The sequence below is a fragment of the Euphorbia lathyris genome, chromosome 9, assembly GCF_963576675.1.
Source record: "Euphorbia lathyris chromosome 9, ddEupLath1.1, whole genome shotgun sequence".
In the NCBI taxonomy this organism is placed as follows: Eukaryota; Viridiplantae; Streptophyta; class Magnoliopsida; order Malpighiales; family Euphorbiaceae; genus Euphorbia; species Euphorbia lathyris.
In genome coordinates this window covers 1,448,863-1,520,951 of record NC_088918.1, presented here as the reverse complement: position 1 = coordinate 1,520,951, position 72,089 = coordinate 1,448,863, and the positions used below count along the sequence as shown (strand labels likewise).

The window sequence follows — 72,089 nt, the reverse complement described above, 5'->3', positions numbered from 1 at the left end:
CCCTGGAGGCTGACTATCATATACCTCTTCGTTTATAAAGCCATTAAGAAATGCACTTTTAACATCCATTTGATATAGTTTAAAATTCATATAGCTAGCATATGCACACAATATACGTATAGCCTCTAATCTAGCAACAGGAGCAAATGTCTCACCATAGTCAATACCCTCTTGCTGACTATAGCCTTGGGCTACAAGTCGGGCTTTATTTCTGACTATGTTGCCTTGCTCATCTAGTTTATTTCTAAAGACCCACTTAGTTTCTATGGTCTTTTGATTCCTAGGTTTTGGTACTAAATCTCATACCTCATTTCTCGTGAATTGACCAAGCTCTCTTGCATAGCATTGATCCAATATTCATCGTGCTCAGCATCGGCGAAATTCTTTGGCTCATTTACTGAGACGAATGCAACATTCCCGTGATGGGGTTTAGTGTCCTATAGACAATTGTTCTAAGATACAAACTTAATGTAAATGAATTGTTCTTTATATCATTTGTTTAATGAGATGTATGTTTTATAACTATATAAAGGCAATCCTTTTTAAGCACTAAATAAAGTCTAATAAAAGGAAATCCGTAAGTTTATTTAAAGTGATTATAAAGTGTTCATACAAGCATGAAGTGAGACAAAACTTTATAGTAAACTGATAAACTTAAAACCACCCCAAGTCAAGTGATATGTTTGGGATTGACCTATCACTGTTGAGACTTGTATGTAACAATGTCTTCTGTCCGATAGAAAGCTGATCTCACAAGCTTCATATATACAGATATCTGGACAGTTACATAGATCCGATGAAAAGTTATTCATTAGGATTGGGGATCCGATTTGAGATAACAGGATGGGTAGATTCATCCTTGTCACCTGTTCATCTCATTGGTATTAATAGGTATAACTAATCCTCAGACTCAAAGGAATATTAATTGGTATTCTGGATTACGGAATGTGATGCTTTGACTCTGGTGTAACACGATCCTCAACAGAGATGACTCTGGGGTGTGAACAGTAGACGTTGGGTATCACAGGAAGTGATTGCGGGATCGTTATATATTGGATTGAGCATTTATCACTCCCGATAAATGGGAGATACATCCAAGGATCGCTTGTGGAAGACTCGACTCTAAATCCTTGCAAGGTGATAGCTTGAGACTTGAAATACATATTTCACTTAACCTATCTATTTGAGTTGACTCGGCCTGTACAAGTAAAACGAACGTCTCGCTATATGTGACTTGACATCATCCATAGTCATAAGATTCAGTTCAAGGATGTAGTTGATAAAGGATCGAATTATACTGTAACTAATACGGAAAGGTTAACGACAGAATCAACCTGTCTTCTTAACGGACTCTGGGGGAATGATTACAGACTTGCTAATAACATACTCAGTACATCATTCCGTTATGCAAAGATTAAATATAATTCTTGGAGAATTAATTTAATAGTTGCATACGGCCAGAAGTAGTAAGAACCTAATGGATCACACATAAGACTTGGAACCAAAAGAGAGATGGATGTTATTAATTGATGGAAGCCCAATTGAGCCCAGTAAGGCCCATTTAATTAGAGGGGGCTGAAATTTATATATAATAAATAAGGAATTATTTTAATTCCATTAATCCTAATTTGATTAGGTTTGTGAATTAAATTAATTAAAGGATAAATAAGTTAGGAGTTATAATTAGATTATAAATACTCCTATTATTATCCAATTAGGTCATTTATTATTATCCTAGATATATTAGATATATAGTGAGATAATAATTAGGAATTCTATTCCGAATTGAATTCCTATTAAGTAACCTAATTCTATCTAACTAGGGTTTAGATACAAGTGATTATATATGCCCCCTTTATACATGAATTTCGACTAAGCTCCCTAATCCCACCTAGTGATTTTCGAAATCCCTAGCTTAGAGAGAGAAAGAGAATTCGACTCCCCTAGTTCGTGGACAAGAATTCATACGGCTTCCGTCGATCGATTAATTTCATCCATCTTCTTTTTCTTTGATCTTGTGTTGATTAATTAGAGGCAATCTTCATTAACAACGGTAGATTGTTCATCGAAAGGTATTTCTTCTTATCCCTCTTTATATGAAATAACGATTAACGGATCCTATGGTTAAAAGGCAGTAGGCTAAAATTTTTATATTTCCGCTGCTATACCTTAGTCTAATTTCCAACATCCCGAGATACTTTCTAAGCTGATCTCTTGTCATCAGCTTGTTGTCAGCGGCATCAAGAATGGACTTCTCCGAATGTCCTCTTGGGATTTTTATTTCTTTGGGTAATGTTGAGTTGTCTGGAATAGGTGTTTCTACAATATCTGCAGGAATAGATTGGTCAGCAAAGGTAATTTTGGGTTCGTGTTTACCTTTGGTCAACCTTTGTACTGATGACTCAGTAGCTCCTGTTTGGTCAGCGGAAGCTGAGCTTGGTTCATCTTCAGCAGACTGAGTTATCTTCCCTGCAGGGTCAGTTTTATCGAACTCTATATGGACAGACTCTTCAACAACTTGAGTTCGTTTATTATATACTTGTTAGGCATGAAATTGACTAAGTTTAACAAATAATTTATAAGGGAATTCAGGTATTTTTATATCATTTTGTAAGGAATAAGAGCTAATTAATGTCCTTGTGCAGATAAGCAAAGAAAAATGCTAAACTCGCTGGAAACAGCTTGTTTCGCTAATGCCAATAAGGAGTGGAGCCTTACTTGTATCCAGCGGTCAAACGCCGGATTATCCAATGACGGACAGCGACAGATCGTTGGTGGCAGTGGCAGAACGGCAGGAGAAAGTGTGTGGCGATGGGATTGCCTAAAGAAGCAAGATGATTTGAAGTCTCACCCCCTTGAGTGTTCAAGGGTTAATCTAAAGTTAATCTTTTTAGTTTATTTTAAGTGTAGTAGGTAGTTGACTTAGTTGGTAGAAAAGGGTACGAAAGTGGTACCGATTTTGTGTGGTCTCTGTCTTTTCCCTTTAAATAGGAAAAGCAGAGAAGGATTAGGGATCGGATATTTTTTAGTTTTGTTTGTTTTAGAAGTAGAAAAGAAGGAAGAAGAGAGCTCCCATGGAGTCTCAAGCTGTATCAGGAATCCTCTTCTGATCACTGCTCGATATGAGTAAGTAGACATTTTGAACGGGCACGGCATGGCCAGCCCGGTGATGTAAGCTTTACAACGTTTTTTTTATGAATATTTAGTGTTTTGCCAATGTTGTGGTCAATGAGGATTTAATTTTCTTGCTCAAGCATGTATGTATGTGTTAGATGAATGATAGGACACTGCTTTCATCTTCACCGATATCTCTATTAATCTCTCAACTTCGAAGCTGACAAGTTAGAAGGTTGTGTCAAGGGTTTTCTCATCTAGAAATGCAGTTTTGCTCTTAATGCTAGAAAGAACGCATCTTTAGGACGCTCAATATGTTAGTAAATCTTAGGAGTTTGAGAACACACGACAGTTGACTCATACTCACTTCAAAACTGATACTTTGGCTTCATTGGCATTATCTTTTATTCATGGAATGTTGTGAGGCGTAGCACACCATGTTCGGTTATGTCGAGCCTATTCTATTCCCTAAAATCTTTACGAAGTAACCTCATTTCATTGTTTTATCATTCTGCCTGAGTCATTAAACAATCAATATTAAACAATCAACCATAAAGGAAGACACTGTTGTAACACACACTGTTTAGCAACGATTTTCGATAGTGATTTGAATCACAATACTTGTGGAGACGATACTCACTTATCACTTTATTACTTGTATCTAGTGCACTTGCTAGAGTCTCATCTGAGGACAGCAATACTCTATATGCTTTGCTGTTAGTTGAGTACCCTAAAAAGATCGCTTCGTCAGCTTTAGCATCAAATTTTGCAAGGTTATCTTTTGTATTGAGTATAAAACATTTACACCCAAAGGCACGAAAGTAGCCAATGTTGGGCATTCGTCCTTTCCAAAGTTCGTATGGGGTTTTCTTGAGTATAGGTCTAACTAAAGCCCTATTGAGTATGTAGCATGTTGTGTGGACAACTTCACCCTAAAAATACTTTGGAAGCCTATTTTCGCTCAGCATTGTCCTAGCAATTTCGACGATTGTTCTATTCTTCCTTTCAACCACCCCATTTTGTTGAGGCATTCTAGGAGCAGAGAAGTTGTGGTCAATACCACTGGTTTCACAGAACTCGTCAAACTGTTGGTTTTTGAATTCTCCACCATTGTCGCTTCTAATATGAGCTACTTTTAGGTCTTTGTCATTTTCAAGCTTTTTAATCAATGTGGTGAACATCTCAAATGTTTCATCCTTGCTACTCAGCAAGATGACCCAAGTGTACCGAGAGAAATCATCTACAATGACTAAGGAGAATTTCTTACCGCCCAAGCTGAGTGGCTGGACAGGTCCGAAAAGGTCCAAATGTAGTAATTCCAATGGTCTCTTGGTTGAGACAATGTTTTTACTTTGAAAAGACTTTTTCATTTGTTTACCTTGCTGACAAACATTACATAATTGATCTTTTTCAAATTTCAATTTGGGCAATCCCTCAACTAATTGCTTTCTAGCTAATTTGGCAAGAGGTCCATGCTTACATGACCAAGTCTCCTATGCCATAGCCAGGAGTTATCCTCTTTAGACACCAAGCATATATTTTTGGAAAACTGTTTTTCTAAACTCAACATATATACATTGTCAACACGAGGGGCAGTTAAAATCAAGTTATTTGTTTTTCCCTCGAGTATCCGACACTGGGTAGCATCAAATATAACCTGTCTGCCGCTGTCACAAAGCTGAGCTACGCTCAATAGGTTATATTTGAGACCCTTAACTAAGGAGACTGGCTCAATGGTGGGGTTACCTCCGATAGTACCTGATCCTACCATCTTACCCTTCTTATTGTCTCCAAAGCTTACGTTTCCACCTCGTTTAAGCTCAAGTGTGATGAACTGAGTTTCATCACCAGTTATATGCCTCGAGCATGCGTTGTCAAAATACCACAGTTTTGACTTCTCCACGCACCTCAGGCTCACCTGCATTTTGAATCACTCATCTTTAGGTACCCAATTCTTTTTGGGTCCTCGTTTGTTAGCATAGACAGGTGCAAAGTCATGTTTTAATTTGTGATGGCATACTTTTATAGTGTGGCCTTGTTTACCACAGAAGTCACAGAATGTTACCCTCTTGGGGTGACTTTGTTTTTGGTCAGCACCATTGTGCTGAGCATGCCAACATACCTTAGTGGTATGCCCTTTCTTTTCGCAGAAGTCACATTGGACAATCCGCTTGTTATACCAACACACATCTCTTGTGTGTCCCCTTTTTCCACAACAGTCACATTGAGTGAACTGTCTATGCTGACTAGTACCTGAGTACTCAGCATGGGATTTATTTTTGTTTGAGCCTTTAGTTTAGCTCTGAAGATTTGTGACATCCTTTCTCAGTTTCTTTGAATCTGATTGGACCTCCGAGACAAACTTATGCATAATTTCCACGTTGCTATGCAAAGTTGAGTTGTCTTGGAGAAGATATCGGAGGTCACTAAGTTTGACCTCTTCAATCTCGTCACACCGCCTGCTGAGTGCCTTTATTTTCTTGTTACACTTTTTAGTTAGTGTATATAAATCACTCAGGGCGTTAATCATTTCTTTTCTAAGCAAATGTAAGGATGTTACCTCATTTGAGTATTCCTCCTGTTCAGATTCTTCAGAGAGGTCATCACGCTCAGATTGAGTGTGGTCAGCAGAGTCATCGGCCATGAAGCATATGTTTGCCGACTCAGTGGCTTCAGCTTCTGACGATGTTGAGTCGTCGCTGTCACTCCATGTGGCCACCATTGCCTTTTTGCTTCCCTTCTTGTCTTTCTTTAGATTAAGGCAGCTTGACTTAATGTGCCCTGTGGCTTCTTCTGAATGGCCTCTTGCTGTTCTTTTCATTCTTTCTCAACAGCTTCTTCATCTTCCTTGTGAACATGGCCATTTCCTCATCATCAGACGAGTCAGCTTCGGTTGAGTCAGCTTTCATGACAAGTGATTTTTGTTTCTTGTCTTCTGACTTTTCTTTTGCTTCAAAATTTTTCATAGAGATCTCATGAGTCAGCAGAGATCCAATCAGCTCGTCATATTTATATGTGGTCAAGTCTTGAGCCTCCTCCACGGCAGTTTTCTTAGCTTGCCAACTCTTTGGTAAGCTTCTCAGGATTTTCTTCACCTGTTCTTTTTCAGTGAAGTTCTTGCCGAGCCTCTTTAGCTCATTTATGATGTTGGTGAATCTAGCATTCATTCCAGAGATGTCCTCATTGTCGTTCATCTCGAACAGCTCATATAATCTCATATGTTGGTTCACCTTTGACTCATTGACCTTGCTTGTACCTTCATAGGTTACTTCGAGCTTCTTCCAAATTTCCTGTGCTGACTCGCAACCTGAAATCTTATTGTATTCTGCAGCATCTAATGCATAGTGAAGCATATTGATAGCCGAAGCATTGTTTTGTAATTTTTTAAGGTCATCTTCTGACCACTCAGTTTCACTCTTAACAATTTTCTCATTGTCAACAGTTTTATATGGCACATATGGGCCTTGAACTATTGCAAGCCATGCACTCATATTTGTGGCTTGAATAAAGTTCTTCATCCTATTCTTCCAGAATGTATAATTGGATCCAAAGAATAGGGGAGGCTGACTAATTGATAATCCCTCTGGGAGTATCTGTGTTGTTTGGTTCCCGGGAAAGAAACGAGTGCTGTTCTCAGCCATTTATTGGGATCAGCTCAAGATTGTTAAATCTTTGAATAATGAGCTATTTAGCTCTGATACCACTTATTGGTCCCGTGTGATTAGTTCCAAGGGGGGGGGGGTTAGGAACTAATATAACTTTTTCTATTTTAATTAAGCTGATTTAATATATTTTCTTAAGTTTGTCAACTCAGCTTTGGTCAACACGGCCGATTGTAACGTAAGATAGCTTTAGTCAGATATTGACTAGAATTATTTTACATATGAGTTGGGAATTGGCACTTTTGTGGTCAGCTTCCAACTCAGCACTCTTATTTATTCAATATCAATTTAGACAATTTATATGCTGAGTAAATATAACAAGCAACACATACAGATATATATATATATATATATATATATATATATATATAGAGAGAGAGAGAGAGTTAGAGATTACTCAGCACGACTTATCCTGGTTCGGCTTCTGATAGGGGTATTTTACCCCTATCTTTTAGCGTGATTTACGGTTTAGTTTTAGATGAAATAAATAAGCTTGATTACAAAAATAGAGTGTTTTTAATAAAATAACAAAATAAAAATAAATTCCGCGCTTTCAGTTAATTTTCCTTGTTTTTGAGTGATTTAGGAAATAAAAACTTCAAACTAACTCGGCCCCCGAGATTTGTATTTCAGGTACGAGCAAGGAGTAAAAATCCACTCAATACGCGAGGCGTATTTCCCTTCACGCGAGGCATGAAACATGGAGTCAGAAATAATTGTCCTATCCACGAGCACCATATGGAATCTAGTCGGCATACGTGAAGCGTATGCCAACCTACGTGAGGCGTATGACACATGTAAGAAATGATAAGCCCAATCCTGAAAGTCAGATTGCATGGTCTCTCGGAGTTAACTATCAATATGCGGGACGTACCACCTTACACGCGGGGCGTGTAAGGAAGTTCCTCAGCGCAAAAAGATCAGAGACTCAAACACGCGGGGCGTGCTTCAGCTACGCACGGCGTAAAAGGCTCAATTCAAGCAATAAAATCTCAGAGACTCAAACACGCGAGGCGTATCCCAATCAACGCGGGGCGTGTTTGAGACAACAAGATCCGAATTGGTCCACATGCAGGAGATTTCTGACGAAATGGGCATATGCGCAGGGCGTACACCACCATACGCGGGGCGTATTATGGGATTTCTGCACAAGATGGTGTTCCTCCATGCTTGCACCTTGTGGAATTACAATATTTCCCCTAGCTTGATCTATAAATAAGAGTGACTAGCACTCAACGGAACACCTTCCACCTTCTAATATATACCTTGTATCATATATTTCTTCTTATATACTTTTGTAGATAGAGATTTTGATATATAGTTTTAGATTCGGTTTTTATGTAATAAAACTCTCCCACCTTGAGAGCTTGTTCGTTCATTCCGGCATTTTCTCGAAGTTTTGTTCCACCTTCGTTCACCAAGCTCGAGAGTCCCACCTCCAAGACCTAAAAGACGGCCTTGAGTCCGTTTAGCTAGTTCTGAGGGCCGATTCTTCCCCCTTTACTTGCTAATTAGCTTGATCCCATCCTATGTACTAGGCTTGGTCGTATTCTATATTGTTATTCTCCATATTTATAATTTATGATTTGCAATTTCCATTTCTATATACGTGTTGATGTTTATTACTTGTTTTGATACTCGTAATTGATTATTGTGTAGGGGAACGCGATTTCCGACGCCATTCGGGCTATCTTTAGGGATTCATATAGGTGTTGCCTTACCGGAAGTGACAAACCGGAAACCGTAGGAATTGACACACCACGGAACTTACGGGCCCTAGTTTCTGATCCCCAGCATTAGACACGCCTTGACTAGGAACCACGTAGTCTAAGTACTTCACGGGTCGGTCGAACTACACGTAGTCATCTTTGCAAGAGTAAATCGTCAACCGAATATATTCGGAGTCATTGCTTATTATGTTTATAACTTATCGTCGCCCATAACATTCTGTGGAGTTTTCCATTACATAAATCTGTCTCACCTATAGTTAGGAGTAGTTTGTAGTTGGTTCCCACATCAACCCCAAAGTATTCACCGATTAGATAACGTATAAAACCGAGTCGTCTAATACTTGTAGTTATAAATCCCGTGGATTCAATACCCGGTCTTAACCGGATTATTACTTGATACGACGGGGTACACTTGCCCCTAAGTAGTGGCTTCTAGTAAAGTTAAAGCATTTATAAAGATCACATCCATAGTCATAACGCACTCATCATAATATACACATTTCGTCGTTGAAAAGAACACTACTAGAACAGCCCATCAGCCTCTCTGCCTACGTCCAGTCCCTAGAGTCCCTCTGGGCTTTTGAAATCCAATATTGAGCTCTTTAAAAGTAGAGCACAAACCGTTTACAAGGCAGTTGAATATGCAAGAGTACCTTCTTCTATTCGTCTACTCAACTCCTACTAAGTGCTATAACCGAACACTTAGGTTTCTCTACCACTGAGTATTTACAACCAAACACTCAGCATAACACTCTCAATAATACAATTGATACAGACGTGTTCTTTTTCAGACAAAGAACACTTTAGATGATTACAAAAATCACTCTAGCTTTTACACAAGAATAGAAAGTTGGTGTAAGATCTCTTTTTGTTTTGATATGCTTTTTACTTGTATTTTTATCTCTTCTATTTTCTGTCTTTTTTGGCCATGATCCAAGAGGTATACTTGTCCCTTTATTGTTGCAATCTGAAGATCAAATCATTTGAGTTTGATTTGCCCGTTGAATCCAAAACGGCTCTTTTGGGGACAATGTTCTGGCCAGCTTCAGATATGCAGGCCAATCCTGTCGTCTGAATTTCCAGTCGTCAGATTTGTCTTCTTCTCGTAGATTTCGTCTTCTTGTGCCAGTTTGTCTTTTAGCAAAAGAACAGTTGACCCATGCATCTCAAAATTGGCTTTTGCGTAATTCCAAGGTTTCTATTATTGGTGCAGACAGTTGTCGGAGCTTGTCTTTTAGCAAACGGATCATTCATGCTGTCCTGAAGATCACTCAGCTTGTCTTTAATGACCGTTGTCTTTGATTGTTGCCAATTCAGATACTGAGTTCTCTTTTACTCAGCTTCCATGGTCAGCTTCGTTCTGCAAGACATAGTTCTCAAGAAGACTTTTCTACTTTTGATACTGAGTTCCGTTCCACTCAGCTTCTTGATCTTTAAGCTTCTGTTCTAAAGATGACTTATCTTCTCTTACGCTGAGTTCCACTCTACTCAGCTTGTGCTGTGATCTCATGCTGATTTCGTCCTGTCTTACTTTTTATTTCTATTTGTATTTATATTTATACTCAACATTGTACAAACATATTAGTACAATTAAATCAAAGCACTTAAATTTAATTGTCCCTTAATCATGGATTAACTTAAATAATTTTATCAAAACAAAATCATGTGGAAAGGTGTTTCAACAGTTGTTACTTCCAGATTTATATGTGTATGAATTCCAGATTTAAATGTTTTTTTAGAGGTAGCAATTTCGTTTTTCGTCTCATAATCGTGTTATTTCATATATATATATATATATATTCCATATGATTATTAAGACATAATTCTTAGAAAAATAATTTTCATGGTAATCGTATCGTGTCAAAATTATCACCCTTAAATATGAGCAACGGTAAGATTTAAGGTCTCACTTTTGTAAAAAAAAAATATTCATAATTTTTTTTTCAATTGTATGTTGCACTGACAACTAAACAATACCGAGAAATGCCATTGGTAAGGGAATTCTACTCCAACCTCTGGGTTGACGAAGAAGATGCTAACCATCTGGTAACACATGTCAAAGGACAAAAGATAACGATTACCCTATCTTATCTAGCAACTCTGCTAAACCTGCCAGCCAAAGGGAAAGAATTCAGAACCACAAAAGAGAAACTTGACCATGTCGTGAGGTTCTGTAAGCCAGCAGACCACAAAGGGGAAATAGCGAGTACATGCATGGGTCAGAATCAAAAGATGGCTCACTACCTCTTGACCAACTTCATCTTCCCAAAAATCAACTCAGCATCATCAGCCTCAAACTTCGAGTAGTGCTTCATCTGGCACATGCTGACCTATCAACCGCTCAACATGCCCGTATTTCTTATTGGAGCACTTCAACGAAGCACTGGGAAACTCAGGTTGGGATCCCTCATTTCCAGAATCCTTGAAGATCATCAAATAGACTTGATTAATGAGACTGAGTCTTGGGGAACTGAAATCACAGCGGCTCTGCTGTTTGGGTTAGTATACGACCAACCCCTCAAGTTTAAAAAGGGAAAAGAGGACATCGAGGAAAATCAGGAAGAAGTTGATGAGGTACAGGATATGCAACCCAAAAAAGGGAAAAACACCATGGGTGAACCTGCTGACCAAGCTAAGCGAGAGAAGAAGAGGAAAGCAATACAAACCTGTTCCAAAGATGTTGATGCTGTTCCAAAGAAAATTCGGGTTGTATCAAAGGGGAAGAAAATTGATGCTGGACAAACTCAGGACACACCTAAGTCAGCAGAGAAAAGAAATAGGCAAGTTGAGCCTGAAGAAGAGAGTGAGGAAACTCCAGAGCAACCACTGCAGAAAAAGCAGCAGAAGAAGAAGAAATCTTCTGGTATAAGTCCAATTGATGCTGTCCCTATTGGTTTTGCTGTTTCTGATGATTCCCACTTCATGAAAAGCCAAGAGATTGACCTTGAGAAAATCCCTGCTGACCAAGAAGCAGAAGAACTAAGAAACGATGAAAGTCAGCATGATGATGTTGAGCCAGGTCAGGAAGATAATGCTGAGCAAGAACAAACAACGGATATTGAGCAGGTTGAGAATCCAACTGTGCCAAGTAAGACAGTTGATGCTGAGTTTCAAGAGCAAAACATAGCCGGGGATGCACTCAATACTGACCTAAGGGTAAATCAAATTTCTGAATCTCTTGATTCTGTTCGAGCTGACCCCTCTCCTCCAAAGGCTAAGAAGTCGAGAAGACTTAAGAAAAAGGCTCAGAAGTCACCAATTATTGATCTTTTGGGTGACTCTCCTCTGCGGGATCCCATTACTGATCTATCAGATATGAAATTTAAATTCTTCTCCAATCCCACTGAGCCTTCTCCACAGGAACTTCAGCAAAAGCAAGCCTCTGTTACTCATCCTGAGGAACAAGCCAAGACTCTAGAAAATCCAATTCCTGCCGAGCAAGAGCTCGAAGTCCAAGCTGCTCAACATGAAAAGCATGCTAAGGAAAATTCTGCTCAAACTGAGTTGACTCCTCCTGCACCAACTCAAACCAACATTGAGCAGGTGATGCGCGTTTTACGTATACGTGCATGTGAAGGCAAGTGTACCTTAGTCGTGTATCAAGTAATAAAGTGTAAGTAGAGTATCGTTCCCACGAGGATGGTGATTATAAGTATTAATCTTTTTGCTCCCTATCTATTATTTAAACAACCGAAATGTAGAGTTTGTTGGACAACCAAGCTAAGACTTTAAGCAAGAAATGAAATGAAAATTACACAAATTACGTGAGAGATTACTTATAATAAAAGAAACTAAGGCTTTTAGCTTCACTTAACCTCTCTGCTTGGTAATAACACTTAACCCCTTTTTAGTTGTTTTATCCTTCTTAAGATGGCGATTTTTCTTATTAACTATTAGTTCTCGAGATTGGTTCTAAACTCTTGACTAATTACTTTCCCTTGGTCCGGCTCAAGTAATTAATCAAGAGAAGCATTAAGTCTTCTTAGTTCCAAACCTTCGATTTATTACTTTCCCTTGGTCCGGCTCAAGTAATAAATCTAAGATTTGTAATAAGATTTAATCTAAACCTTTTTAACCTACTTTACCTTGGTCCGGCTAAAGTGATTACATAAGATTCAAGAAAAACCGCTCAAGTAATTAGTTCTAAACTTTCGATTAATTACTTTCCCTTGGTCCGGCTCAAGTAATTAATCCAAAGAAGCATTAAGTTTTCTTATTTCCAAACCTTTGATTTATTACTTTCCCTTGGTCCGGCTCAAGTAATAAATTAAAGATTTGTAATAAGATTCATGAAAAACCTTGGAAAACCAATAAGCCACACTAAATGGTCATTAGGTCCAACTTATGAATTTCGATTAATCAATTTAATCACGGTCAATATAAACGATTAATTATATCCAAGTAGAGAGTTGGCCCATCTCCTACAAGCATTAAGAATCATAAGTTAGTTCTCAAAAAAGGATAAAGATAACTTAAATAGGTTAAACGTAATTACCATATAATTAAGGTTAAGATCCACTTTTAGCCTTAGTTAAGAGGGGTTTAGCCCATCATTAGATTAAAACACACTTTAGAAAGATAGATAATAGAGTTCATATTAATAAAAGAGATTAAAGTTTAGAAGAAACCATAATGACGATTACCGAACGAACTTCTTCGGTAACTTGAAACTTACTTTTATTAGATGAACTTTTGCACAAACAACACTCTAACAACAATAACAACAACACAAATAACTGATTCTTAAGGAGAAGAATCAACAAAATAACATTATAGAGGGAGGAATTAAGCCTAAGCTTGGTGTGTCTTCAAATGGCACCCAATGCCTCCTTTTATAGTAAAATGGCACACAAAATTCCAAAGACCAAGTCATCCTTATGGCCTCCCACTCCTTATCATCTGAATTTAGCATTTAAGAGAGCATGGGGGAAGATTTTAATAATTAGGAGTTGAAATGTCAAAGGAATCTTAGGCTTCAACATATTCATCAACTTTGGATAATTTTCTGGGCCTGATTCACTTCGAATTTGGAGATGATTATTATTAGACATTTGTTCATCTTTCTCTTAGCTTTCCAACGCATTTTGAATCGCCTCAATCGGAGTCCGTATGAGGGAGATAAGTTGAAAATACGAAAATGTGTCAAATCTGTCCTAGTGTGAACAATTGGACTTTATTTTACAGCACCTATCCGCGACGAAGTGCACGCTGGGTGTCACTAAAACTCCTTTTTCTTGTCCCTTTTACTCCCGAGTTGCCGCCTTAAGCCCCGACTTGGTTATTTGTGCCGAAAACCTTGTGAAAGTGCCTAGAAAACACACAAATTGGCTTAGATACAAAAAATAAAGAAAATATACAAAAACCATTATTAAAATTTATTAAAATGGTACAAAATAACTAGTAATTAAATACTAAAAATGCTATAAATTACGACGATAACAACACCCCCAAACTTAAGCTTTGCTTGTCCTCAAGCAAAGAAAAGCTGAAAACAAAATTTATCGTCGAATAAGTTAACGTAAAGACAGGAATTATTTTAATCGAAAATGAGCAAAAATTTTATATTCAAATCTCGGACTATTTCTTTGGATAAAATGATTTGTTTTTACACTCTTATTTTCCAAACCGACATTTTTCTTTATGTTGAATAAAATTGAACCAATTTAAACACCTCGCATGGAAGTCACTCTTACGCTCAAGTGTTTAGGGTATTAAATTTTCGCTCAAATCCGATAAAAACACTAACTATTAAAAATTTGCATGGTCATCCAAATCTTTACCAAACTCGACTGACTATAGACACAATCAAAAGGTCTTTAACGGGTTGTAACGTTGGTTGAGGGTAAAGGTATGGAGAAAAGGAAATTTGTGGGTAAATAAATTCACGGGTAATTATTTGATAGATTCTCAAGAGAGATTTTCTCTTTCAGAAATTCAAAATTTTGTAACGGAAATCTCTCTTTTATTTTTATTTATATTTATGATACTATATATTTTTATTTTTCTATATATATTTTTTTCTCTTTTTTTTTGACTTTATATATATAAATATCAATATGAATTTTATTTATATGTATATATATATATAGAAAGTATGAAATATACGAAAATAGAGAGGTATAACCGTTATATATCGGTAGAAGTGTTTGTCTGAATTTCGTATTTATTGTGAATCATCATCTCAAGCATATTGGTTACTAATTACCCATAAATTTAGGGGGAACAAAAATGGTATTTATGAAGGGAATGCGGCTTGTAATGTGGTGAAATGAATGGAATGTCTAGGCTCGAAGGGGTGAACGACGGAAAATATGTTTAAGGTGGGCTATCATTTTGAGTATGAAATGTGGGGGTAAAACAAGGAAGGCCTTAATCATGTCGTGTTTTGAGCTAGACGCGTGAGGTTTTGACCGGTATTTGATGCAAATTCTCAAGTTTCGTGTAATTATGGAACACTCGTGAGAAAAAAATGAAGCATTAGTGAATGCTTTTTAAATTAGGCTCAAAAGCTCACTTTGGAAAGGTAATGTGTGCCAATTAATTCAATTTTATTCCTCAAAATGTAAATGTCGATTTGTTAAATACTGAGTGAAATCAAAAAAATTTACGTATTCAAAATAGTCCAAAATTCGTTTACAAAATTTAAGATTTTCAAATAAAGTTTCATCCTATCAAAATTTAACATTTATTCTAGACAAAATTTTGTTTGATTTTCTTGTTCGATTAAAGCAAAACTTTAGAGTGGGGTTTTTATTCAAAATTATTTAACAAAAATATTTATTTAAAAGCTAAATAAAGATAGTAAAAATAAAGAGAAAAATAAAGGTGGTGAAAATAAGGTGCAAAATAACACCAAAGTAAAAATAAAGTGTAAAACAACATTAAAATTAGAGGTACGTCACACGACTGAAACAAAAGTACGAAAATAACAATAAAAGAGAAAATAAAAATAACGTTCTATCTTTTACTCCCATCCCCCATTAGTGTAGCATTTAGTCCCGAAATGCGAAATAAAAACTAACACTAAAGTAGAAAGTAAAGGATAGAAGGACTCCCTGTCGAAGGCAACTGTGAGGATTATAGTGTGTGGGGTTGATCGGAGGTAGAAATTAAATGCTTAATGGAGGTTATCGCTGGAAAAGTCGCCGAAGATGGATGGAGGGATGGACGGATGCGCTGCAAAAGAAGAGAGAAGAAGTTAGAAATAAGGAAGAGAACAAAAGTGGGGCATTAAGCCCTCCTAATCACCCACCTCGTCGAGGTTGAGCCCAACCTCGTCGAGGTTGGGATGCACCTCGTCAAGGTCGGGATGCACCTCGTCGAGGTGATGAGTTCCAGAGACTTACAAAGTCTCTGGAACTTTACACTTCGACGAGGTGATGTTCACCTCGTCGAGGTGAGGAGTTCCAGAGACTTGCAAAGTCTCTGGAACTTTACACTTCGACGAGGTGTGTACACCTCGACGAGGTGTACCTGTAGCCTCTTTTTTTTTTAAGACGAAAAATAAAACGAAAATAAAATTGAAATAAATATATATTATAAAAGTAAGAGTGAAAGTTGAGATAAAGAGGTTAGAAATATCGGGTTGCCTCCCGATAAGCGTTAAGTTTAACGTCGATCAGCTCGACGTTATTGAGTGGCTAGTTGCTCGTGGTCGGGGCATTGAGGTATACGACGGAATCGTTCATGCTTGTGTCTCCGGCCTTGTATAGTTTCACTCGTTGTCCGTTTACTTTGAATGGTGCCACACCTTCTCGTTGAATCGCGACCACTCCCGAAGGGAATGTTTCGGTTACTTCATACGGCCCGTGCCATCTCGACTTCAACTTACCGGGAAAAAGTCGTAACCGAGAGTTGTATAGAAGAACTTTATCCCCCGGTTTGAATGTTTATGGAATGATATGCTTGTCATGCCAACGTTTAGTCCGTTCTTTATATAATTTCGCGTTTTCATATGACGAAAGGCGAAATTCATCGAGTTCGTTGAGCTGCATCAAACGTTTTTCTCCTGCAGAACACATATCAAAATTTAAAAACTTTAGAGCCCAAAACGACTTGTGTTCTAACTCTACGGGTAGATGGCATGCTTTTCCGAAAACTAGACGATATGGTGAGGCACCTATAGGGGTTTTAAAAGCCGTCCTATAGGCCCACAACGCATCGTCTAACTTAATCGACCAATCCTTTCGGGATGAATTTACCGTTTTTTCTAAAATGCTCTTTAATTCCCGGTTTGATATTTCAACTTGACCACTTGTTTGGGGATGATACGGGGTGGCTACTCGATGGGTGACTCCGTATTTCGCCAACAATTGGTCAAATTGCTTGTTGCAAAAGTGCGTGCCACCATCACTAATGATTGCTCGGGGTGTTCCGAATCTAGTGAAGATGTTTTTCTTTAGGAACTTCGTAACCACCCGAGCATCATTAGTAGGTGAAGCAATCGCCTCTACCCATTTGGATACGTAATCAACAGCAACAAGCACAAATTGGTTACCAAATGAATTCGGAAAAGGACCCATAAAATCAATGCCCCACACATCAAAAATTTCATAAACCAATATACTCGATAGGGGCATTTCATGTCTACGTGATATGTTACCCGTTCATTGGCACTTATCGCAAGATTTTACGAACGCATATGCATCTTTAAAGATCGTAGGCCAATAAAACCCATATTGTAAGACTTTGGCAGCCGTACGGTTTGGACCATGGTGGCCACCGGGTTCACGTGAGTGACAAAACTCAAGTATAGATCTTACCTCTTCTTCTGGAATACACCTACGAATTACATTGTCTCTACAAACCCTAAAAAGGAAAGGCTCATCCCATAGATAGTGTTTTGCATCGGCGAAGAACTTACGTCTTTGTTGGTATGTGAGCCCGTGAGGAAGTATATTACCTGCTTGAAAGTTTGCGAAGTCGGCGAACCATGGTAATGTTGATACGCTAAACAGTGATTCATCTGGAAAGAACTCCTTGATCTCTCTTTGCACGTCGGTTTTATGTGGTTCAGACTCCAATCGTGAAAGGTGATCGGCAACCACATTAGCTACCCCTTTCGTGTCTCGTATCTCCAAATCAAATTCCTAGAGTAGGAGAACCCATCTTATCAATCTTGGTTTTGCATCCTGTTTAGATAAGAGATATTTTAGTGCGGAATGATCAGTGTAAACAATAACTTTAGAGAGCACAAGATAAGAACGGAATTTATCAAAAGCGAAAACAATTGCTAGTAGCTCCTTTTCGGTTGTTGTATAATTTTGTTGTGCTTCATTCAACGTCCTACTAGCAAAGTATATCGGTTGAAAATTCTTATCTTTCCGTTGTCCCAAACATGCTCCAACTGCCAAATCACTAGCGTCACACATTAGTTCAAAAGGTAAACTCCAATCGGGACTAATCATTATTGGTGTATCAATTAACTTTTCCTTCAATAGTTCAAAAGCGGATAAACATTCATTGGAAAAGTTAAACTCAACATCTTTCATCAATAGTTGGGTCAATGGCTTTGAAATTTTTGAGAAATCTTTTATGAAACGCCTATAGAATCCTACATGTCCTAGAAAGGTTCGGATAGCCTTAACAGAATTAGGCGGTGGCAATTTTGCAATCACCTCCACCTTTGCCGGATCTACTTCTATGCCTTGACATGATACTTTATGGCCTAGAACAATCGATTCATTAACCATAAACTGACATTTTTCCCAATTTAGAATCAAATTAGTATCTTCACATCTTTTAAGCACTAGTTCCAAATTATGCAAGCAACTATCAAATGTTTTTCCAAACACGGAAAAATCGTCCATGAAAGCCTCCATGAAGTTTTCAATCATGTCATCAAAAATTGCCATCATGCACCTTTGAAAGGTAGCCGGGGCATTACATAATCCGAAAGGCATTCTACGATAGGCAAAAGTTCCATATGGGCATGTAAAAGTTGTTTTCTCTTGGTCGCTTGGAGCAACCGGGATTTGCATGTATCCGGAATAGCCACCTAAATTACACATATAAGCATGTCCCGACAATCTTTCAAGCATTTGATTGATGAAAGGTAAAGGAAAATGGTCTTTCCGAGTGGCATCATTCAATTTTCGGTAATCAATACACATGCGCCACCCGGTTACCTTTCTTACCAGAATTAGTTCATTTTTTTCATTAGCTTGAACAGTTATGCCTCCCTTTTTAGGTACAACTTGTACCGGACTTACCCAACTACTATCCGAGATTGGATAGATGATACCTGCATCAAGGAGTTTTAGAATTTCAGTTTTCACCACCTCCTTCATGCTTGGGTTTAGGCGTCTTTGAGGTTGGGCCGTCGGTTTAACTTGTTCTTCCATGAAAATTTTGTGTGTGCAAATAGAAGGACTTATTCCTTTGATGTCCGCCAATGTCCATCCGAAAGCTTTCTTATGATCTTTGAGCACATTAATCAATTTTTCTTCCATTTCACCTGTCAAAGAAGAAGAAATTACAACAGGTAAGTTTGAGTTTTCACTTAAAAATGCATATTTCAAATGAGATGGTAGGGGTTTAAGGTCTAATTCGGGTGGCTCTTCCAATGATGATTTGGGCCTCGGTTTGTCCCCTCGAACGATTTTCTCATACTGGTCACGGATCCACATGCAATCCTCGGGGTCATAAGTCAAGTTGGCAACTTCTCGATCTATCACGACCTCCTCTTGATTTAACCCGAGATCATTTAACATTACTTTTTCCAATGGGTCTTCACACATGTCATTCTGAAAAACATCTTTAACAACTTCGTCTGTTATATCAAGAAAGTTACAATGGTCAATATTGTCGGAAGGATATTTTAAAGAATTGAAAACATTGAAAATCACTTCCTCATCTTGTAACCGGAGAATTAATTTTCCTTGTTGCAATCTATAAGTGTTCTCCCGGTTGCTAGAAAAGGACGACCCAAAATTATCGGGACTCGATCATCCTCCTCCATATCAAGAACAATAAAATCAGCCGGAAAGATGAATTTATCCACTTTAACCAACACATCTTCTACAAACCCTTTAGGGTATGCAAGAGAACGGTCGGCTAATTGTAAAGAAACCTTAGTGGGTTTCGGCTCTCCTAAACCCAATTTTCGAAAGATACTTAATGGCATGAGATTTATGCTTGCTCCAAGATCACATAGAGCTCTTTCGAAATACATACCACCGATAGTACACGGGATAGAGAAACTTCCCGGGTCCTTCAATTTGGGTGGTAGTTTATTGAGTAGGATAGCCGAACATCCTTCCGTTAATTTCACTGTTTCATTATCCTCCAATTTTCTCTTTTTGGAAAGTATATCTTTTAAAAATTTAGCATACACGGGCATATTTTCCAAGGCTTCCGCAAACGGAATATTTATATGTAATTTCTTGAAAATGTCGAGAAATTTGGAGAATTTCTTTTCTTGTTTCTCCTTGTTCAACCTTTGGGGAAATGGAATTTTTGTTTTGTAAGGTTGAACAAGTGGATCCGCAAAAAGCTTAGGAGGAGATGAAACTTGAGGTTGAGAAGTACTTACCTCATTCGTGGTATCTTTTACCTATTTACTCGGAGCCGACTGTAACTCTTTGTTGTTTCTCAATGTGATGGCTTTCACATGCTCCCTTGGGTTTGTTTCCGTGTTGCTTGGAAGGGATCCCATAGGACGTTCGGATATGGCTTTTACTAATTGGCTTATGCTCGTTTCAATCCCTTTTGTAAACGTCTCTTGATTTCTCTTCCACTCCTCCATACCTGCAAGACGAGATTCCATTTTTGCAAGAATTGTTACAATAGCCGAAGCTTCATCACCACCATTTCTCTTTTCATTAGGATTAAATCCGGGTGGAGGTCTTTGCGGATTTTGCACATTTTGATTATTAGTCCATGAGAAATTAGGGTGATTTCTCCAACCATTATTGTATGTGTTGGAACAAGGATTAGATTGCTTAAAATTACCCACAAAGTTTGCACTAGCGGTATCCCCAAGGAATGGGTTTGCCGCTTGACAATCCTCACTCTTATGTCCATTTAAACCACATAAATCACACAAATTATTTTGGTTCAAATTAGCCATTAATAGATCCAATTTTTTATTTAACTCATCAATGCCGGATCTTGATGACGAATCAACCAAATATGTTCCCGCTCTTGTTTCGAGGTTTTTCTCCGCTTGCCAATGAGAGCACCTTTCTGCCAATTCTTGGATTAAATCATAAGCCTCCGTTTGGGTCTTCTTAAGGATGTTTCCACCTGCGGCGGAATCAATTGTGGCACAGTTAGCGGATGATAAACCATTATAGAAAATACTAACCTGTTGCCACTTCTCAAATCCATGATGTGGGCATTTCTTCAATAGTCGACGGAATCGCTCCCACGCATCATATAATGTCTCTCTCTCGGTTTGGCGAAAAGAACTTATCTCGTTTTTGTACATCGCCATTTTAGATGGAGGGAAGTACTTAGCTAAGAATTTCTTAACTAACTCATCCCATGTTCCAATGGATCCGGCCTCGAGAGAATCCAACCAGTCAGCTGCATCATCCCTTAAAGAAAAAGAAAACAATTTTAGTTTAATAGCTTCTGGTGGTACCCCATTTTGCTTAAGCATAGAACAATGTTTAACAAATTTATTTAAATGGGAGTTTGGATCTTCTCTCGGATCTCCGCCAAATTGACCGGAGTTTTGTATAAGTTGGATCATTGCTGGCTTGATCTCGAAGTTGTTTGCTCCAATGGTAGGTTCCATGATACTTGAATTCATGTCCAAACGGTTTGGAGTGAGTAGATCCATGATGGAACGTTCCTCTTGTGCCATGTTTGCTCTTCGATTAGCCAAGTTCCTGTGGAAAGTACGCTCAATTTCAGGATCGGGCAATAATAAAGGCCAACTTAAACTTCTTGTGTTCATAAAACAACAACAAAAAAAAGAAAATAAAACGTCTAAATTAATAGAAGCTCGACTAGATTAATATTATAATTCTACTATCCCCGGCAACGGCGCCAAAAACTTGATGCGCGTTTTACGTATACGCGCATGTGAAGGCAAGTGTACCTTAGTCGTGTATCAAGTAATAAAGTGTAAGTAGAGTATCGTTCCCACGAGGATGGTGATTATAAGTATTAATCTTTTTGCTCCCTATCTATTATTTAAACAACCGAAATGTAGAGTTTGTTGGACAACCAAGCTAAGACTTTAAGCAAGAAATGAAATGAAAATTACACAAATTACGTGAGAGATTACTTATAATAAAAGAAACTAAGGCTTTTAGCTTCACTTAACCTCTCTGCTTGGTAATAACACTTAACCCCTTTTTAGTTGTTTTATCCTTCTTAAGATGACGATTTTTCTTATTAACTATTAGTTCTCGAGATTGGTTCTAAACTCTTGACTAATTACTTTCCCTTGGTCCGGCTCAAGTAATTAATCAAGAGAAGCATTAAGTCTTCTTAGTTCCAAACCTTCGATTTATTACTTTCCCTTGGTCCGGCTCAAGTAATAAATCTAAGATTTGTAATAAGATTTAATCTAAACCTTTTTAACCTACTTTGCCTTGGTCCGGCTAAAGTGATTGCATAAGATTCAAGAAAAACCGCTCAAGTAATTAGTTCTAAACTTTCGATTAATTACTTTCCCTTGGTCCGGCTCAAGTAATTAATCCAAAGAAGCATTAAGTTTTCTTATTTCCAAACCTTCGATTTATTACTTTCCCTTGGTCCGGCTCAAGTAATAAATTAAAGATTTGTAATAAGATTCATGAAAAACCTTGGAAAGCCAATAAGCCACACTAAATGGTCATTAGGTCCAACTTATGAATTTCGATTAATCAATTTAATCACGGTCAATATAAACGATTAATTATATCCAAGTAGAGAGTTGGCCCATCTCCTACAAGCATTAAGAATCATAAGTTAGTTCTCAAAAAAGGATAAAGATAACTTAAATAGGTTAAACGTAATTACCACATAATTAAGGTTAAGATCCACTTTTAGCCTTAGTTAAGAGGGGTTTAGCCCATCATTAGATTAAAACACACTTTAGAAAGATAGATAATAGAGTTCATATTAATAAAAGAGATTAAAGTTTAGAAGAAACCGTAATGACGATTACCGAACGAACTTCTTCGGTAACTTGAAACTTACTTTTATTAGATGAACTTTTGCACAAACAACACTCTAACAACAACACAAATAACTGATTCTTAAGGAGAAGAATCAACAAAATAACATTATAGAGGGAGGAATTAAGCCTAAGCTTGGTGTGTCTTCAAATGGCACCCAAGGCCTCCTTTTATAGTAAAATGGCACAAAAAATTCCAAACACAAAGTCATCCTTATGGCCTCCCACTCCTTATCATCTGAATTTAGCATTTAAGAGAGCATGGGGGAAGATTTTAATAATTTAGGAGTTGAAATGTCAAAGGAATCTTAAACTTCAACATATTCATGAACTTTGGATAATTTTCTGGGCCTGATTCACTTCGAATTTGGAGATGATTATTATTAGACATTTGTTTATCTTTCTCTTAGCTTTCCAACGCATTTTGAATCGCCTCAATCCGAGTCCGTATGAGGGAGATAAGTTGAAAATACGAAAATGTGTCAAATCTGTCCTAGTGTGAACAATTGGACTTTATTTTACAGCACCTATCCGCGACGAAGTGCACGCTGGGTGTCACTAAAACTCCTTTTTCTTGTCCCTTTTACTCCCGAGTTGCCGCCTTAAGCCCCGACTTGGTTATTTGTGCCGAAAACCTTGTGAAAGTGTCTAGAAAACACACAAATTGGCTTAGATACAAAAAATAAAGAAAATATACAAAAACCATTATTAAAATTTATTAAAATGGTACAAAATAACTAGTAATTAAATACTAAAAATGCTATAAATTACGACAATAACAGCAGGCCAATATCTCTGCTGATCCACCTCCTTCCACTCCAATATCGCAGAATGTTGATAAGTCAGTTCCTGCAGCTGACCTAAATAAAAGCCCAGCTATTGACCATGCTGGCCCCTCTGGTTCCACTCAAATTCTGGCAACTGAGTCAATTCCTGAAACAACATATGCCTATCTTCATGCTACTGAGTCCGGACGTCGCATTATTGACTCCGCTCAAACTATTCTTCAGGAATAAAGAAAATATACAAAAACCATTATTAAAATTTATTAAAATGGTACAAAATAACTAGTAATTAAATACTAAAAATGCTATAAATTACGACGATAACAGCAGGCCAATATCTCTGCTGATCCACCTCCTTCCACTCCAATATCGCAGAATGTTGATAAGTCAGTTCCTGCAGCTGACCTAAATAAAAGCCCAGCTATTGACCATGCTGGCCCCTCTGGTTCCACTCGAATTCTGGCAACTGAGTCAATTCCTGAAACAACATATGCCTATCTTCATGCTACTGAGTCCGGACGTCGCATTATTGACTCCGCTCAAACTATTCTTCAGGATTTGAATACTTCTCATGTCGATGCTGCTGGGTCTGCTAATGTTGAGTCTCCACAAATCTCATCCATCACTCAGCTCCTAAATGAGATCAAGGGTCTCAAAGATCTGGTAAGTGTAATGGCAACGGTCCAAACACAGCAACCCAAGCAAGAATCCATCGTCAAGCTGGCCGAACTGCAGTTAATGATGGTGAATCACATGGATTCCCTTCAAGGCTAAATTAATGCTCTTTCTGCAGTCAACAAGGGCTATGCTACCTCTGCTGAGTTGAATCAACACTTCACTCAGTTGAACTCTGAGCTGACCGGCACTCACGAGCTAATCTCCTCAACTTCTCAATATTCGGTCGAACAAATTAGCCAATCTGTCCATGTACTCAACTTGAGTAAAGAGGAAATGGAAACTGACCAACTCAAAACAAACGAACTGTTGAAATACTCCAGAGCCACCTACAAACATATGCGCCACACCAATGCTCAACGTTAGTTCTATGACTCGGCTTTGCTCAAGATGTACCATCAAGCTTATGCACAGCTAACTGACACAATCACATGGGTAGGAAAATCTCAAGAATATATATTGAGTATGTTCAGTGCCTCTATCCGAATTCCTCGTGATATCTTGGACGATGGTATTCCAGTTTTTGATGGTCTAAGGGAAAGCACCAAACGGATCAAAGCGTATTCAATCAGATTAACTCGTGCTACTCTCAACGACACTTTCGTTCCTCCTCCGCCTGATGGTGGCAAAACGGGGGAGAAAGTACAAGCAGATATAACTCAACATGCAGGAGAAGCATCTGGTAGTCAGCAGCAACAAAAGGGAAAAGGCAAAATCAATCCTGCCCAAGTCCAAGTCAATAGGAAGAAATAGTAATCAATCCTGCCCAAGTCCAAGTCAATAGGAAGAAATATCTAGCTAGATTTTTATTTTTCATGCGTATTTTGTCTTGCTGACTATCTATAGAATTATGCATCTCTTATTCCAAATTGATTAATCGTATGCGATGCTTACTTACGTATTGTGCTTTATGCTGATCTGTCTTAATTGAACAAACAAACAAAAGAAAAAAGAATATACTCAGTACACATTAAACTTGATACAATTGCTCTGAAAAAGTTTTCCCATAACTCAGTTATCAAACCAACCATGTATCAAAACTGAGTCAAAACATATTCCACACATTGACCTCTTCTGAAAAACTGACCTAGGCTCATCTGAATTAGATCTTGGAAGGTCTAGAATTGAACTAAGTCAGTATAAACATGTCTTAATTTTACTCAATTGAATCTTAGAAGGTTTAGAGTTAAGATAAGTCAATAGATGCAACCCTTACGGGGGAGTAATTTCAGAAACATAAAAAGAATTTCAATCATGGGGAATCTCAATGTTGAGTTCCATCAACTAAATATTTTGCCAATATCAAAATGGGGGAGTTTGTTGAAACACATTTCCACATGATTTTGATTTGACAAAATTATTTAAGTTAATCCATGATTAAGGGACAATTAAATTTAAGTGCTTTGATTTAATTGTAGTAATATGTTTGTTCAATGTTAAGTATAAATATAAATACAAATAGAAATAAAAAGTAAGACAGGACGAAGTCAGCATGAGATCACAGTACAAGCTGAGTAGAGTGGAACTCAGCGTAAGAGAAGATAAGTCATCTTCAGAACATAAGCTTAAAGATCAAGAAGCTGAGTGGAACGGAACTCAGTATCAAAAGTAGAAAAGTCTTCTTGAGAACTATGTCTTGCAGAATGAATCTGACCATGGAAGCTGAGTAAAAGGGAACTCAGTATCTGAATTGGCAACAATCAAAGACAACGGTCATTAAAGACAAGCTGATTGATCTTCAGGACAGCATGAATGATCCGTTTGCTAAAAGACAAGCTCCGACAACTGTCTGCACCAATAATAGAAACCTTGGAATTACGAAAAAGCCAATTTCGAGATGCATGGGTCAACTGTTCTTTTGCTAAAAGACAAACTGGCATAAGAAGACGAAATCTGCAAGAAGAAGATAAATCTGACGACTGGAAATTCAAACGACTGGATTGACCTGCATATCTGAAGCTGACCAGAACATTGTCCCCAAAAGAGCCGTTTTGGATTCAACGGGCAAATCAAACTCAAATAATTTGATCTTCAGATTGCAACAATAAAGGGACAAGTATACCTCTTGGATCATGGCCAAAAAAGACAGAAAATAGAAGAGATAAAAATACAAGTAAAAAGCATATCAAAACAAAAAGAGATCTTACACCAACTTTCTATTCTTGTGTAAAAGCTAGAGTGATTTTTGTAATCATCTAAAGTGTTCTTTATCTGAAAAAGAACATGTCTGTATCAATTGTATTATTGAGAGTGTTGTGCTGAGTGTTTGGTTGTAAATACTCAGTGGTAGAGAAACCTAAGTGTTCGGTTATAGCACTTAGTAGGAGTTGAGTAGACGAATAGAGGAAGGTACTCTTGCATATTCAACTGCCTTGTAAACGGTTTGTGCTCTACCTTTAAAGAGTTCGGTATTGGATTTCAAAAGCCCGGAGGGACTCTAGGGACTGGACGTAGGCGGAGAGGCCGAACCAGGATAAGTTGTGCTGAGTAATCTCTAACTCTCTCAATATATAGATATATATCTGTATGTGTTGCTTGTTATATTTACTCAGCATATAAATTGTCTAAATTGATATTGAGTAAATAAGAGTGATGAGTTGGAAGCTGACCACAAAAGTGTCAATTCCCAACTCATATGTAAAATAATTCTAGTCAATATCTGACTAAAGCTATCTTACGTTACAATCGACCGTGCTGACCAAAGCTAAGTTGACAAACTTAAGAAAATATATTAAGTCAGCTTAATTAAAATAGAAAAAGTTATATTAGTTCCTAACCCCCCTTGGAACTAATCACACAGGACCAACAACAACTTCAAATTCAAGAATTGTTTGAGTTTCTTTGGAACTGAATTTACAAATTCTTTTTCATGAAATAAAAAGAAAATTTATTGAGAATTTATATTGATATTTTTTCTAAGACTTTGACAAGATTCACAAATATTAGTGGTTAAACAAAATTAATTTATTTTTCATATATTCGATTATCTTTTTGAGAATTTTTAAATAATATTTACGTATTAATATATTTACATTAATGATTCTAAGGCCCTTGAGGTAGATGGTTACAGTAGCTTCTTTTTTAAGCATTGGGATATAGTTGGAGTAAATTACATCAATGGTACCTGAATTTTATCCTAATTCACACTTTGGTACCTAGATTACATTTTGTCTCAAAAATATATCCGAAATAATGATGACCTGAAAATTAAGTATATTTTACCGGTTAATGGCCGGTCAATGCGATTTTGACGAGTAAATTACACTAATAGTACCTGAATTTTATCCGAATTCACATTTTGATACCTAGATTTCATTTTGTCTAAAAAATACACTTCAAGTAAAAATGACTCAATATTTTAGTATATTTGACCGATCAGTGATTGATCAACCCAAGTTTGACCATTTTAAATTAAAAATTGAGACCAATCATACACTCAATTAACATAAAATTATAATACTGTCATTTAGCTCATAAATGATAATATTATAATTTTATGTTAATTGAGTGTATGGTGAATCCTAATGTTTAGTTCATGTTACCCGGTCACTAACCGATCAAATGAACTAAACCTTTCAGTCACTTTTACTTGTGTTATGTTTTTAGGATAAACTAAAATTCAGGTACCGAAATGTGAATTATGGTAAAGTTCGGGTACCATTAATGTAATTAACTCATGAAACTCGCTTTGACCGGTCATAACCGGTAAAAATATACTAAATTGTCCGGTTATCATTACTTCAGGTATATTTTTGGGACAAAATGTAATCTAGGTACCAAAGTGTAAACTATATAAAGTTCAGGTACCATTGGTGTAGTTTACCCGATATAGTTGGGACTGACTTCTGTAAATCTATTAGAGACTTCTTCATTACCGGAAAAATGTTGAAACAGATAAATGTAACTGCTTTGGTGGTGATCATTAAAACTTCAGTTCCACGGGGTTTGAGGGATTATAGACCAATTACAATGGTTTACAAAACAATCACAAAAGATCCTTACTCAAAGACCCAATTTGGTAGTGGGTAATCTGGTAAGCCCCAATCAATCTGCTTTTATCCCAGGGCGAAGGGTTTCAGATAATATTCTTCTAGAACAAGAATTGATTCGTAACTATCACAGAAATGCCTCTAGAAGCAAATTGACCTCGGGAAAGCTTTAGTTTTTGACTTGTGTATGGAGTATCTGTTAAGAATGTTCATTTCCTCAACTACTTCCTTTTTCAAATTTCACAAAGGTTGTGCTAGGCTTAAATTGAATCGATTATTTGTGTTTTTGCCGATCTTTTTCCTTTTCTGCAAAGGAGATCTCACTTCTGTGATGGAGTAAATGCATTGTTTGAAAGTTTTTGAGGACTCTTCAGGGCTGCAGGTTAATAATAACAAGAGTAATATGTTTTTAAGTGTTGGGGTTTCTGCCATGGTTAAAAAGTGTATTTTAATTTTGACTAGTTTCAGTGAAGGGACTTTTCTTGTCAAGTATTTAGGGATACTTTAATCTCCACAAAGCTAAGCAATGAGTAGTGTTCAATGTTGGTGGAAAGGGTTACAAGAAGAATTGATTCATGGGGTGCAAAACATCTGACATATGCAAGGAGAATTCAGTTGATTAGTGGAGTTCTTAGGAGCCTTCAAGTTTATTGGGCCTCCATCTTTATTTTTCCAGCCTCTGTTATTTGTGCAATTGATCAGAAATGTACAAAAATTCTTATGGACTGGTTATAGTTCCAACTCTAGAGGAGCTCTAGTTGCTTGGAAGACAACGTGTCAACCAAAATCTGAAGGTGGTTTAGTTATACTGGATCTTAACCATTGGAATAAAGTTGCTATTGGCCGTTTATTGTGGGAGATTATCACTGCTAAACAAACACTTTAGGCTAATTGAGTAATTGAAAACAAGCTCAAAAGTTGAGTTTTTAGGGTTTAAATAAATCTCTTGAGGCCAGCTGGAGTTGGAGGAAGATTCTCTGGTTAAAAGACATCTTTAAAGGAAAACTCCAGTACAAGATGGGGAATGGTCATTCCTTCTCCTTTTGGTTTGATCCTTGTTTAAATGGTACGAGTTTGCATGAGCTTTTTCCTACTTTAGACATTGCAGATGCTGACATTCCTATTGGTGCTAAAGTTGATGAAGTTTGGAGGAGAGGGTCTTGGGTTCTGCCTGATCCTATGAATAGAATTACTGAGGAAGATTGGAACCTTGTTCATTGTTTTAAGCATATCCCTAATTTGTAAGATAAGATCATCTAGCCTCGTTCTAAGATTGAATTTTAATCCATCTCTTTTGCTTGGAATGTTATTCGGCCTCATAATTAGACAGTTCCTTGGTCTAAACTACTTTGGGGTCCAGGTAATATCCCCAAGTGTGTTTTGTTGTTTGTTGGCTATACACAAGAGACTCAATGTTAAAACTAAGTTGTTTCGATTGAGTATAGTTCAGAATTCTACTGTGTCTGTGAAATGCTGGAACTAATGACCATTTGTTCTTCACATGTCATGTCATTCATACTATGTGGAAAACTATTGCTGATAGGTGTATGTTGCCAGTTGAGAATCTAAGCTGGAGAAGAATTGTAAGTTGGTTGGGAAAAAAGGCTTCTGAAAAATTGATTCTTGCTGGAGTTAGAAGAATTGCTTTTACTGCCTATGTTTACCATATATGGTTAGCTAGGAACAAATGCTATTTTCAAAGGGATTGTTTTCATTATAACAATGTTGTAGGGAGCACCGTTTTCTATGTTAGATTAAGGGGTATTGCTTTGAAGAATAGGAATAAATACTCCTAGATACTTGGTAGCTTTGCTACTAGTTTTTAGCTCTGTCTTCTATTGTGTAATTCTGGTTATTGTTCTATAAATTTTCTTTTAATGATAAAAAAAATATTTTTGCATTATTTTTTTATATTTTTTCTCTTCAAATTACATCTAATAACTATTGATTTTATTTTCATTTGAAATTTCATTACATTGTAAACATGATCTATCTATCTATCAATCCTTTTAAGAAAAATAGCATTATTTATTTAATTTCAAAAATATTTGCATTTGCATTCCTCAATGGAGTTCCTTTAAAAACAAAATGATGAATTAAATTATTTTCAATAAAAACACATATCTTATTTCTATTACTCCTCGTTTTGGAAATTCACCTTTTCTTCATTCGAATTTTCTCCAATTTCATCATCGTATACGAAAGGATGAATCAATAGCAATCCAGCAGTGAACCTCAACGTAGGGTTTCTCACAAAACACCGTTTCAGAAAATCTTTGGCTTCCTCTGAAATTTGTGGAGGAATCTTAGGCAATTCATAATGGTTACTAATCTTTTCAAAAATTTCATCATTTTTCATGTCTCGTTTTGGATTCCAAACCTTTTTCCCAGTTAACATCTCCAAAACAATGCACCCAAGCGCCCAAATATCACATGGATACTCTTGAATCCCATCAATTACAGTCTCTGGCACTATATATAAAGGAGTCCCTCCTAAATTAGTCTTTTTAGTCTTCACAAATCTTTTGGCCAATCCAAAATCCCCAATTTTAGGGACAAAGTTTTCCCAATTTTCATAATATACAAGCAACACATTAGCAGGCTTCAAATCACAATGCACATATCCATTGCTATGGATATAATCAATTCCTTTAAGAATGCATCTTGTATAGCTCCTCACATCTGATTCAGGCAATCCACGACCCCCCGATTGCTTAATAAGAGAAGCTAGGGTTCCTTCAGAAGCATATTCAAGTATTAAATTGTAAATCATCTTACCGTTCTTAGTTGTAGTAGTTTCTTCACCATAACAATCGATGATATAAGGACAACAACGAAGATCGTCGAGTACTTGTTTCTCCTTCTGAAGTGAACTTGATGCAGAAATCTCGGCTGATTTGATCGCCATTAACTCTGGAAAAACTTCGTTTCTTAAATTTGGGTTTTTCAACTCCGCTATATAAACAGACCCGAACCCTCCTTTTCCAATCAATGACCCTCTGTGCCACTCTACTCCATGATTATACAAGCCCGAGTCTGCTTCTTCTACTCCATTTGATTGCTCATAATGGAACTTCCTCTCCATGGCTTGTATGTTTTGGCCTGAATGGAAACTAAAATGAAAGTTCAACAAAGAAAAAGGAAGGCGAGCAAAGGGTTTTATGCTTAAACATGAGCGCTTAATTTCACTGTTGCCTTACTCGGTTTCAAAATGGAACCGCGTTTTTGTTTCTATATTCTCATAATTATTATGCTTAATATATCAGAAACTCTCTGAATTTGATTCGAAAAGTAGACTAATTCCCTAAATTTAGGGACTGTCTCGTTAGCTCTCCAGACTTACTTAAATATAAAATGATACACTAAAATTATGTCCACTAAACAAGAAATAATACCAAATTTTATTCCTATGCATTAGTGTGTGCCTACTATAACAATTCCAAATCATACCTTAACTTCCATATTTAAGAGTTATATAAATATTGCTTTCCTTTTCTATTTTTATTATAATTATATGCAATTGATTCTCAAATTCATTTTGGAAATAATAGATGACTAAAATCATGGCTTGATAGATGGCTATTAATTAGGGATGGCAACGGGTAGGGTACCCGCGGGTAGTGCCAATCCCAAACTCTTACCCTTTTATTTTTTAATTATCCGTACCCTTCCCATTACCCTAACGGGTATGTGTTTTGCATCCCATATCCGTCCCATTTAATTCATGGGTACCCGTGGGTATCCTTACCCGTTAAGAATCAATAAATAAAACAAAAAATATTACAAATTTATCAAAGTATAAATTTAATAAATCATCCATCTAAAAATTAAACAAATTAAATCTTAATCAATAAAAATAAAGTAGCTTAGTGGTATCACTTAACAGTCCAAGAACAAAAGATTGGTGTTTAAATCTCACATCTTACATCTAAAACACAATAATATTTTTTTAATATATAAAAGAGTTATGACGGGTAACGGGTATCGGGTACCCTGGGGGTACTCCCATACCCGTCCCATTACCCTAACGGGTAATGGTTTTGATCCCATACCCGTCTCATACCCTTTTATATAAGGTACGGGTAGTCCCATTAAGGTCGGGTACCCGCGGGTAGAGTACCCGTTGCCATCCCTACTATTAATCAAAAAATTATCTAATTTATTAACAAACCGATCTAATTATCTAATTGAATTTAACAAATCAAATCATTAAGTCATGGCTTTATAGATGACTATTAATATAAATTGATCTCATTTATATTGTTGTTATAGGTTTTCATATTTATATTTTTTTTTGGCTTAATACGTGATTTGCTCCCTGAACTTATCTAAAAAGCTTGATTGGCCCCTGAACTTTCAAAGTGTCTCGATAGCTCCCTCAATTTGCATAAAATGTTCAGCTAGTCCCCTGAACTTGCGCAAAATATAATTATTTGATCACTCGGTTGCAAAAAAGTTAGTTAAATACGGAAGATGTATTCCACGCATCTTAGAATTTCATTACATAATTCAAAAATAAATTAAAAAGAAAGTTATTACTTGCTCAACTATAAAATTTATCTTCTCTAATATTAGAATCTCATACATCGAAGACGCTTACAATACATCTTCTGCATTTAACTTACTTTTTTTTTTGCAACCGAGTGATCAATTGATTACATTTTGCACAAGTTCAGGGGCCTAATTGAACATTTTATGCAAGTTGAAGGTGCTATCGGGATACTTTGAAAGTTCAGAAGGCCAATCAAGCTTTTTGGACAAGTTCAGGGGGCAAATGATGTATTAAGCCTTTTTTTTCTTAATATGTTGGTCTGTTTTTCTTGCACTACAAAAAAAAAAAGCTTCTAATAATAGGAGAAATTGTTATTAAGAGTAGGCTGGATGCGGATCAGTTGTGTTCACATGGACCCTGATGACCACGTAAATTTGGTCATTCACCGTTAGATCTAGGCGGATTAAAATTCTAAGGTGGAGATTCAAAACATCCTAAGGCTTATATTTAATCCGCCGAGATCTAACGGTGAATGACTAAATTTACGTGGTCATCGGGGTCCATGTGAGCGCAACTAGGATGCGGATTCAGGAGAAACTGGATTGGGCCGAATATCCGAGTAAAAAGATCTAAAATTGGACCAAATTGTTGACTTTTTCGAAAGAACTGGACCAAACTGGATTATTGACTAACTGGATCCAAATTATCCAGAATTGGACCGATAACCGAATTGGATTGGATTGGACCGAACTGGACTGAAAGAACTGAAGATTTATCATATAAAATATATTTTTTATATATGAAGTTTTATTTTTCCTCTGTACAATTTTATAATTTAATTTAAATAATACTCATATAATCAGTGTTGTAAAAATCGGTCAAGTCGGCGACTAGTCGGCCGATATATTAGTGATATTTACAACATCAATCCGATTTTGTATAAATGGTCGGCATAAGTCGGAAACCCGATTTTATTCCGCATGGACGGTTCAAATCGGGTTAAATCAGACAAGTCGTGTTAGGCGGAAAAAATCGGTTGAAATGGGTTAGGCCGGTTGAAATCGGCTCAATTTATAAATTACGATTAGTAACAAATAATACAAGTAATTAGTATTAACTAATAACTATTAAGTATATTATATCACAACAATTAAAATAAAACTAATTTACATACAGACATATATATAGAAAAGAAAAGAAAACTCCCTAAATTTTTGCCCTAAATTTATCGTAGCCACTGCAACAACTCTGCTCCTTCCTTCTTATGTTCTTCATCGAGTCTTCCTCTCGTAATGCCAGCCACTTCATCTGTTCTTCATCGAGTCTTCCTCTCGTAATGCCAGCCACTTCATCTGTTCTTCATCTCCCTCCTTCATCGTCTTCTTCCTTCTCTCTAACAATGAGTCATTAGCGTAAGGTATGTGCCCATTGAGAAAAGCTTCTGAAGGAGAATTCAGATCTTTACCCAGCAATCCGGTCTTGATCTTTGTGAACTCTCTTCCTCTTTACCCGTGTTCTAAAAATCGGCCTAGGCGGGGATTTTTTAGAACACTAACATCAATCGGTTGACCGATTTATGACCGTCTAGATGGTCCCATGCGGTCCTAGACGGCCCCAAGCGGCTTTCAGACGATCCTTTTAAAAAAATTGGCCCTTAAATTTTATGACATTTTTTTAATTCTAAAAAAATTAAAAAAAATAAAAAACTAAAAAAAAATCTTAAACTATCAAATATATTTTTTTAAGAATATTAATTTTATTTTATTTTGATACATTTTATTATTAATGTTATTTTATTTAAATATAACTACTCAACTAACGAGTATTCTAAATTACACATTTCGTTCGATTTTTTATATAACTAAATTTATTTCCTTTCATCTTAACTTAAAAAGCGTTTTTAGGAATTGATATACATTATCAATTCATTATATGTCAAAATAAAAAAAATAAAAAGGTATTTCCTTTTATTTTTTCCGGTACTAACGATTTTTATGGATAAATTACATACATGACCACTGAACTTTATCCATTTAATATTATGGTCATTGAATTTCAATTCTTAAAAGTATCGCCACTGAATTTTACATTTTTTAATACCGGTGGCCACTCAATGCCTCAAAACGACCCTTGACGGCCTAAAAATAAAAAATCCAAAGCGTAATGATATTCTAAGGAACTTTAATTCTTGAAAATTTTCGTTTTGAGGTCATTTATGTGTTATTTTGTTAGGAGAGAAAGAGAATTTGTAGAGAGAGAAAGCTCCAAAAAATGTGATTTTGAAAAATAAAAATGTGGTTTCATGGTAAATGTTGTTCTGAACAATTTTAATTCTTGAATATTTTCATTTTGAAATCGTTAACGGTTAGTTTGAGAAGTTAGTTAAAATTGAATTGCCACCAGTGTAAAAAAGTGTAAAGTTCAGTGATCACATTAATAATTGAAATTCAGTTGCCACAATGTTAAAATGTGTAAAATTAAGTGGCCATGGGTGTAATTTACCTCGATTTTTATATAGTCTCCCCTTTTAATTGATGTATTGATTTTCTTACGACCATATTTATTTTCCCTTATATGAGTTTGGTGTGATTACTCAATTTACAAAAAAAAAAAAAAAAAAAAAACCCGAAGCAAAAAGAAAATTTATTGAAAATTTAAATTGCTATAGTGGTTAAAAAGAATAATTTATTTTTTTATGTATTCTAATTAGTTTTTGAGAATTTTAAATAATATTTTTATATATTAACATATGTACATTATTTGTGATATTTTTTTCTCTTCAATTACATCTAATAATTATTTAAAGGAATAATCATTATTGATTTTCTTTTAATAAGATTGAGAGAGGAAATAGCAAGATACTCATAAGTTTGGCATCATTTATTTAAGGTAAATTTCAAAAAAATTTATGTATTTTCATGTTTTGTCAAACTGATAAACGAAAACCTCAGTCATTGTTTGGATAATTTTTTTTACACATACTAGTTTGATAAATGTGAAAGCATAGAGTTTTTTTTTAATTTACCTTTTATTTAATTGTAAAAATATTTGCATTTGTGTGCATAAATGAGGTTTGTTTAAAAACAAAATGATAAATTAAATTATTCAATAACACATTTATTTTCACTATTTACTTTTACTCTATCAAGTTGGTTTTGTTCTTTATGACTGAAAAAAAAACTGAACTGAATTCTATTGAAATTCAATATAATCCTTTAAAAATAGCAATAATTAAAATAAAATTTTGATAAAATTAATAATGGTTCTAATAATAGTGATAATAATAATAATGAAAAAATAATTATAAAAATAATTATAAGTATAATAAGTAATGATAAATTATTAAACTAAACTGATTATTAAATTGAACTGATTGATAGTGAAATTAAGCAACAAAGAACATGACCTATTATTCTTGCTTTTTATCTACCTTACAATTGTCATCAACATTTTCCAAGGATGAGCAAGAATTTAACCCTTTCTTCATCCGAATTTTCTCTAATTTCATCATCATATACAAAAGGATGAATCAATAGCAACCCAGCACTGAACCTCAACATAGGGTTTCTCACAAAACACCCTTTCAGGAAATCTTTGGCTTCCTCTGAAATTTGTGGAGGAATATTAGGAAATTGGTAAAGGTAACTAATCTTTGCAAAAATTTCATCAATTTCCATACCTATCCAAACCTTTTTCCCAGTTAACATCTCTAAAACAATGCACCCAAGCGCCCAAATATCACATGGATACTCTTGAATCTCATCGATTATAGTCTCTGGAGCCATATAGCGAAGAGTCCCTTCTAAACTAGAATAAAATTCCATTTGTTTACTCTTAACCAGTCTCTTAGCTAACCCAAAATCCCCAATTTTAGGGACAAAAGTTTCCCAATTTTCATCGGATACAAGCAACACATTAGCAGGATTCAAATCACAATGCACATATCCACGACTATGGATATAATCAATTCCTTTAAGAATACATCTTGTATATCTCCTCACATCTGATTCATGCAATCCACAACCCCCTGATTGCTTAATAAGAGAATCGAGGGTTCCTTCAGAAGCATATTCGAGTAATAAATTGTAAATCATCTTACCTTTCTTAGTTGTAGTAGTTTCTTCACCATAGCAATCGATGATATAAGGACAACCACGAAGATCGTCGAGTACTCGTTTCTCCTTTTTAAGTGAACTTGATGCAGAAACCTTGGCTGATTTGATCGTCATTAACTCTGGAAAAGCTTCGTTTCTTGAATTTGGGTTTTTCAACTCCGCTATATAAACAGACCCGTACCCTCCTTTTCCAATCAGTGACCCTCTATGCCACTCTACTCCATGATTATACAAGTCTGAGTCTGCTTCTTCTACTCCATTTGATTGCTCGAAATGGAACTTCCTCTTCATGGCTTGCAAGTTCTAGTCTGAATGGAAACTAAAATGAAAGTTCAGCAAAGAAAAAGGAGTGCGAGCAAAGGGTTTTAGGCTTAAACATGAGCACAAGTTTAGATCATTTTAGTGTTGCCTTACTCGGAACCGCGTTTTTCTTTCTATATTCTCATAAATATCAATTAGATTTTTACTCTTAAATAGTATGCTTAATATATTAGAAACTCCTTGAATTTGATTCGAAAAGTAGATTGACTCTCTAAATTTAGGGACTCTCACGTTAGCTTTCTAAACTTCCTTAAATATAAGATGGTAAACTAAAATTATGCCACTAAACTAGAAATATTACCAAAATTTATTCCTATGCTTTAGTGTGTACCTACTATAATAATTCCAAATCCTACCTTAACTTTCCATTTTTAACCGTTATATAAATATTGTTTTCCTTTTCTATTTTTATAATTATATGCAATTGATTCTCAAATTCATTTTGGAAATAACATAGGACTAAAATCATGGCTTGATAGATGAAGACATTAATAAAAAAAAAAATTATCTAATAAAATTGAGAACATCTTCAAGTGACTTTTAGTGTACTGGATCTTAGTGATTTAAGAGTGACTAGGATATTTTATCTCCAACAACACGCCTTATATTTACTCCTTATTTATTGGGGTTAAGATGCAATTACCCCTAACATTTTGGGTCAGGAGCAATTTTACCCCTAACGTCTAAAATGGTACAATTTTACCCTTAACGTTGAAAGCCAATAGCAATTTTACCCCTAACGTTGATAAATTGGATCAATTTCGGACATATTATAAAACGCATATTTTTGCTCATTATTCTGCCCCAATTGCATAACAATCCGTTCTTGCATAACAATCCGTTCTAAAAAAAGATTTCACGTTTTTTATAATTTAATAATAGAATTGGTGATTAATATTTATAAATTCGGTGAATTTTTTGAATTTATTTTTTGTCTAATTCGTACAAAAAGGCATTATATTTTTTAATTTTTTTTCACATCCCAACATATGTTTGTGATTTGTTACTGATAAAATGACGCACATGTGAAGTGTAGATGACAAGATTCATGACTAAGAAGACAGTTTGATGAATTATTTCTCAAATTGACCCAATTTATCAACATTAGGGGTAAAATTGCTCTTTACTTCCAACATTAGATGTATTTTTGCACAATTTTAGACGTTAGGGGTAAATTTGCTCTTGACCCAAAACTTTAGGGGTATTTTTGCACTTTAACCCTATTTATTACTTTATCATTAAAATTATTAATTGTTATTATATTTACCAATAGTGTGAGGAGAGAGACTCCTCAATAATAAATTATTAATAAAAAAATAAATTAAGAGACACTAAGAGGTGGAGAGAGGCTCTCTAATAATAGAGAGAATGGAGAGGCTCTTATTGATTTGAGGAGCCACTAAGAGACTATTGGAGCTGATTTTTCATTCTTCCTTCTCAAATTTTAACTTAAGAGTCAACTTAAAAGACTGTTGGAGATGCTCTAACAAAATACTAAAATCAAGGCTTGATGGATAATAGGTTATTCGATAGATAATTGTTTTGGAACATAATTTATTAATAAATGAATTATTCATTATTAAGCTATTTGATTTATCTGACATAGTAAATTTAACTATATAAAAACATTTATCTTTTATCACAACTAAGTAAGTTAAATAAAATTAATCCCCAGTTTATAAAAGTAATTGTTACGATATTTTTGGAATATCCCGATTTTAACATTGGCTTTTGCGAGTGATTGTACGGGTGTGCCAGTGAAGTTATTAATTCCAAATTAATTTTTAATATAAATTATGCATCAAACTTGACTTCTAACAATTAAACGATTCTGCGAAAGATGCAAGGATTGATAACAATCCTTCTTGGAGAAGTGATGAAATGATCAACAAATTCTTTTGACATTTGTTTAAAGGATCTGATGGAGCCAGGCAACAACTTGTCATACTAATACACAGTTAATGAAAGAGCATTTCAAGATGGAAGCAAATACAACCAATGAAATCACAGACTCAGTAACCGGGGAAGTTCTCAAGGCAAGTCTTTCAAAGTTGTCGAAATAATCGGCACATGAGGGCATTAGTTGCTGTCATAGTCTGAAGAGCCTTAAGAATTTTTTTCACGTAAAGAGTAGGGTGAATGATACCATTATAGTCTTTGAGAAATGGATATTTCCTCTTGGCATAGGTTGAATCATGATTTCTGCGCTAAGAGGAGTATCCATATCAGTAATCTCTGACATCCTTGACTCTAACAATCCGTCCTTTATGGCATGATGCAACTATTTCTTTATGAGATTGAACACTTCTTCCTTCAATGAACTTGCCTCATCCACATTCGGTCTGGGTTTTGGCCTTTAGTTTCTTCAATTTGGAGATTTAGAAACCTCTGGTCTCATTCGGTTTGCTTCATAACGATGAATCAAGAATTTGGGGGAATCATGACAAACACCTCTATGTCATTTTGAAGATCTGGAACTTTCAGGCTTTGGAATCTGCTTAAAAGGTGAAGGTGACCGATAACGTCTTTGGTATGAAGGATTGTCATGCTTTTGCTTTATCATCCACGGATCACTTCTGGTTGAGATTCCTCTAAGATTTCTCTCTTCTTCGGACAAGTTCGGACGTCATGGTATCCCATAGAGCAAGTCGTGGATCCATGCCTATCTCCATACCTGCCAGCCTCTCTTGCCTCCCTAATCTCAATTCACGTGACTTCCATCTGGGTTGCATGCTCCGCTCTGAGAATGTGCATGGACTCCTAGACTGATCCAATATTGTATATCAATTTTTTAAGACCATCCATGAAGTGACGTTGTTCATGGTTTAAGGATCCCAGACAAGCATCAATTCTTTGATGTAGAGCCAGAGAAATGTGCAACTGTTCCAGTGGATTGTTGCTGGCATCAACCAGGCCACAATTAGATGCAGCCAAAGTTCTTGGAATGTCAATAGTTTGCTGGAGAACTGGCTGAACCACAAAGCTATGTAGATGAGCCATTTGCACGTAAATTGTTCATGTTCATCGTACCAATTGATGTCTTCAATTATGAACAATTCTTTTTGATCTATCTGTCGGCCACCTGAACCAACCGAAAACAGTTAGGGAAGGGTCGGAATCTAGCGTCCCCTGTCCTATGCTTAAGTCAGTAAGATACTTAGGAGTAAGTATGAAATTAAAAGAAATTAGTGAGAGAATGTGAAAATAGTAAAACGTACATGGAGCTCTGTTTCCAGTGCTTTTTATAGATGATTACATACTTAAAGTGTAATGTATTTTACACGTGTCAGCTCTTGATTGAGTTTGGTACTGCGCATTTCCACGTGTAGACTTATGGTTGGCTTCAAACTTCTTTTCCTTTATATCATTCCATAATATACGACGTGATCTAGGGAACATAAGTGTATTTTGAAGTCCGAAGCACCCATTGGTCACGTGTTAAGCTGAATCACTTTCTGCTAAAGCTTCTATTTAGCTGTACATCCCAATTCTTTTATCTTGCTTTGATATGGGCCCTTAGTTCAGGCTCACATATTAGATTCGGTCGGGCGTTTGTCTAGGCCCAATCATTTTTATCCTATATCACTTAGTAATATTATTAAAGTTGGACATTTTTTTTCTTCAATCACTTTCCTCTACCTAAATCTTTTATTTCGCTATTTCTTCAGATAATCCAAATCACTTCAAGTCATCAATTTTACTGGAAAAAAAATGATTGAGAAAATACAATGAGTTTTATCTTGATTATTATTTTAAAATATCGCTTTACCGTGCATTATTTTTGTATTACAAATAAATTACATAAGAGAATATAAATTGGAAAATAAACTCTTCCACCACATTATTAACTCAATAGTTATACTAAAAATATTTATTCGACTTTAACAGTGTCATTAAAACATCTTTTTTTTTGTGACATAAAAAAACATAAATATCATTTTGTCACAAAAAAAAAAAATTCCATAGTTGCCAAAGTGTCAAAGTACGAAATCACGAGTATCTTTTTGAAATTTTTTCAAAATAAAATATTAAAATACAAAAAGGTCAAATCCTACTAAAAATGAAAACTTCCGATCATGGTTCTCAAAACTGTTAGCAATATCAATTCGTAAAGAAATGACAACATGAACGAAATAATAATTTTATAAAATTAAAGTGTAGAAATAATAAAAAAATTACAATAAATTGGATATAAGAACACTTCAAATAGATTGAATGAATAGAAGAAGAAGATTTCGAGACCTAATGAAATTAGTCTCCTTAAGACAGATTTTACCGCAATTGGCAATCGTCTCCCAAGATACAATAAAAGCATAAACCGAACTCTAATCGTGCATATCAAATTATCGTCAGCAAGAATGAAAAACAAACATAAGAAGAAAGATAGGAAAACGAAAATGCAGAGACCAAATAGAATTTCTGCAGTCCGATGTTTTCTATGTTTTCGGACTGAGGGGGAAAGTCAAAATATAGGCAGAGAAGGGAGACTATAGAAAATATTTTATTTCATTGACTTTAGAATTAATTATTTACTTAATGAGGAATTAATTCCATGAATTAATTTTTATTAATGAGACTTAAATTCCAATTGTAACCACTAAAACGTTTCATTTAACTTTCAATGTATAGGTTGGTAGTTTTAGAAGATTAGAGACCTAATTAACTCGTAAGATATGGGCTAGCAAAAAAAAAATTTATAACGGGTTAGCAAAATAATGAAACTTTAAGTCGATACTCAAATAAGAAAAAAAAAATCAAATCCTACGAGAAATTGAAGACATGATTTGAAAATGCATATAAATCCTATAATTTACAAATTGGATATAGTGAAGAAACTTCCAAGTTTAAAAAAAATAAGAGAGTTTCAATATTAATTTTTTTTTTATGTTACAATTACTTAGAATTAGCAAGGCACGTAACTATAAATAAGTGTCCAACCCGTTTATAGGCTGAGATATCAAACATTGTTATCTATACAATTCTTCAACAACTCTCTTATCTCTTTCAGGGTTAGTCTCTTTTTCTCTTCAATTTTCAGTTTCATCAAATAACTCATTGGATTCGTAGATCGATCAGATGTTCTATTTGCTATGGAGGGAAATTATACCTTAATCCTAACTAGTTATTGGATAATTACAAGAGATCCTTTGAGATTTTGTTGTACGGTATTAGGTTTTGGAATGCTTACTAGACCACGATGATGGTTCACGTAATGCTTTTTTATATATAATTTTTTATTTATTTAAGGAGTTCATGTGTGTGATGTGAATTGTGTGTTTGTAGAGTTTATTGATGCGGTTCTTTTCTAATGTTTTTGTCTGTTATCGAAATACGTTTAGAGATTATTGATTGCTGAAATCCTAGTAGAATCTTGTTGTGGAATATTGTCTAAATCATACTGTGGTTGGTTATTTTCAGAGCATTTTTATTTTTAGCTTGATCTATAATCTATGTTATTGATTTATATTTGAAATTTAGAGAAATTAGTCCGCATATGGTTTTATATTAGGGTAAGGTGCACAAATACCCCCTAACGTTTATAGACAAGAGCAATTTTACCTCTAATGTTTAAAATTGTGCAATTTTACCTCTAATGTTGGCAGCCAAGAGCAACTTTACCCTTAACGTTGGAAAGTTTGGTCAGCTTTAGACACTATTATGAAACGCAGATATTTTGTTCTTTATTATGCACCAATTGCATATCAGTTGGTTTTAAAAAGAATATTTCATATTTTCTGTGATTTAATAATAGAATTGGAGATTAATATTTATAAATTCGGTGAAATTTTTTGATTTTTTTTTGTCCAACTCGTACAATAGACATTATATGTATATTTTAAATTCACATCTAATCATATATGATCGGTTACTAATGAGTGATAAAATGACTCCTATGTGAAGTGTAGATGATAAAATTCATGACCGAGAAGACTGTTTGATGAATTATTTCTCAAATTGACCCAACTTGACAACGTTAGGGGTAAAATTGCTCTTGACTGCTAACATTAAGAGTAAAATTATACCATTTTATACGTTATGAGTAAAATTACTCTTGACTGTAAACGTTAAGAGTATTTTTGTATATTATCCCTTTATATTAGGTTGTAGAAGTGAAATTTACATAATTTATAATAATTCTTGTACGTGTTATTGTATATTTAATCTCAGATGCAAATCTTTGTGAAAACTCTTACCGGAAAGATCATCACTCTAGAGGTGGAAAGCTCAGACACCATTGATAATGTAAAAGCTAAAATCCGAGACAAGAAAGGGATCCCCCTAAACATGCAGAGGTTCATTTTTGCAGAAGAAGAGCTTGAAGATGATCACACGCTTGTTGACTATAACATTCAGAATGAGTCTATACTCCACCATATTATTCGTCCTAGAGGTCGTATGCATATTTTTTTGGTTGCCCTACGTGGCTACAGAATTACCTTAGAAGTTGATAAGTCTGACACAATTGATGATTTAAAGGCTAAGATTGAACCCAAGGAACGTATGTCCGCAAACGAGCAGGTGTTGTTGTGTGGTAAGAAGCGTCTTAAAGATGGAAATATGACTTTAGCCGACTACAAGATTAAAGAAGGGACTATCATTCACTTGCATAGTTCTGTGTTGTGTGGAAGTGAATGTTACCCGACAGATTATGATGAGCGAAAATCATCCGAGGATGGAGCCGGACCTTGGCAAAACCCACCCACCGACTCCGAGTGGATGATATTCTACGTTGCACAGAAACTTCTTCTTTTTAGCATTTTCGCGTTTTGTGTATATTTCCATTTTCGTTTCTTTTCTATTTTCATTACCATTTTTTTTTGTTTATTTTTCACAGCTTTTAAATATGTAAAGAACTGCAGATTTATATACGACTAACTATCAACATAATTTTGTCTTAGATCATGATGCTAAATTCGTTGCCAAAAATTATATATTTAGCGATCGACATTTTGATTGATTATTCTATATTTTTTTTCATTGAAATATTATATAATATTAACCAAAAAACCAAAGTGAAACCGGACTGAAAATAAAGTTGACCAAAACCGATGGATTAGTGTATGGTTTTTAATTTTAAAAATAGTGATTAATGGTTACGGTTACGGTTTTAGTATTTCAAAAACCGTGGTTACTGAAACTGACATAACATTAATTAAATATTAAAAAACTATAAAAAAAATTACATTTATAATTTCTTCAATTCATAGAAATGGAATAATAAATAAATAATTTTTGCATAAATTTGAGAATAATAGTATAAGAAAAGAAAATCACATGATAAATAGGTCAAGAAATCAAAGTATTTATGGATAAATTACATCCATAGTCACTAAACTTTACTCATTTAATATTGTGACCACTGAATTTCAGTTCTTAACAGTATGACTATTGAATTACACTTTTTAACACCAATGACCACTAAACTTTAACTAACTCTTCAAAATGACCGATAACGACATCAAAATGAAAATATTCAAGAATTAAAGGTTTTCAGAATGATATTTACCATAAAATCACATTTTTTATTTTCCAAAATCACATTTTTTGGAGTTTTCTCTCTCTAAAAATTCACTATCTCTCCCCTAACCAAATAATACCTAAATGGCCACAAAAAAAAAATTCAAGAATTAAAATTCCTTATAATATCATGAATTTTTTACTATGAGGCCGCTAACTGTCATTTTAAGGCGTTGAGTGACCACCAGTATTAAAAAATGTAAAGTTCAGTGACCATACCATTAAGAATTGAAGTTCAGCGACTATAATATTAAAATGGGTAAAATTCAATAGCTACGAGTGTGATTTACCCCAGTATTTATTAAATGATTCATACAGTGAACTCAGTATGTAATCTGAATAGCTTTTAACATCAGTTTTTTTAGGCCTAAAGCATTGTTTGGCCCGTGACCTATTCAAAATTGTGTCATTTGGCTCCTAACATATTATTTGGTCACATTTAGCCCTTGGCCTATCCAATTTGGTGAAATTTCATCCAATTTGTATGAATATTTAACGGAATCGTTATCTCATTCATAAGTAATGATATTTTGACACTTAAACTTGAAACGTGATATTTCTTAAAAAAAAATGCACGTGATGTGGAAATAAATAATTAGATTAAAAAAATAAAAAAACAAAAAACAAATCCTAAACTAAAATCCATTAAGTTCAAGTGTGAAAATATTGTAAGTTATCAATGAGATAATGATTCGGTTAAATTTGAATCCAAATTGGGTGAAAGTTCACCAATTTTGGATAGATCAAGGGGCCAAATGTGACCAAATAATAGACCAGTGACCAAATCATTTTGGATAGACCAGGGATAGTGCTTTAAGCTTTTTTTTTTTACTATTTTCTCAACTATAGAAATGGGCTGCTTTCCTTTTCAAGTAAACTATAGAAGCTAATATTTAGTTTAACACACGTTGGGCTATCTCTGTCAGGACCGGTCCTAATATTTTAGGGGCCTCAAGAGAAATTAGAAATAATGGGCCCTTAATAAAAAAAATTGTACTAAAAAATCAAAAAAATAGAAATTTGGACCAATTTTAGATCTAAAATGTCATATTATTTGATCAATTTTTATACCTAATGGGTATTATAATTAAATTTATAACAAAAAATAGTATATATTTAATAAAATTAAAATTTTTGGACTCCTTTTAGCCTTAGGACCTAGGCGGCCGCACCCCGGGCCTATGCCCAGGGCCGGCCCTGATCTCTGTCACTTCAGAGTGGTCTTAGGCTTTCATCAAACATTGTTGGGTAATACAATGGGCTCTTGGGTTTGGCGGAAATTACTAGGCTTCCTATATAAATATCATAGTTAACTATAAAATTACGACTAAATCAGATTATGAAACTTAATTCTAAATGAGCAAATTCTACATGCTCATTAAGATGCATGTGATCAAAACTGATATGTTAAAAGAGTATGCTTTTACATTTTAATTTAAAAAAATTGAACTCGAATTTATAAATCTTAAACCGTAAACAACATACCATAAACCTTAATTTATAAACTCTAATTTTTTTTTTTTTTTTGAAGATTATAAACTCTAATTCTTAAAACATATTAAAAATAATGATTTTATTAATTTGATATAATGGAAAATTATGATTTGACATAATTGTAGATTGTTTTTGAAAAGTGTATTTCCATGTAAATTTCTCAAATTACTAATGGTTAGAAATCGAATAAAAAGTTAACCGATCAAAATAATTGATTAACTGGTTAGTGGTTAAATAACTGTAAGGAACTAGTATATGGTTAGTGTTTTAAAAAAACTGGTTAAATTCTGTTTAGGATTTTTGGGATTTATAAAAATAACATGAGCCGCTCTAACACCCCACACATAGTATCTAGCCAAACATATAGTATTAAAAAAATTTTATCCACGCTCTAGCCCTCCAACCTATAAGTCCTGACTCCGCCGCTAATTAAATAGTTAGCCGACCAAATTAAATTTAATAGACTGATTAACCGATCACGTGCATTCCTGCAAAATATTATTATAGCCTCACATGAGTATCCAATTATGCACAATTTGGATATTTTTTATTTTTAGGAATGAAAGCCGGTAAATTACATCAAATGGACATTGAACTTTTATCCATTTTCACGTTATGGTCACTGAACTTCAAAATGTAATATAAAAGTCACTGAACTTTACATTTTGTTTCACCCATAGCCAATAAATTTTAACTAACTTCTCAAAATAACTCTTAACGACCTCAAAATAAAAATATTCAAGAATTAAATTTGTTCAGAATGACATTTATCATAAAAAAAACACGTTATTTATTTTGCCAAATCACCAGTTTTGGAGCTTTCTCTCTCTAAAAATCCACTCTTTTTTCTAACCAAACAACACCTAAATGACCTCAAAACGAAATTTTTCAAGAATTAAAGTTGTTTAGAATATCATTAATTCTTGGAGTTTTTTTTTTTATTTTTGGACCGTCAATAATCATTTTGAGGTATTGATTGAAATTTAGTGGCTATGTGTATAACAAAGTGTAAAATTCAACAGCTTTTATATTATATTTTGAAGTTCAGTGACTATATCGTGAAAATTATAAAAATTCAATGGTCATGAGTGTAATTTACCTCGTAGCAATTTATATGTTAAAAGGCTAAATTACACCCATGGCCACTGAACTTTACCCATTTTCACATTATGGCCACTGAACTTCATTTCTTCCCGGTATGGCCACTGAACTTTACACTTTTTAACACCGGTGGTCACTCAACGCCTCAAAACCACCGTTGACGGCTAAAAATAAAAAATCCAAAGCGTTAATAATATTCTAAGGGACTTTAATTCTTGAAAATTTTCGTTTTGATGTCATTTAGGTGTTGTTTGGTTAGGAGAGAGAAAGTGATTTTTTAGAGAGAGAAAGCTCCAAAAAATGCGATTTTCGAAAATAAAAAATGTGATTTCATGGTAAATGTCATTCTGAACAACTTTAATTCTTGAATATTTTCATTTTGAGGTCGTTAACGGTCATTTTAAGAAGTTAGTTAAAATTCAGTGGCTACCAGTGTTAAAAAGTGTAAAGTTCAGTAGCCATATTGGGAAGAAATAAAGTTCAATGGCCATAATGTGAAAATGGGTAAAGTTCAGTGGCAATGTGTGTAATTTACCCTATGTTAAAAGATACTATTTAACTCATAACACTCAAATTATATTTGTCGAAATGGGTCATGCCCCATTTAAGGAGTAATTAAATGAATTAGAATTGATTCATTTATGAGTTGGATAAAAAATGGGTCGATCCACCTAACTCATATAATAAATGAGTTGAGTCATGAGTTAGTTGGAATGATTCATTAACTCATTTAATAATTTGTGAAAAAATAATACATTCTGAAAAAATAGAAAACTGAAAAAAAAGAATAAAACGTGAAAAATGAATAATAATAAAAACTAGAAAAATAAAAAACGAAAAAACGAAAAAATTAGGATAATTAGTTAGAAATTTAATGTATTTAATAGATTTGTTCGTTGGTTTGGTCGGGCCGGGCTTAGACCAACCTACTTTAGTTTGACACTAAACTACTTTGTCCAAATCCAGCCCAGCCCGTCCAACTATATATTTATATCGGGCTCAGATCGGATTAGATCATCGTAAGAAAGTTGATTCTCAAACACAACCCAACCCGTCCAATTATATATTTATTAAAAAAATTAAAATTAATTTTTTCAATTCAAATTAGTATTAGAATACTTAATATTATAAGGGAATAAGATACCAAAATAGGTTTATGGTTTTTGGGAAGTATCAATTTAGGCTATATGTATGAAATAACATCAATATAGGCTTAACGTTTAAAAAATGTATCAATTTATGCCTCAATAACGGAACGTAACATATCATTCATATTACTTCATTAAGTTCTGTCAATTCTATGTGGAGAGAGATATCAGAACTTAACTGAGTAATATGAATCGCGTGTCACGTTCCGTTATCAATGTCTAAATTGGTACTCTTTTTTTAAATATTAAACTTACATTGGTACTATTTTGCATGTGAAGCCTAAAATTAATACTTTCCAAAAACCATAGACCTATTTTGTTACCTTATCCCTATTATAAAAGTTAGAAATATTCACTTATAATATACTAGTATCTCTTTCTATTAAAAGTTTATTTAAATTTAATAATAAACTTTAGGTAAATTCCATGGCTACTTTGTTGGAAAATAAAGTAACTATACTTTGTTTTGTTTTAGTATCCAATAGTAATTAGATATGTGTTAATATAAATAATGTTAATTAAAATTAATAAAAAAGACAACCTGCTATAACAGGTAATATTTAATTATGAAAATTTTAAAGATTATTAATTAAAAGGTAAATAATATATGAGTTACTATATTTTAATCTAATCACTATTTAGTCATTATATGTTAATAATACACTATTCAATCCTTAATTTTAGCTCAATTCAACAGTTTAGTCCATTATAGAGGGACTAATCTGTTCAATATTTTAAAATTTAAGTGACAAAACTGTTGATCAAAATAAAAAATAAGAACTAAACAATATATTATTAAAATACGAGAACTAAACAATATGTTAGATATTTAATATAGGGATTGATAAAATAAAAGATTTACATAAAACTCTATTTTCACAAGGTTTGTGAATTTTTTTCTCCTGAAATAAAAAAGTTACGTAAATTTAGTCAAACTATACGTAAATTATATCTAAAAATAAAAGATTTACGTAAAGTTCAAAAGTTTTACGTAAAACTCTGATTTGCACAAGGTTTGTGGATTTTTTCTCGTAAAATAACAAGGTTACGTAAATTTAGTTAAACCTTACATAAATTATGTCTAAAAATAAAAGATTTACGTAAAATTCATAGGTTTTACGTAAAACTCTATTTTCACAAGGTTTATGAATTTTTTTCTCCTAAAATAAAAAGGTTACGTAAATTTAGTCAAACTATACGTAAATTCTATCTAAAAATAAAATATTTATGCAAAGTTCAAAGGTTTTACGTAAAACTTTAATTTTCACAATGTTTGTGGATTTTTCTCCTAAAGTAAAAGGGTTATGTAAATTTAGTCAAACCTTACGTAAATTATGTCTAAAAATAAAAGATTTACGTAAAATTCATAGGTTTTACGTAAAACTCTATTTTCACAAGGTTTGTGAGTTTTTTTCTCCTAAAATAAAAAGGTTACGTAAATTTAGTCAAATTATACGTAAATTATATCTAAAAATAAAATATTTACGTAAAGTTCAAAGGTTTTACGTAAAACTCTATTTTTCTCCTAAATAAAAGGGTTACGTAAATTTAGTCAAACCTTACGTAAATTATGTCTAAAAATAAAAGATTTGCATAAAATTCAAGGTTTTACAGAAAACTCTATATCTCACAAGGTTTCTATATTTTATCTCATAAAGTAACAAGGTTATGTAAATTTAGTCCAACTTTACATAAATTATATCTAAAAATAAAATATTTACGTAAAGTTCAAAGGTTTTACGTAAAAATCTATTTTTCACAAGGTTTCTAGATTTTATCTCCTAAAGTAACAAGGTTACATAAATTTAGTCCAACTTTACGTAAATTATGTCTAAAAATAAAAGATTTACGTTAAGTTCAAATGTTTTACGTAAAACTCTATTTTTCACAAGGTTTCTAGATTTTATCTCTGAAATAACAACGTTATGTAAATTTAATCAAACTTTACGTAAATTATATCTAAAAATAAAAAGATTTATATAAAGTTTAAAGGTTTTACGTAAGACCCTATTTTCCACAAAGTTTGTGGATTTTAACTCCTAAAATAACAAGGTTGCGTAAATTTAAACCAATTAAATCAAGTCTAAAAATAAAAGATTTACGTAAAGTTTCAAGGTTTTACATAAAACTATTTTCACAAGGTTTGTTGATTTTTTCTTCTAAAATAACAAGGTTAAATCAATTTAGTCAAACTTTACTTAAATTATGTCTAACAATAAAAGATTTACGTAAAGTTAAAATATCTTACGTAAAATCTATTTTTCATAAGGATTCTGGATTTTATCTCATAAAGTAACAAGATTACGTAAATTTAGCCAAACTTTTACGTAAATTATGTCTAAAAATCAAAGATTTACGTAAAGTTCAAAGGTTTTATGTAAAACTCAATTTTTCACATGGTTTATGAATTTTTTTTCTCCTAAAATAAAAGGGTTATATAAATTTAATCAAACTATACGTAAATTATACCTAAAAATAAAAGATTTACGTAAAATTCAAAGGTTTTACATAAAACTCTAATTTTCACAAGGTTTGTGAATTTTTCTCCTAAAGTAAAAGGGTTACGTAAATTTAGTGAAACCTTACGTAAAATATGTCTAAAAATAAAAGATTTACGTAAAATTCATAGGTTTTACGTAAAACTCTATTTTCACAAGGTTTGTGAGTTTTTTTCTCCTAAAATAAAAAGGCTACGTAAATTTAGTCAAACTATACGTAAATTATATCTAAAAATAAAATATTTACGTAAAGTTCAAAGGTTTTATGTAAAACTCTAATTTTCACAATGTTTGTGGATTTTTCTCCTAAAGAAAAAGGGTTACGTAAATTTAGTCAAACCTTACGTAAATTATGTCTAAAAATAAAAGATTTACGTAAAATTCATAGGTTTTACGTAAAACTTTATTTTCACAAAATATGTCGATTTTACGTAAATTTAGTCCAAGTTTACGTAAATTTAGTCTAAAATTAAATGGTTTACATAAAGTTCAAAGGTTTACGTAAAACTCTAATTTAAAAAAAATCCTGGAGTTTTTCTTCTAAAATAACAAGTTTACGTAAATTTAGTACAATTTTACGTAAATTATTTCTAAAAATAAAGGATTTACATAAAGTTCAAAAGTTTTACGTAAAACTTGTTTTTCATAAAGTTATTGTTTTTGTAAGCTAACAACGTTACCACAATTAAATAACAAGTCAAATAATACTGAAACAATTTATTTTAATTTTCTGATAGGTACGGTAAATTTGATTTTACTTGATAATGTTAGATTTAAAATTGTACTATTATTTCTTCAGGGGTAAATCTATACTTCGTTAAAAATGATCGGAGTTAATTTGCAACTTATCTTTTCTGATTTAAAAAAAGATTCAAACGAAACTAGGTATTTTGTTGAATAGAAAGAGAAAAATTTTCATATAGAATTGTCATTTAGTTAATTTGCAAACAATCTTATAAACATGTTTTCACTAATTCATCAAACCCAGATTTTATTTGATTGATTAAGAAATTGCAAACTTATCATTCATCGCTCACTGCTTTCTACGACCCAAATTCCACCGTTGGTTTGTTACTACTGGCGTTCTCCTTACTGTCGACTGAGGCAAACAGAATCTAAGTTGTTTTGCACGTATGCGATTTGATATCTCTCCATTTTGAGTGAATGAACTTTTCAATCACTCGTTCTTAGGGACGACTGCGGTCCCCATATAACCGTGACATATTTTTGTCCCACAATAAGGGACGATACTTGCCCCTAAAAAATAGTAAGCTAATTATTGATTAAACTAGTAAATTATTTATTTTAAACCAGCAATCTACCGGTTTGTTTTTCAACAGAGAACCAGAACCTTATATATAGGCATAAATCGGACAAAAAAATCAACACGAACTGATTTATTATGTAACAGTAATATTCAATAGAGAATGATTAGTAAAAAAGGAAAAAACAGTACAAGCTCATTGAGCTCATTCTTCCCAAAAAATAGTAAAGTTCAAAGATTTTACGTAAAACTCGATTCTTCATGAAGCTAATGATTGTTTTGTTTTTGTAAAAAATACAATGTTACATAAATTAAGTCAAACTTTACGTAAATTATGTATCAAAATAGAAGATTTACATAAATTTTAAAGATTTTATGTAAAACTCGATTTTTCACGAAGCTAATGATTTTTTTTCTTTGTAAAAATACAAGTATGTAAATTAAGTCCAACTTTATGTAAATTATGTTTAAAAATAGAAGATTTATGTAAAGTTCAAAGTTTTTACGTAAAACTCGATTCTGCACGAAGCTAATGATTGTTTTTTTTTTGTAAAAATACAATGTTACGTAAATTATGTATAAAAATAAAAGATTTATGTAATTCGATTTTTATCGAAGTTAATGATTTTTTTTTTTGTAAAAATAGAATTTAATGTAAATTAGTCCAACTGTACATAAATTATGTCTAAAAATAGAATACTTACGTAAAACTCGTTTTTTCACAATTTTGTTTTTGTAAAAATACAACTTTACTAAAATAAGTCAAGTTTTCACAATTTTTTTTTTGTAAAAACACAAATTTACATAAATTATGTCTAAGAATAGAAGATTTATATAAAGTTTAAAAGTTTTACTTAAAACTCGTTTTTTTTTTTTTGTGAAGGTAATGGTTTTTTTTTTGTAAAAATTACTTTACGTAAAAGTTTAGTACATCATATGCTTCCTGAACTTGTCCAAAGATCTTGATTAGCCCCCTAAACTTTCAAAATGTTCTAATAGCACATTCAACTTGCTTAAAACATTCTGATAGCCCACTCAACTTGCTTAAAATGTAATCGATTAATCAGTGAGTTGTAAAAAAGTAAGTTGCATGCACTTTAGAGTACTGTTACATATTTCTCAAAATAAATTATTAAAAGGAAAATGTTACTTGCTCAACTGTAAAATTTGTCCTCTCTGATATTAGAACCTCGTGGCCAGACCTTGATCGTTTTGCTTTTTTGAGTTGCGTGCATAGACATTCGACATGTAACTTACTTTTTTTTTTTTACAACCAGTGAATAATTGACTATATTTTAAGCAAGTTGAGGGGCTATTCAGATATTTTATGCAAGTTGAGAAGGCTATCCGGAACAATGAAACTTTTTGGACAAGTTCAAGGGACAAATGATGTATTGAGCCGTACGTAAATTAATTCCAACTTTATTTAAATTATGTCTAAAAACATGATTTTTTATGAAAACAACTTTTTGTTTTTTAAGGCATTACACTCATTTGGGTCTCCAAACTAAAGTTTCAAAGTCAATTAAGACCTTAAACTATCAAAATCATCAATTAGGTCCCTGAACTAAGCAAAAAATCATCAATTGAGTCCCTATACTATCCTAAAATAAAAAACCGTGACTATTTGATATAGACTGTAATAATTTCTGTGTTGGTTCAAAATGAGTTTAAGAAAGAGGATTTGAAACTAATGATTTTCGATGAGGACTCAATTGATGATTTTTGTTCAGAATAGAGACTCAATTGATGTTTTTAGTTGGTTTAAGAACTTGATTGATGATTTTGATAGTTAAGGTCCTAATTGACTTTGAAGCCTTAGTTTAAGAAGCCAAATTGGTATTATACTTTTTTTTTTTTTTTAATTAGAAATTTTTGTAAATTAAATTGTAATGAAGAATGGCAATTAGAAAAAAAAGAGTTATAAAATGCTGATTAGATTTTTTTTTTTTTTTTGAGGAGATTAAAGTCGACATAATTCCAAACAGAGAGATAAAAGAGTGCTGTAGTGGGTAGTTAGAATTTTAGAAATCAATTTCTTCTGATCTAACAGGTACATCAAGTAGTGTTCTAACAGGTACATCAAGTAGCCGGTTGACATTAACCACAAAGTAAGCTTACTTTGATTTCTCACAACGTAACAGTAGCCGTCACCGAAACTTTATAACAATTTTTTTTTTCGGAAAATCAAATAACATTTTTTTGAAAAAAAAACTATATAACATATTTATATTAACTGTTATTTTTTTCAAACAGTAACAATTAGCATATAACTGAAAAAAAAACAAAAAACAATTAGTATATAACAAGTTTTAAAAACTAGGTCTAATACATAAATAACTCCTGAACTTGTTCAAATTTTGCAATTGCCCCTTCCAACTTTCAATTGTAACAACTTACCCCTTAAATTTATCCAATTGTAAAATATAACCCCTCAAACTTGTCCAATTATAAAACAGAACCCCAAATTGTTGACACAGACTGCAATTGAAGAAACACGTGAAATACAAAAGATGCAAACGCTCGTGGAATGTGATAATCAAATCTTTGGACCCCAAAAAATCAGTATTTAAGTAACCAAATTCTCAACTCTTCAACTTTTTATTCTTCTTTTTGTTATTTCTATTCGTTTTTTAGTGATTTCTTGATTCAAAGTTTTGGGATATTATGATGATGAAAATGTGTTTACGTAGAGAAATAGCTCCATTGAAAATTTCATGGCGTGATACGAATCCAGGGAAACGTTTTTACAGTTGCTTCAAGTACTTAGATAAAAAAAAAATCCAATTTGGGGTTATGTTTTACAATTGGACAAGTTTGAGGGGTAATACCTTACAATTGGACAAGTTTGAAGGGTAAGTTGTTACAATTGAAAGTTGAGGGGGGCAGTTGCAATATTTGGACAAGTTCAAGGGGTTATTTGCGTATTAGGCCTAAAAACTAAATAGTACTGCTTACCCACAAGAGCCAGATTGGCTCAAAGACGTGTTCCCATCACGACTGAATGCCCTGTATGTGTGGAGCAGGACGAAATGGCTAACCATTTATTTGTTGATTGCAGCTTTGCAGGTGATGTATGGAGGATAGCCGGCGTACCGATCCCTCAACTTGGAGGAAAAACTGTTGCTGATTGGCTATTGTGTGAATTACGCATACCACGTAAAGACAGGCTCATCCGGAAGTGTTATGCTTTAAAGACTATTTGAGATCACCGGAACCAGGTATTATGGCATATGGAATGGTGGCCTGTGGACACCAGTTGGCGACTTGGGTTTGAAGAGTACCGCGAATGGAGGGCGTTTCAGCGTGGAACTAGTGCCAACCCCGCGATTAGGCAACGAGATCACGACATGGAACATTTTGACCCGCCAATCGCAGATCATCGACGTCGGCAGCCTGATCAAGCAGGTCCATCACGACTAATCCCACAAGTATTAACTAGACTCTCCTTTCCTGTTTCTGTTCCCTCTCCGAAATGGAAGCCCCCAGCGTTAGGTTCAATTAAATGTAATATTGACGGGGCGTTGTTCATGGAGGAGGGGTGTTGTGGGATGGGAGCAGTGATCAGGGATGCAATAGGAGCATTTTTATTTTGTAGCAGCAGTTGTGTCACAGGCTCCAGGGAGCCTCGAGTAGTCGAGGCATTAGCATTAAGAACTAGTATGATTTGGTTGATGGCTTTGCATTACACATATGTTGAATTTGAGTCTGATGCGAAAGTAGTTGTGGATGCAATTCTGTCAAGCAAAAGAGACATCTCGGAGTTTGGATCTCTAATTCATGATTTTCGTTTTATTCTAGGATCCAATCCCGATTTTAAATTGTCATTTATTCCTCGTATAGCAAATAGGGATGCTCATTTGGTAGCTAGGCAGACCTATTCCAATGCTAGCGATTTTGTATCTTCCGAAGTGTCGGAATGGTTGTTAAACACTATTATTGAGGATGTGAATCCTATTGATATATAATATTTCCGATTTTTGGGTTCAAAAAAAAAAATAAATAGTACTCAACGATTCCATTTTAAAAATTAAACAGTACTAAACGATGCTTGATGCTTTAAAAAAAAAAAAGGGTAAATTTCAAATAAAACCCTTGTGGTTTGGTTTTACTAATTTTCAGATAAAGGACTGTGATTTACTTGTTTTCAAAGTAATGACTGAGGTTTTCAATTTTAGCAAAATAAGGACTTTTTCGATTGATACTATTAAAATCACCATTGACGACTTCAAAAATGACATATTTTAATAACTACTAATATTCTAAGCAACTTTAATTCTTCAACTTTTTTATTTTGAGACTATTTAGATGATGTTTGGTAAATAGATAGAAAGTTAATATTTAGAGAGAGAAATTCCAAAAAAGATCATTTTCGAAAATCGAAAATGTAGTTCCATAGCAAATATGACATTGAACAACTTTAATTCTTGAAAATTTTAATTTTCAGGTCGTTAAAGATGATTTTAATAACATTAATCCAAAATGTCTTTGTTTTCTTAAAAGTGCGAAACCTCAATTCTCGTTTTGACAAAAAGTAAACTACAGTCCTTTATCTGAAAATTAGTGAAACCACAAGGGTTTTATTCGAAATTTACCCTTAAAAAACAGTACTAAACTATTCCATTTTTTAAAACTATGACTAAGTAAATTACACCCATGGCTACTGAACTTTACCAATTTTCACATTATGGCCACTGAACTTTATTTTTTCCCGCTATGGGCACTGAACTTTACACTTTTTAACACCGGTAGCCATTGAATTTTTAGTAACTTCTCAAAATGACTGTTAACGATCTTAAAATGAAAATATTCAAGAATTAAAGTTGTTCATAACGATATTTACCATGAAATCACATTTTTTATTTTCGAAAATCACATTTCTTTGGAGTTTTCTCTCTCTAAAAAACCACTTTCTCTCTCCTAACCAAACAACACCTAAATGACTCCAAAACGAAAATTTTCAAGAATAAAGCTCTTTAGAATATTATTAATGTTTTGGATTTTTTATTGGGAAAAGTACAAAAATAAACCTTGTGGTTATACCTGTTTTCGAACAACACCCATGTGGTTTAAAAGTTTGCAAAATGGTACCTTGAGGTTCATTCTGTTAGCAAACACATACCAAATTGACTAACGGTGTTAAAAGTCAAAGGGAAAAGAGTTCATTTAGTCCATCTATTTATTTATTTTATAAATTAAGCCCCTTTATTATCTAATTATCACAAACAAACCCCAAAATAAAAATAAAAATCAATTACACCATTTCTTCATCTCTTTTTAATCTTTTATTTTTCTCCTTTCTCTCTCTTATCTCTCTCATCTTTCTTAATTTGTTTCTAAAATCAATTGAATTTTGCTAATCCATTGAAAACAAAATATACACGAACTGAAAATCTTCGGCTTCCCTTCCCTGAAAATGTATCAGGGATTCCGTCCTGCATTCAGAGCAAGCTCCCTTCCATGCCATTGTTTCCTCCGTTCGTTCTTGCTACCGCATTAATGCAACCTGAATTCGAGAAGGAACTTGAAAAGCTCCCTAGTGTCAATTTTCTGGTCTCCAACTGCATTCTCTGGTGGACTGCTGAATTCGCTGCAAAATTTGGGATACCAAGATTGGTATTTTCTGGTATGTCTAATTACGCCACTTGTTTGTCGAAATGCGTAAGAGAGAATAGGCTTTTGTTAGGGCCTGAATCAAATGATGATTTAATCACTTTGCCTGATTTTCCATGGATCAAGATTACAAGAAATGATTTTGAGTCCCAATTTAGAGACTTTGAACAACAAAAAGAGACTCCATTTTCTGATTTCATGTTCAATGTTTTGATGTCATATTCTATTAGTTATGGTTTTGTATCAAATAGCTTCTTCTATGAACTCGAACCCAACCATTTGAACCAACATATGCAACCAAAGAAGACCTTCTGTACTGGACCCTTCTACCTAGCTAAGACGCCAAAATTCGTAGAAAATGAGAAACCTAGTTGGATTAAGTGGCTAGATGAGAAACTAATTGAAGGTAAGCCAGTCCTATACGTTGCATTTGGATCTCAGGCAGACATCTCAGATGATCAGCTCAAGGAAATAGCAATCGTGTTGGAGGAATCCATGGTAAATTTTTTGTGGGTGACAAGGAAAATCAGTGATTTGGAATTAGGAGATGCTTTTGAAGAATCGGTGAAGGGAAGAGGGATTGTAGTGAAAGAATGGATGGATCAAATGGAGATATTAATGCACAAAAGTGTGGAAGGGTTCTTAAGGCATTGTGGATGGAATTCAACAATTGAAAGCATATGTGCAGGAGTTCCAATTCTAGCTTGGCTTATGATGGCTGAGCAGCCATTAAATTCAAGAATGGTAATGGAGGGGATTAAAGTAGGCTTGAGAGTAGTTTCAGTTCGTGTATACTTTTTTTTTTTTTTTTTTTTTTTTTTTTAATTAGCAAAATTCAAATTGATTTTTAGAAACAAATTAAGAAAGAGGAGAGAGATAAGAGAGAGAAATGGGAAGAAAAATAAAAAATTAAAAAGATATGGAGAAGATGGTGTAATTGATTTTTATTTTTATTTTGGGGTTTGTTTGTGATAATTAGATAATAATGGAGCTTAATTTATAAAATAAATAAGTATAAGGACTAAATTAATTCTTTTCCTTTTGACTTTTAACACCGTTAGTCAATTTGGTATGTGTTTGCTAACGGAATGAACCTCAAGGTACCATTTTGCAAACTTTTAAACCACGTGGGTATTGTTCGAAAACAGGTGTAATCACAAGGTTTATTTTTGTACTTTTCCCTTTTTTATTTTTAGCCGTGAACGGTCGTTTTGAGGCGTTGAGTGGCCACCGGTGTTAAAAAATATAAAGTTCAGTGACCATACCGAGAAGAAATGCAGTTCAGTAGCCATAATGTAAAAATAGGTAAAGTTCAATGGCCATGGATATAATTTACCCAAACTATGACAGTATAATTAATTAACCTTAACTTAAGCGAATTGCTATTCACTTTCCCATTTTACTAGTTTATTTTATTAGTTGAGGAGTATCTCAATGATCCCAGCTGGGCTGGCACCTCCGGACCAGCAAAACTCAAAGTAACATAAATAAAGAAACCCCGTTTTACTAGTTACCGCCTCTAATTTGATAATTTTGATATATGTATCTCAAAAACTCTCATCCTCTCATTCATAATCTCTCAACTCTCTAATCTCTCTCAAAATCACATTTCGGAACGAAAATCATGCCAGGAATGAGACCGGCTAAAGAAAAAGGGTCGATTCATGGCAAGGTACATTTTTCTTCTTCAGGTTTTTGGTTCGAAAACACGAGTTACGTCTCCGAAATGGGAGACGGAACTCATTTTCCACCTACCCAAAAGGCAAGCAGTTCGAAGGGCAGGCAGTTACGTTTTCGGCCTGGCCAAAGGGCATGTGGAAATCAAGACCGCCTGCCCTTTGTAGGCGGTCACAAAAAACGCCTCCCTCTTATGGAGACGGGGGGGATTTTAAAAAGGAGTCGTTTTTTCTGTTGGCCTCCCTTTGGGGGAGCCGAAATTGAAAAAATGTCTCTACTGAGTTACCGAAATGTCTGATTGTTGTTTTTGTGTTAAATTTGTATTTATTTTTCATTAATTGACATCAATTAGTGTAAATAATTAGAATATTAGTGTGAATTTATTTGAGGTAAGTATTGAAATTGATAGTAAATAAGAACGTATTAGAGTAAATAATAATCGGATTAGAGTAAATAATAACGAAATGATTAGAGTAAATAATAATGGAAATGCTTAGGGTTTAGGAACAAATTTCAATTAAAGTAAATAACAATTGAAGTTATTCGATTATAATAGCAACACCCTAACTTAATTATAATTATATGTTAATATATGAATTTCAGGTTGGGTTGGGCTGGGTTGTAAGATAAATTCCAAGCGCAATCTAATATATGTTCATGCCCAATATATGTTCAGGCTTAGTCGAGCTTGAGTCGGGTCAAACCGATTACTAAATATATATGTCCAAACCCAACTTATAAAGAGTGGGCTTGGACGGGATGAGCGGATCATCTTGTCGATGAACATGTCTAGTATTTAATTATAAAAAATGGAAAAAAATATGCTTTTAATAGTTTTTTTGAAGTGTAGATATACGACTAACGTAAAAAATTATAAGAACTTGAGTTTAGAGACAGTGACAGAAGTCACGGGCTACCAACGCCCCTGGCTGTCGGGACCCATCCCTGATACCATTAGTTACGCCTTTGTTCACATTTCGCGTTTTCCTTTTTTTAACATGTTTTTTTCCAAATTTCACTTTTACATTTTTATGATTTAATTTTTAATTATATTTAGTGAATCGGGTTAAACGAGTCAACCCATTTAATAAATAAGTTGAATTTTAATGTAATATGCAATGTTATCAGGCTCAAACCAGACCAACCGGTTCGATCGATCGAACCGAGAACTAGCTAGGCATCCAATCCAAACCCCTTTATCTGACTAGTTTATCACAATGGTATATTGTGCAACGAAATTAGAAGAGTGTGGCATCTCTCTACAAGTTTTCTATTGCTCGTCACCGGAGTCCCAACTACATATCCTAAGACACAATAATGCATGAAATCAGTTTGGTCCAAACTGGTCCCCCAAACAGCTCATGACCGTTTCTTCTCGATTTTCTATTCAGACTGGGTGCAAGAAAACGTCGAAGCTGATTTTTCAATTGGAATGATCCAATGGTCTGTGTTTTTTTTGCAGTATGTGTCTGGTGGGGTTGGAGATGGTGTAACCAATTTGTGTTTGAAGGGATGGATTTTTTAGGCGCTCGGAAAATTCCATTTTAGTCCGGGCTCACGAAATCGTGGAAGCTAATAGGTTGTTACTTATTAGAGTTGTGAGTAGAAAGGAAAATGGTTTGACTTGTTGGGTACCGTTTGATGATTCTTTGGGAAAGGGGAATACAGTCAGAGCTAGTAAAGAAAATCTCGGGGTTGCTTCTATGAGAGGGATTATTCAGGATCATCATGGTCAATAGGGGGTTTTGTGGCTAATCTTGGTATTTGCACAACTGTTTTAGCCGAGATTTGGGGGATTTACTTTGGACTGAAAGCGGCTTGGGGTATAGAGTTTAAGCAAGTGATTTTTAAGCTAGATTCAACTACAATTATTTGTTTCATAATAGATCAGATTGAGGTGAACCATCCGTTGGGATGGATTATTCATCATTGCAAGCAAATCAAGGATAAGGATTGTAAGGTTAAATTTGTTCACTTTTCGAGAATGAAACCGTGCAACTAACTAGATGACGAATTTCATAGGATCTCTTACCTTGGATCATCACGATTATAGTGTGCCTCCTGCAGACCTATATAAAATCCCCTTTAAAGATTGAAGTGGTCTTCATCTAGGAGATTGGTTTCCAGTTAATTTGTTTTTCTTATTGTGTTGTTTTTCTGTTTTGTTTTTGGGCTTTTAGCTTTCGTTTCTACCAAAAACAAAATTGTATGAAATGGTAAAGTCTAACACAAAATGTTTTCAAACAAGATCAATCTTATCCCACCTACGGAAAATTTTATAAACTGACTGCTATTAACTACTTGTAAACGTTATGGGTAAAACCATTTCTTATGTAGAATGCATTTGTTTTGAGGTTGTCTATAAAAGATAAGGGAAAAAGAGGTGACATGTATGATTTATTTTCTTATCATTTGTTTTACCAATTTTAATTTACGTCATATACATAAATCTTATATTAATTAACTTATAATAAATTGAGTTTCTCCAATTAATGTTTTTCTTTTTGTTACTGGTAAAGTCATAAGCCATTTATCTTTATAACTTTCTTGATTATGCCCTGAATTTTAGAACTTTTATTGATTAAGCCTATGACCTTCAATTTTTACGCATTTTGAGTCATTCTCTAACGGCTTAACTATGATGGTCGTTACTGAGAAATTCAATGTGTGTAAAAATTTAAATTCAAATATTTAATCTGGAAAAATAAATAATTAAGAGTTCAATTCTTAAAACCTTGAAACTTTAAAATCTCAATTATATATTTAGCCTAAATTTTTTCTTAAACCACTATCTTAAGTAAAATCAAACGAAAAGAGAAAAAATTAAAACTGTAGCTATGAATCTAAGATCGACAAGGACATAAGAGGAACAATGAATCGTTACAATAGAAAAAATGGAACAAAAAAGCAATAAATATAAAAAATGACATTTAAAAAAGATAAACCATTATAAAATCTTTTTTACTTAAAATTTATTATTCTAAATTTTATTTTAATCAACTCTTTAATTTTTTAATTTGTTTTTATACTTTTTATATATGAAAATATTATTTCATTATTTATCCTCTTAATTTTTTTTATTATTTTTTTAAAGTAAAAAAAATAATAAAAAAAATTAAGAGGATAAATAATGAAATAATACTTTCATATATAAAAAGTATAAAAAGTATAATTTTTTTTTATTATTTTTAATATAATATCTTTAAATTAATAATATTATTATTTTTTTATAATTTATCATTTTTTTTATTGGTTTCCTAGTTTATTGGAGATAAAAAAACAAATTTTACAATTTTATATAGGCCTTTTTAATTTTAAAATACTTTTTAGTCATTTTTCTAATAAATAAGTTCTATCCTACTACATTAAAGTTTATAATTATATAAAATAGAAAAATAAATATTTAATTTTTTTATGTTAAATATTTAATAATCAAAATAGAGAATACATGGTAATTTTAATGTTTTAGTTTTTTTAGTCTAATATAACCATTAATTATTTAAACATTAGGACTATTTAGTCGGGAAAAAAATAAATATATTATGTAAAAACAGGACCTTATAATTATTATTTTTTCTAAAATAACCTTATAATTATTTACTTTTTATTAAATAGAATTTAAAAATTAAATATATTTATAGAAGGAGGTAATCAATGGGATGTTCCCTCTAAACGTTCGTTTAACCTAAATTTCCTCTTCTTTCCTAAATTCGTTTAGGTTACTCCCTCCTAAATTTGTGCAAACTTTCCAAATTCAAGGAATGGAAAATTCAAATCTTCAATGTTTCCTATTCCTCTTTAAGATTTTAACCCTAAATATAATTTTAATCACACTTCCTTCGACTGAAATCGGTGTGAGCGGCAGCAATGGCGGAACTTCCGGAAGAGTTATTCGTCGAAATACTGCTGTGGTTGCCGGTGAAGTCTCTGAAGCGTTTTAGATGTCTTTCTAAACCTCTATGCGAAATCATCGACAGCTCTGATTTTGTCAATTCCCATCTCAGTAGGTCTTTTCAAAACTTCAATCACCGCAAGCTAATTTTCCAGGACCGGTCGTGGAAGAATTTTCAAGTTTGTGATGTGGATTTGGATGTGGAAGAAGAGATTATACACCTTGGAAGATCAGTCTCATCCTCTTGGAAGAAAGTCTACGGTTACTGCAACGGTTTGATTCTCTTGAGTCGAGCTGAATTAGCAATTGCTCTGAGGAGTCCATCCACCCGCCACTGTAGGTATCTTTCTAATTTCCCTAAATTCGGACTTGCTCTGTGGAATCCATCCACCCACCAGTATAGGCATCTTCCTGATTTCCCTTTCGCAGTCCAATCTATAATTATGTCGGGTTTGGGTTATGATGACTCTGTTGATGACTTTGTGGCTTTTTTTATTTTACTTACTCAGCAGAAGATTGAATTTGAATTTAGATTTGACATTGAAATGGAAGTGTGGATTTATGGGTTGAAATCAAACATTTGGAGAAAGGCTAAGGATTTCCCTTATGTGGGTAGTTTTCAAGATTTTGGAACTGGTTACTTTAGCAGAGATGGCAGTCTTCACTGGTTATTCGATCTTTTCAGCAACAACAAATGTCAATCCGAGATTGTGGCATTTGACACTAGGAAAGAGACTTTTTCTGTGGTGCCTCAACCTCTTTGCTCAATAAAGTCATTGGATGGAGTTTCAATGAGATTGCATGTATTAGAAGGCTCTCTTTGCATTAGCTATTTTTCTGCTACTCCGCTGCCTCAGGCTTATTTATATATCAGGGAGAAGGAAGGAGTCGATCTGTTTACTTGGAGAAAGTTATACTCTGTTACAGAACCCATATTGCTTGACATATATTGGTTTAAGTCTGCGAAAGTTTTGGGATATTTAAAGAGAGGAAATAAGATTCTGCTTGATATGGGTATGCCCGGTATGATTTCATATGATCTTAAAGACAAGCGTTTTGGGAAGGTTAAAATAGACAAGGATTCTACTTGGAAGGGTCCAATTCTTTGTCTTGAAAGTCTTGTGTCAGTATATGGTGATGCATAGCTATTGAAGTAGGCGCTTATGTTGATCCTATGTGCTTTGTGGCGAATTAGCGAAGGTTTTGTATTCTCAGACCAGGCTTTCTTTTTGTGATGTGGCTCGCTGTTGGTTAGTGAGATTGAGCACATTTTATATAGTAATTGACTAGTTTGTTCATGTTTTTTATATCCTAAGGTTAAGTGATTCATAGTTGTAGAATCACTTGGATCTTAAATATTGATAGAATTATATATTTCCTATTTAGTTGCTGAATTTGTACTTTTCGATTCGTTATCTTTGTTATTCCCTCTTCTCAATTCTTATTTTTTTAGTTTCATGAAGTCTTACATGTACAATTAGTTAGTATCAAATTTTGTGGCAGAAACCAAAACCCATAAGCAAGTTAATCTTCAAGTTTTTTTGTTTTGGTAATAGATTAATTAGTTGTTATGACTTTCCTTCTGGTACTAAAATTTGACTCTTCAAAATGCCTTTGTTTGTGGTCTTAATTATTCCACCAGCACAAGCTGATATTTTAATTGTTCTGAAAAACTAAAATCAACAGCAAGAAGACAATTTTGTGTTTATTCTCTGCTGCCGTGAAGGTTATTTCCATGGAAAGCTCCCTTACTACATTTAATTTCATATGGGATACTCTTTTTTCTCATTAGTATAACTGGGCATGCTTACAAGGGACAAAATTAAGACTTCGGTTTTATCTAAATTCCTAGCCAATATTTACTGACATGGTTAGGCTAATCCACGCCTTATTGAAAGACTATACCCTGTGGGACCAAAAGATAAAATGAATAAAAAGTCGAGTTTGTTGTTCATATTTCTTTTTTCTTTCTTGTCCAATTTTTACTTGATAAACTAGCAAAAGGAAAGCTTGGAACAGACATGGTTTTGTGTTTTGGTTGTTATAGTCCAAGGACAAAGAGTGAATCCAAATAATTATGTGTTGAAGAAGAAGTTGATTGTAGCAGTGACAAGGCACAAAGGTTAGTATTTACTCTCTATTTGGATACACAAGAATTTCAAATGACAGATTTCTGGATTTGAATAGTTATTATAATTATGAGAAATGAGGTAGAATTGGGTATGTTATTGTCTTTCACGAGTTTCTTTGATGAAGAAGGGGTTGATACGTCGGTTTTATTACCCATATCCAAATTCCAAACCTTTTGGAACTTTTGCTGATACTGTTGGATTACTTAGTGGCATCTTTCAATGTATTTTTGTATCAATAGCCTACAAATTTATGTATCATAAGTCCTTATCTGAGTGTCCGTTTGGCCTATTGTGTTGGCATTTGGTCTCCTATATTGTAGACTTTATGGACACCATGCAGAAAACAGTCTAACCTTGCATAACAGGAGATTGCATTTTCTCTGGCACAGCTTGGTACTGCCACGAATTACTTCACGTTGCATCCCAAGATTGGTAGAGGTTTTAGATCCTCAAGTTGGCCTTCCCGAGCTCAATGAAGCAGAGGTAGTGGAGCTTGTGGCATATACTGCACTTCGATCATTGCGTGGATTTGGAAGGCACAAGCAGGGCCATGTATGACTGATGTGGTTGCTAATTTGGAGACAAGTTTGCCCCTGTGGCTGTGGCTGTGCAGATGTCTTGGCCAATGGGATAAATCACATTTCAAATATAGGTGAGTTTGTTTATGTCCTTCATCTCCTTAGTCCGAGCATAGTTTAAAAAGGCGATCGCCTCTGTCGCCTCAGGCGAGAGGCAACAGAGGCGATCACCCCACCGCCTTCCAGAATGGAAGGCGGCTTACCTGCAAGAGGCGATCGCCTCACCCTCTCAGGCGAGAGGCGGTCTGAGGCGAGAGGCGATCGCCTCTTGCAGGTGTGGCGATAAGTCAGCCTTTTCTTTGAAAAAAAAACCCTAATTTATATTAAAACCAAAAAGACAACAGAACAGCCCGATAAAATTAAAGAGACAGACACAGACACCCCCCAAAAACTCCAACGGCTCTCTCTTCTTCTCCTCCACCACCGAGTTTCTGCTTCCCACAGCTTCCTTGTAGAATTTTATCTGACTTGTGATTGTAACTTGAGCAGACAAATTAGGTTCTAAGGTGTTTCTATACAATCAAGTAAACCTTTTTGGACAACTTTATTGGAGGAGAAACTGGGGTTATAAAATAAAGATGGGTTAAGATAACGTGCAGCTGCATAAAGAGGACTATGGAACTCCTCTTGCCAAACATGATCAATAATCTTCAAGTACACTAGGTAGATGCTTGATGTTATGCTATTTTGATTGAAGAATTAGCACTTTATTATTAGACTTGAAGTTATTTTTGTTTACAAGTTTAGAAATTAAATCCTTAAGTACTACTAGTTTTTATTGAGTTAATTTTATTTTATTTGATTTTCTAATTTTTTGTCGCCTCATATGCGAGAGGCCGTCGCCTCGCCTCAAGGCGATTTTTTTCCCTTGTCGCCTTGACTCGCCTTTCGCTTTTTAAAACTATGGGTCCGAGTTTATATCAGATCTTAAAAACATTGACCTTACAGTTCAGAATCTAATTGCGGAGTGTAATTTCTAATTCATGTTTAGTTTACATGGTAAAGTATATGAACAGTGTATATTGTACTTTATGAGGAGTAACATTTGAATCTCAATTGAAAGTTTTATCATAAGCATTTGTTAATCTGTAACATGCCTTTTGTCTCTGCTATATGCAGAAAGAGAAACTGGAGCACAGCGAGCCAATTCTTGGGGCCCCAAAATGTAGAAAGAGCAGCACTTAGAATGAGGCCATTGAAATGGGATTCAAGGCTAGCCAAAGTACACACACTCGTATTTGAAACAGCAGTGAGCTTCGGCACTCTAATGGACCCTTTGGCGAGAACATATTTTGGGGCAGCAGCAGCGGCTAGAGTCCTGCTCAGGGAGCCACCACTTGGATTAACTCGTGGTAAGTTCATTGGAGAGAGGCCTTAATAATTTTTATAATTGCTTGCTTTGTGTTGAATTAACTCTATTTCTGGTTATTTTACTTCTTGAATGTGTTTTAAAACAATATTGAAGTCAAACTAAAATTAATAGTTACAGTAAAACCTCTATATAGGAATACTCTATATAAGAATAACCTCCAATTTGTTATAAAAAATTTCGGTCCCAACTTGGGCCGGTTATAAATAAGAATAACCTCCCAAATGTTAATTGTTATACATAATCCAAGTCCCATCTTTAGAAACTATACCTCTATATAGGAATAATTATGTAAATAATGTATATATGTATTAAGGATTTAAACAAAATTTATTAAAAAATTTAAAAATTATTGAGATTAAATATGAGTTGGCACACAAATTCCAATGTGTCAAACAACGTTGCATAATTACTTTTTGAATAATAAAAATTAGAGAGTTCTTATTGTTGTTAAATTTATAAACTTTAAGTGTTGATTTTTTTTTTTGGGTACCAAACTCTATATAAGAATAACCTCCCAATTGTTATACAAATTGTCCGGTCCCAAACGTATTCCTATATAGAGGTTTTACTGTACCAGGAAAAGTTTAGCTTATTTGCTTAGAAACAGCAAGCAATCAGTTGGTTTGATTGCAATAGTTTGGAACTTCTTAAGTATATGAATCTAAGGTTTGAAATTTGTGTACGATGATGACAAAACATAAGAGATTTATTCTATTCACATGCTTGAATCTGAATTGGGAATTAAAGAGATATGTAGGATGAGGGTCCCTGACCTTTGGATTTTTGTTGATCAAGTTTATGATATCTTAATTGGAGATATTGAACATTGACATTCTATCTAAATCATCTATATTGAGTCCTGTTTAATAATACATTATTAGAACCATCATTTCTTTATTTGTATCTGAAATTACATTTTTTTAGTTTGACACTAGCTTTTACAGTTTCTAATCTATATAGTCATATAATTTGGCATTTAAAAAACTGTTGTTGAGCTAATAAAGATTCAATTTCAAATATAAAGTGACTATTTCACCAACAAAATAGCATTTGTAGATTCCACAGTGCCTCAACGAACCGATTTTTACTGAGGATTGAGATCTCATGTATTCGAAGATGTATTCGAAGCAGTACTAATGAAACCAGCTTTTCTTAATTTGAATAGATTGCCTTGTCTAGCCTCTCTGATGTGTTTGAAGGACACGTGCACTCTCGAAGAGAAGATGCTCATAGACCCGAGAAGGCTTTTATACAGCTGGCCAGTTATCTTATATTGTTGAGAGAAAGCCCTTCGGGTATGTGAAGACGTGTTATTAGTTTTAGTTTTCTTTTCTCTTATATTAAGAAGATAAACTCATTGACTACGACTTTATAATCAAATTTTCGCACTGTTATTAATCTCATTTACTGGGGCGAAAAACCTGTGAATAGAATGACCTGCATGTTAGTAGTAATAGCAAAAATGAGCAAAAGTGATTAGTGTCTGTGAATCCTAGATATATAGAGTAGATATTAGTAATAGTAATAATATCTTTGCAATTAAAGTATGAAGGATTTTGTAGAAATGTAAAATTTCAATGCTTCTTTTTTTGTTTTTTGGTATGAAAAAGGATGACATTGAATTTCCACTCAACCAACAAGGAGTCACCTTCATATTACTGACTAGTTTGTTCACATTTTTTTTATCTCCTAAGATCAAGTGATTCATAGTTGTAGAATCACTTGGATGTTAAACATTGGTGAATTATATTATATATTGCCTATTTAGTAGCTGGATTTTATACTTTTCCTTATTTTGGTTTTGTTCTGTTCTTAATTTTCATTTTTTAGTTTCACAAAGCAAATTTTGAGGTTGTAAATGTACAATTAGCTATTCAGTTTTATAGATTTAGCATTTTTATGTCATAGCTGTAGAATCACTTGGATCAAATTCATCATCTGCTTAATTGAAGCTATATCTATTTTTCTTTGTAACTCATTTTGAGACACTGCCTTTCTCTTGTTAGACATGAAACATTGAGTATTATTTTTGTTCCATTCTTACTTTGTTAAAAAATGGTCTTTCTTTCCCTATTTTCGGTGTTTGATTGATTGTCAGTGATGAAGTTTGAGGAAGAAAACTCGGTGAAAATCTTAATTCCTCTCTCTTCTATCTCAAACATTTGGATGTCATTTTCTGTACATCATTCCATTCCTGTTGTTCTGAAAGCGAAACTTGTCCCCTACTATCAGGAGAAAGAGAAATTGTACTGGAGCACAGCAAGCCAATTCTTGGAGCCCCAAAATGCAGCAAGAGGAGCACTTATGAGGCCATTGAAATGGGATTGAAGGATAGCCAAGTCCGCACACTCGTATGCAAACCAACTGCGATATGACTGCGAGCTTCAGCACTCCAGTGGACCCTTTGGCGAGAACATATTTTCGGGCAGCGGCAGCGGCTAGAGTCCTGTTCAGGCAGCCACCACTTGGATTAACTCCTGGTAAGTTCATTGGAGAAAGGTCTTAATAATTTTGAATTAACTGTATTTCTGGTTATTTTACTTCTTGATCTTTGGATTTTAATTGGAGATATTGAACATTCTATCTAAATCATATATGTTGAGTCCTGGTTAATAGCACGTTAGCTATGAACTTTAAATTCGATGAAAACCATTACTTGGTTTACTCGTATCTGAAATTACATTTTTTTGGTTTGACACCGTTTCTAATCTATATAGTCATATTTGACATATAAGAAATTGTTGTTGAACTAATAAAGATGCAATTTCAAACATACAATTTTATTTTATTTTACAAATATAAACTTTTTAGAGAAAATGAACTTTCTTATGTACATAGGGTGAATTGCACTTGTGATGACTGAAGTTTGAGGTCGGTTTTAAAAAGATAACTGAACTTCATTTTGTTTCATATGATCTTAAAAGAGAAAAAAAATTTCAGAGGTTGAAATAGATAGGGACAAGTAGGCACACTAACAAGTTGATTTTGCAGTGCCATAAGGCTTTATCAGTTGGATTGTGATTCTGCTACCTGTCTTTTGAGAGGTAAGAGTCCTCACAGTTTACTTAGCATGTCTTGTGAAACTGGAGAAGAGGAACATAGTAATTTGGTAGCTAAAAAAACGAAATCCGATCATCTGAAATCATAGGTTAACAATATTTTACATAATAAGCTTTTTAGGTTATGAATTTATGAAAAATGGACCTAGCTCTCTTTGACCATTTACATGGTGGATTTCATGCTCAACACCATAGCACTGTGATCAGTTCATGGAAAAATGCTACTAAACAAATTCGTAACAAATTAGTCCCACTAAGATAGTTTGTTTGTATTTTGGTATGTAATCTATTGTAATAGCGCACCATGGCAGCAGAGAAATACGTCATTAGCAATAATTCAGAGTAGTTTTCAATAAGTGTAACAGAATGAAGCTTAAAATGTGGTAATAGTCCTTTTGTAATCTTAGGTGGCCTGATTGTGAACAATTTGGAATATGTTACTGATATGATTTGTGTCTGTATTAACCTATCTCTTAAAATGTGATTTGTGATTATGTAGAAGTTCGCCTCTATAAAAAGCACGAAAGCTCTCTCCGCCAATCTTGTTCTGCAGTGAGAAGTAATTGGTGGCAGCAGCAGCGAACAGTGCCAGAGCAAATTGCTCTACTCTTTCCAGTCTTCTTTCATGTGAGATTTGCCTATTTTCTATATCATGTCCATAAAGTCTATAATATGACAGACCAAAGGCAAACACAATAGGCGAAACGGACAATTCGATTGGGTTATCTGTATCCCGAGAGTGTTCCAAAAGGCTTGGAATTTGGATATCTTTGACCAGTGGTCCCGTTCAATCCAATGTCTGCAATTCAGATGCTTCCTGTTCTGTTCCTTCCAATGCTTAATGTTAGAGCTTCCATGACATCAGAAGTTTTTGAAGAGCAATCATGTTGGAGCAGAAGTTTTCGAAGAGCTATCGCGAGGACATTTTTTTGAAGCAGTGACATGTACTCAAAATATTGTGTTCACTCTAATTATGATCATAAAGAACCAACCAATTTTAAGGAGAATATGTTTTCGATTTGAATCAAACAAAATGAATAAAAAAGTCATCTATTCCGATTCTGTTTTACCACATTTTGATTCCGGAATTTTAACCAAACACCCTCTCACAAAAATTTTAATATTTAAATTCTTGTAGATATATCTTACTTTGTTTTCATTAGTACCATTTGTGGATTTGGTTAGCGATAGGGGAGCATGTCATGATATCATAACGCCAACACTACCCTAGTGATGGTTTAATGTACTTGTTGACATTATCCCATTAAGCTTGTAAACTTTGAACAAGTTAATGCATATATTATTTTAAGCATTGTAATAATTATTGTCTTTGAGTCGTGTTCATGTCTTATTATTTTTGGGTTCGTGTTAAAAAAAGTAATCTTAAACCAAATCCAAAAAATTTCGTAACATAACATTTTTAGAATTTCGATTTTGTATCGTAATTTTATTATGATTATATTAATGATAACTTTTAAAATATAAGAAATTATGTTACTATTTTTAAACAATTTGTCATTTTTAGATTAGTATATTAACAATAAGTTATATAATATGTTTATAATAATTTAGGAGGTTCGGATTAACGGGACAGGGATCCCCGACCCTGTTCCGTTAATCCCCGATGGGGAATCCACGACGGATCCCCAATTATTTCCCATTATAATTAAAATTCTACTTTAAATATTATAATTTATAACATTTAACTTAAATTAAATAGATTTATTTTGAAATAAAAAATTAATTG

At 33.9% G+C, this 72,089-nt stretch overlaps 5 protein-coding genes and 1 non-coding gene across 9 annotated transcripts; 4 read left to right on the top strand and 2 right to left on the bottom strand.

Annotated features, from left to right (window-relative positions):
- The first annotated feature begins 20,829 nt into the window (after positions 1-20,829).
- On the top strand, positions 20,830-20,936 carry LOC136207772 (small nucleolar RNA R71). The gene has a single exon (XR_010676899.1). It is a non-coding gene; the product is annotated as a small nucleolar RNA R71 (small nucleolar RNA).
- Positions 20,937-30,202: 9,266 nt separating this feature from the next.
- Positions 30,203-31,153, bottom strand: LOC136205975 (mitogen-activated protein kinase kinase kinase 20-like). The gene has a single exon (XM_065996853.1). The coding sequence runs from the start codon at positions 31,151-31,153 to the stop codon at positions 30,203-30,205; it is 951 nt and encodes a 316-aa protein (XP_065852925.1).
- Positions 31,154-36,003: 4,850 nt separating this feature from the next.
- On the bottom strand, positions 36,004-36,966 carry LOC136205973 (mitogen-activated protein kinase kinase kinase 20-like). The gene has a single exon (XM_065996852.1). It carries the CDS (start codon positions 36,964-36,966, stop codon positions 36,004-36,006), a length of 963 nt encoding a protein of 320 aa, XP_065852924.1.
- Positions 36,967-43,164: 6,198 nt separating this feature from the next.
- LOC136205970 (polyubiquitin-like) lies at positions 43,165-55,225 on the top strand. The gene is made up of 2 exons (XM_065996848.1): positions 43,165-43,767; positions 55,046-55,225. The coding sequence occupies exons 1-2, from the start codon at positions 43,165-43,167 to the stop codon at positions 55,223-55,225; spliced, it is 783 nt and encodes a 260-aa protein (XP_065852920.1).
- Positions 55,226-57,404: 2,179 nt separating this feature from the next.
- LOC136205969 (UDP-glycosyltransferase 90A1-like) lies at positions 57,405-60,834 on the top strand (the record flags this gene model as incomplete). Its single annotated transcript, XM_065996847.1, has 2 exons — positions 57,405-58,421; positions 60,772-60,834. Coding segments are annotated over 2 exons (1,080 nt in total), but the record flags the coding sequence as incomplete, so codon positions are not given.
- Positions 60,835-64,734: 3,900 nt separating this feature from the next.
- Positions 64,735-71,538, top strand: LOC136206030 (uncharacterized). Of its 4 annotated transcripts, none has more exons than XR_010676179.1 (4): positions 64,735-65,985; positions 67,031-67,263; positions 69,516-69,763; positions 70,842-71,538. XR_010676179.1 is itself a non-coding variant. In XM_065996927.1 (3 exons), the coding sequence occupies exons 1-3, from the start codon at positions 65,888-65,890 to the stop codon at positions 69,656-69,658; spliced, it is 474 nt and encodes a 157-aa protein (XP_065852999.1). In that variant the 5' UTR covers positions 64,735-65,887; the 3' UTR covers positions 69,659-71,538. The 4 variants fall into 4 exon arrangements, 1 of the variants encoding a protein (XP_065852999.1); XR_010676180.1 differs by adding an exon at positions 68,449-68,578 and having other exon boundaries at positions 69,516-71,538; XR_010676181.1 differs by lacking the exons at positions 69,516-69,763; positions 70,842-71,538 and adding exons at positions 68,449-68,578; positions 69,382-69,420.
- The last annotated feature ends 551 nt before the right edge of the window (positions 71,539-72,089 follow it).

Bases quoted from the DNA above. Each gene is read 5' to 3' on its own strand.
- LOC136205975 (XM_065996853.1), bottom strand. From the start codon at position 31,153: ATGGAGAGGAAGTTCCATTATGAGCAATCAAATGGAGTAGAAGAAGCA.
- LOC136205973 (XM_065996852.1), bottom strand. From the start codon at position 36,966: ATGAAGAGGAAGTTCCATTTCGAGCAATCAAATGGAGTAGAAGAAGCA.
- LOC136205970 (XM_065996848.1), top strand. From the start codon at position 43,165: ATGCAAATCTTTGTGAAAACTCTTACCGGAAAGATCATCACTCTAGAG. The intron at 43,768-55,045 runs GTATATTTCCAT...TGTGTGGAGCAG, and splicing joins TTAGCATTTTCGCGTTTTGT to GACGAAATGGCTAACCATTT.
- LOC136206030 (XM_065996927.1), top strand. From the start codon at position 65,888: ATGACTGATGTGGTTGCTAATTTGGAGACAAGTTTGCCCCTGTGGCTG. The intron at 65,986-67,030 runs GTGAGTTTGTTT...TGCTATATGCAG, and splicing joins AAATCACATTTCAAATATAG to AAAGAGAAACTGGAGCACAG. The intron at 67,264-69,515 runs GTAAGTTCATTG...CCCTACTATCAG, and splicing joins ACCACTTGGATTAACTCGTG to GAGAAAGAGAAATTGTACTG.